At 42.0% G+C, this 72,089-nt stretch overlaps 1 protein-coding gene across 1 annotated transcript; it reads right to left on the bottom strand.

Annotated features, from left to right (window-relative positions):
* Positions 1-23,170: 23,170 nt before the first annotated feature.
* Positions 23,171-57,901, bottom strand: PCTP (phosphatidylcholine transfer protein). The gene is made up of 6 exons (XM_003414605.3): positions 57,743-57,901; positions 34,244-34,361; positions 30,221-30,300; positions 27,859-28,030; positions 26,622-26,689; positions 23,171-24,864 (listed from the first exon to the last, which is right to left on the bottom strand). Exons 1-6 carry the CDS (start codon positions 57,881-57,883, stop codon positions 24,799-24,801), a joined length of 645 nt encoding a protein of 214 aa, XP_003414653.1. The 5' UTR covers positions 57,884-57,901; the 3' UTR covers positions 23,171-24,798.
* Between the last annotated feature and the right edge of the window lie 14,188 nt (positions 57,902-72,089).

Genomic DNA, 72,089 nt, shown 5'->3' with positions numbered 1-72,089 from the left:
CTAGGGACTCCTTGATGCTTACTAAGCGCTCAGTAAGTAATGGGTGAATAGGGTTGCTATGAGTCAGAATTGGCCCTAGGCCAATGGGTTTTTTTTTTTTTTTTCAGGACTTAAGTTTGGGTCACTCACCCAGTTTGTCCCTTTTTCGCTTAGGTTTGCAGCTAAAGGAGAAGACACCCCACCCTCCCCTCTGCCACTACCAGCAAAGAGCAGCAGGACAGGGAGCCAAAGCATTAGCGAACTTTTGGCAGGCTCCAGGCAAGGAGTGTGATCACAAGACCACCGTGCAGAACGTCCACACGGAATGTGCAAATTATGCTTATTCAAGCTGGAATATCACCGAAGTGCATTTTGGAACCACAGTGACCGCATCCCAGCTGGTCTGGGGAAGTGAAGCTGTCCAGCCAAGGGTTTCATTATTTTTATTTGAAAGTGTGAATCACCCAACAGGCAACTCTCTCCAGCCAGGTGCTGTATTCAGATTCCATATCAACACCTACTTCTTTGGCAGCTGAGCAAGGCAAAGTTTCCTATGAGATACTGTGCTGGGCCTGGGCAGATCTCAGAGGTCAACACATCTTAGTGGTTTATGCGGGGTGACCTTGGGCAAATCACTTACTAATCCGTAGCAATCCGCTCCTGCCTGTAAGTACTGTGCTTCTTTTAAAAATCACCTGTATAAGACCAAACAGTCAACAATTCCTTTAAAACAAAGATGAGAATGTAAGGGGGCAGGGAAACTAGATGAGTGGAAACAGAACAACCAGAATGGAAATAATGAGAACGGTCACACATAGTGAAGAATGTAACAAATGTCACTGAACAATTTGCATAGAAATTGTTGAATACGAGCCTAAACTGCTGTGTAAACCTTCCCTGAAAATACAATAAAATATTATTAAAAAAAAAAAAAAAAGGATCTTTTTACCCCGAGTTCTCTCCTGACAATGGTTTCTTCTAATAGACCCTTGGAGAAGCATCCCAACAGACTGATCCAGGTTCTTGGAACCCCTTTTCCCAACAGACAGCCACAGAGAGCCCATATCATGCCTCATGAACAGGACTTTAGTAAGCAGCAATAGGTTCTGCCATGTTCCTGTGGTCAAGGCAGTAGAGAGTAATGAAAGCTCAGTAGGGTCACACAGAACAAAAGAACTTCCTAGAAGCATAGACTATTCATTGGAACAGTCCGCCTGCCCCTGATTGTCTCAGTGGATGGAAAAACCAGGGCTCTAGATTTTATATATAGATAGATACTCAACTAATTCAGGAAGTATTCTCTGATTACCCTCCCCCAACACCTATCATGGGTTTGCTGAGTTTTACAGCACTTGATTACAATGCCTTTGCTTTTCCTGGTTTGGGTAATGTCATGCATCTGCCAACCACAAGATGAATTTCTAGATATTAACCAAACAACAACGACAACAAAAAACCATTGCCATCCAATCAATTCCAATTCATAGTGACCCTATAGGGCAGAGTCGAACTGACCTATAGTGTTTCTAAAGAGCAGCTGATGGATTTGAACTGTCAACCTTTTGGCTAGCAGCCAAAAGCTTGGCCACTGTGCCCCAGGGACCCAGATATTAACAGCTTTATTATTTTTCTTTTATGTTTATATGGAGCTAAGCTTTGTACATGGTATGTATGCAGAAAATGCAAACATACATACAACAACAATAAAACCAGAAACACTCTGAGGGTGCTCTGAATTTGAGATACAACCTGAAGTTAGATATCATGGGTTCTAGTCCTGGCTCTGCAACATACACATTGGTATGTTACAAAATGTTTGAAGCTTCCTTCGCCATCTATAAAATAGAAATTATGACACTTCTCTTGCTTACCCTTAGGGGTATCACCATGAAGAGACATAACAGATGTAAAATCGTATACCTGAAGAACACTTTTTAAATATGGGGAAAATAAAGTAGAATTTAACTTCACTTCATAAGGAGTTTGTTCTTTGTTTGAAGAAGAAAAAAAAAAAAGACTGCTTTTATGGGAGAGAGGAGAAATAAAAATGACAACCACTATACTGAAGACTGTAAGGGGGAAAGTCTAAAATATACTATTTTTTTCAAGTCAGGATTCTATTTTCTCATTTGGAAACAGAGAAGAAAAAGGTAGAGTATTATTTTACAGTCTTTTACCCAAAAAAATATCTTTTTTAACCCAAAGTTGGAAAAGACTATTGTTGTCATTGTGTCAGATCAATCCAACTCATGGCAACCCTATATGACAGAGTAGAACTGCCGTATAAGGGAGTAGCTCGCATCTTTTCTCCCCAGGAGAGGCCCATAGGTTCAAATCATGACCTTTTGGTTACCAGCTGAGCACTTAACTATTGCACCACCAAGGCTCCTTTGGAGAAGACTAAACAAACAAAAAAAAAACCTGTTTCTAGCACGTTGATTCCAACTCCTAACAATCCTAGAAGACAAAGGAGAACTGCCCCAAAGGCTGTAAATCTTTACAGAAGCAGACTGCCACATCTTTCTTCTGTGGAGGAGCTGATGGATTTGAACCTCCAATCTTGCGGTTAGCAGCCAAGTGCTTTAGCCACTGCACCAGCAGGGCTCCTTGGTGGGGTTTTTGCTCATTATGCGCTACTTAGAAGTCTCTTGGACACCACTGCCTGACCAGGTATTTAACGGCACTGTGTTTAACGTACTTGCCCAATATTGTCTCAAGCCCAATTAATCTTAACCGACCTGTTGGAAACTAAACATAAAATGTACCAGAAAAAAAAAAAAAAAAAAAGAGCAAATTCCTTTGTTCTCTTTGAGGAAGTGCAAGCTTCAGCTCGTTCTAGGGCTAAACCTGCCAGTATTCATCATTTTGCTCTTCTTTTCAGACATCTTCCTTCAGGACACTTCATTTCTCATTAGCAGTGGCAAGATTAAGGTCCAGGGCAGTGCTGATAAGACCTCTGGCCAGAGAGAAGATTACAACTTGCTGGCTAACATGAGTAATTTCAAATAATATGCCAAAATCCAAACTCCGTGAGCCTTGGGTTGAGATGATCCTGTTTTTGTTGCCTGTGCTCCTCATAACTAGGATAAAGTATAAGGAGTCTAGTGTCCTGTGAGGAAAAATGAACAACCTGATGAGTGCCTGTTACACGCCAGACTTTTCTTCTTCTATGAGCAACTTCTACAGTCTGAACTTGGTCAAACATGCAATTAAGATGCATTGACAATTATTGGCGATTGGAATGCAAAAGTTGGAAACAAAGAAGGTTTATGACCTTGGTGATAGAAATGACAGAGAGATCACAAGACAGAATTTCGCAAAACCAACTACTTATTCATTGCAAATATCTTTTTTGAACTACATAAATAGCAACTATACACGTAGATCTTGCAGGATGGAAAACACAGGAATCAAATTGACTACATCTGTGGAAAGAGATGGTGGAAAAACTCAGTATCATCAGTCAGAACAAGGCCAGGGGCCAGCTGCAGAACAGACCATCGATTGCTCATATGCAAGCTTAACCTGAAGCTGAATTTGGAGGCCATTTCAAGAATAGGTTTGATGTATTGAATACTAATGACCAAAGACCAGAAGAGTTGTGGTATGGCATCAAAGGACATCATACATGAAGAAAGAAAAAGGTCTTTAGAAAGACAGGAAAGAAAAAAAGACCAAAATGGATGTCAGAAGAGAGTCTGAAGCTTGCTCTTGAATGTAGAATAGCTAAAGTGAGTGGAAGAAATGATGAAGCAAAAGAGCTAGACAGATTTCAAAAGGCAGCTGGAAAAGACAAAATAAACTATTATAATGAAATGTGCAAAGACTGGAGTTAGAAAACCAAAAGGGAGAACATGATTAGCATTTCTCAAGCTGAAAGAACTGAAGAGAAAATTTAAGGCTTGAGTTGCAATACTGAAGTATTCTATGGGCAAAATATTGAATGACACAGGAAGCATAAAAGAAGATGGAAGGAATACACAGAGTCATTGTACCAAAAAGAATTGGTCAATGTTCAGTCGCTTCAGGAAGTAGCATATGATCAAGAACTGATGGTATAGAAGGAAGAATTCCAAGCTGCAATGAAGGAATTGGTGAAAGACAAGGCTCCGGAAATGGACAGAACACCAACTGAGATGTTTCAATAAACGTATGCAGCACTGGAGGTGCTCACTCATCTATGCCAAGAAATTTGGAAGATAGCTACCTGGCCAACCGACTGGAATAGATCCATATTTGTACCAATTCTGAAGAAAGATGATCCAACAGAATGCAGAAATTATCAAACAATATCATTAATATCACATGCAAGTAAAACTTTGCTAAAGATAATTCAAAAACAGTTGCAGCACTACATCGACGGGAACTGCTAGAAATTCAAGCTAGATTCAGAAGAGGAAATGGAACGAGGGATATCTTTGCTAATGTCACATAGATCTTGGCTGAAAGCAGAGAATACCAGAAAGATGTTTACTTGTGTTTTATTGACTATGCAAAGGCATTTGACCATGTGGATCATAACATATTATGGGTAACATTGCAAAGAATGGGAATTCCAGAACACTTAATTGTGCTCATGAGGAACCTGTACATAGATCAAGAGGCAGTTGTTTGAACAGAACAAGGGGGTGCCAAGTGGATTAAAATCAGGAAAGGGGTGTGTCATGGTTGTATCCTTTCACCATACTTATTCAATCTGTATGATGAGCGAAAAAATCCAAGAAGCTCGACTTCATGAAGAAGAACGTGGCACCTGGACTGGTATAAGACTAATTAACAACCTGCAATATGCAGATGACACAACCTTGCTTGCTGAAAGCAAAGAAGACTGGAAGCACTTACTGATGAAGATCAAAGACTACAGCCTTCAATATGGATTACACTTCAACATAAAAAAAACGAAAATTCTTACAACTGGACCAATAAGCAACACCATGATAAATGGAGAAAAGATTGAAGTTGTCAAGGATTTCATTTTACTTGGATCCACAATCAATGCCCATGGAAGCAGCAGTCAAGAAACCAAACAATGCATTTCATTGGGCAAATCTGCTGCAAAAGACCTCTTAAAAGTGTTGAAAAGCAAAGATGTCACTTTGAGCACTAAGGTGCATCTGACCCAAGCCATGATATTTTGAATTGCCTCATATGCATGTGAAAGCTGGACAATGAATAAAGAAGACCAAAGAAGAATTGATGCCTTTAAATTACAGTGTCGGTGAAGAATATTAAATATACCATGGACTTCTGGAAGAACGAATACATCTGTCTTGGAAGAAGCATACCCAGTGCTCCTTGGAAGTGATGACAGTGAGACTTTGTCTCACATACTTTGGACATGTTATCAGGAGGGGCCAGTCCCTGGAGAAGGACAACATGCTTGGTAAAGCAGTGGGTCAGCAAAAAAGAGGAAGAAACTCAATGAGATGGATTTACAGAGTGGCTGCAACAATGGGCTCAAACATAGCAACTATTATGAAGATGGCACAGGACTGGGCAGTGTTTTGTTCTGTTGTACACAGGGTCGCTATGGATCAGAACCAACTCAAGAGCACCTAACAACAACAACATGTGTCATTTGATCTTTACAACAACTGCAGAGGCAAGTGCTATTACTCCTTTTTATGGATGAGTAAACTGAATTAAGTAGTTTGCCAAAAACCATATGACTAAGGCAGGGAATGCTTCTCAGAGGAGGAGCAGTTAATCCAAGTTCTGATGGAAGTGAGGTTCATCAACTGTGGTAAGGAAGTCTGCCCCGGGAAGGGCATTTTATACATCAGATTTGGAAACTTGTGGATGGAAGAGCCAAGACCTTGAAGACACAAGACATGGGTTCCAAAACTTGTTCTAATATTTATGGACTGTGTGCTTTGGACAAATCACTTCACATATGAGTTTTACTTCTCTACCTCAAAAGGTTGTTAGGAAGATTACATGATTTAATATATATAAAGTACTTATCACAAAACCTGGAGCTTAAGAAGAACTTAATACATTTTAGTTACTCTCATCATCATTACCAATATCATTACCTTCATCAACACTGTAATTATCGCTATCACTAAAGTCTGCTTTCTTAGAGTTTAGGAGGTTGCAGTAAAATAATGGATGTGAAAAAGCTTTGAAAAAAAAAGAAAAGAAGTAAATATGTTGGAATTTATTTTAAAAGTGAGGGAGTTGAAAAATAGAACTTTCTAATGTAATAAATTGAATTCAAGGTAATTACTGTACATTTGATAATTGTTTTGACTCTTGTCTCCTTCAGAATCTACTCTCTAAGAAAGCTGAGAGATGATAAAAAGAAAAAACAAACACAAGTCATACATCTTTCCAGGCCATGATATTTGCATTTATAAAGGCCAGCTGTATACTTATTGCTCTGTTTAATCATTTAATCATTGGCTTAATGTGGAAGCTTTGACAAGGTCAGTAAAATCTCCCACAAGCATTCCTTGCAAAAGTGGGACGGGGTAAGAGATTTACTATCTTATGAAAGACAGGGTTCTCTTAAACCCATGAATAGGGAGGAAAACACTAAGGATCCAAGGATTCTACTTGTGCCCAGATGAGATGGAAAGGAGGAGAAGACAGTCCATCTTCAACCAAAATTGTACATGTGGTTCTGATACATATGCCTTAGCAGGAGCCAACCCCCATTTGAGAAAGGAATAGAGACAAAGACACTCCAGAATGCTGAAGACTAGCTCATGCCAGTAGAAATCTTTGGGTCAAGCTATTTCCCTAAACACTTCTGATAGCTCGGCTCTTAATAAATACTGCTGCTGCAAACACAGTTATTTCTAAGTAGCAGTCATGGTGATGATGTTGATGATAAAAAAATTACCGTAATTCATCAGTATGACTTTTTTGCCTTAAGGATTAGACCACCCTTAATAGCCCATTTGTGTAGACTCCATTACTACCTAACTCTTGCATCAAAGGAGAATTCTGGAAATCAGGAAAAGAACTCCACCGTCACAATTGCTGCCTTCTCATAGTCATTCTTCACATGTCCTGGTATACTTTAAAATGTCCTATAAAATACCAAAGTTTGGTAGTTGTTACCAGGGGCAGAAGGGAGAGGGAAAAGCAGCAGCTAATGGCGATGAAAAAATCACATTGAATACGGGTAGGGTTGCACAGCTGATTAGTGTAATTGCTGTCAATAAATTGTGCACCTGTAAAAAGTTGAAATGGCAAAAGTTGTGGGACAGATATATTTACAACAATGACAAAAAATGAGAGAGAGAAAGAAGTAGCTGCTGAGGCTACTCATGTACAACCAAAAATCTCATGGAATTTGGTTCCTTGGTTTGGAGGTTCAGGGTCATGATTTCATGGGACATCCCGGTTAATTGGTCTAACAACAAATTTAGTGCTTCTGTTCTACCAACTAGTTCCTTGCGTAGTTCCTGGGCTCTTAAAAGCTTGCAAATAGCCCTTCAAGGCACAAAAATTGGTTTCTATTTGCCTGGAGCAACAGAGGAACCAGGAGAGTCAGGAATAGGAGAAGGATATGTAATGCGTGCCTAATTGCCTCCACGAACAACTTCCTCCTTTGCCTTGAGACCAGAAGAATAGGATGGTGCGCAGCTACCACTACTGAACTTTTGATCAAAGATCCTGTAGAAGAATCCTGACCCGAAGGGGGAAAATGCAGAAGAGAATTTCAAATTCTTGTGGACTGCAGACTTTCTGGAGCCAAGGAGGCTGGAGGAACTCCTAAAACTATTGCCCAGAAATAATCTTTATGCCTTAAACCAAAAATACCCCCTGAAGTCATCTCAAAATGAAACACAAGTCTAGCTTAGCTAGTAACAGATGTCTGCCTTGAGCATGAGCTCTTTTAAGAACTTTCTGTATGGGATCAAATTGACGACAGCAACTTGAAAGATTAGATAGGAACCCTGGGGGGACAGTGAGTTTATGTGAATGGTTGAGGAACAACTCAGAAAAAGAGGGTAAGAATGGTTCACAACTCAAAGAATGCAATCAATGTCAATGAGTTGGACGTGTAGAAATGGTTGAACTGGTGTACATTTTGCTGTATATATCCTCAGCGGGTTTTTGAGTTATCCTCAACAACAACAACAACAAAATTAAAATTTGTTCTCTACAAGTATCTAAAATTTTATTTTTTCTATTCTGTCCTATAGGGTTGCTATAAGTGAGAATTGACCAGATGACAATGGGTTTATATGGGAAAAAAGAAAATAGCAAAATGCATCACATAAAACAGACTAGACACTACTGCCTTAAGATATGTAGAGAGCAGTTCTGTCTTCTTACTCCCACTGCATCTGAAACTTCTACTTGTTTGGAGGGAATGTTATAATTTATGAACAAGGCAATTTGGTAAAATCTAGAAGCCTTTAAAAAGCACATGCTTTTCAATCTATCTACTCCAAAACTAGGAATATATTCTACATATGCATTGTACATGTTCACAAAGATATGTATTCAAGGATATTCATCACAGAATTGTCTGCAATATCGAAACATAGAAAATAAAAGAAAGCTGGTTAAATAAATAGATACATTACTCAACTACATGGTATGCCACTGTATTTTAAATGAGACTATTTTATATTAGGATTAAATTGGCCTTATAAAATGGATTGGGAAGTGTTCCCTCTTTTCCTAATCTCTGGGAGGGTTTATTTATTTAAGTTGGTGCAAATTTTGACTTAAAATTTTGAAGAATTCACCTACAAGCTATATGAGCCTGGGGTTTTCCTCGTGGAGAGGTCGTAAATTAAGGATTCCATTTCTTTATATATCTGGGACTATTCAGCATTTCTATTTCCTCCTATGTCAGTTTGGGCGAATTGTGTTTTTCTAGGAATTTGACAATTTCCTACAAATTTTCAAATGTATTGGCATTAATTTTATTTTAATAGCCTCCTATTAGCTTTTTATGGTGTATAGGATCTGTAGTAATATACTCTTTTTCATTAATATATACATATATACCTGTATATATATAGATACATATACATATAAATATGTGTGTATATACATATATATACATAAATTCTTTTTAATCTACCCCTTCCTCTCCCATTCATTCATTGCAGGTGCCTTAGTCCAGGACTTAAGACATCTCACCTAGACTTGCCCAACATCCTTCTAATTTAGGGATGGCAAATGCCTAGTCCATGTCTGCTACCACTTTCCCTTCTTATACTCATGACAGGCATCATTTATTTATTACTGGAGGTTTTCTTGATAAGTACAGATGCAATTTTAAAATTCTTCTCAAAGCAGCACTCCATAGAGATACTATTAGAGTTGATAAACGAACAAATTCATTTGTCAGCTCTTCTTTATCCTTCTCTACCAGATGGTATACAAATAGTACATATCTGGCCACCAGAGATACATCCTTAAAGAGAAATCTGATTGTGTCTCTGTTATGCTTAGAAATCTAGGAGAGCCTCTTCTTGCTTACAAAATAAAGTAGCAGCTCACTAGTTAAGGGTATAAAGCCTTTAACAACCTGGCTTTAATGGAAATTTTCAGACTTGTTTACACAAATACTTACGGAAGCACATTTATCCCATTTCCACAATATGAAAGACTTTCATGTTTCCTTCATTCATGCTATAACTCCTTCCTAAAATTCCCTTCACCATTTGGCATCTGCCTGATTAACTCTTACTTACTCATTCTTTCCTAGATTTCTTTGGGAAGAATTAGTTTATTCTTTCCCTGGGTTTCCAGAACACTGTTCTGAACCTTTAAAAGAGTATGTAGCACTTTGCATTTATGTATTTTTGTTTGCGTGTATATCTGGTAGATCATTCTAGACAATAACTGTGCCCTTATTCAACGCAAAATGCCTAGCAGGTACTCAACTAATATATGCCCAAAGATACAATAGAGTGGTCAATCCTCCTGTGTTTCGGGAACAGTGTCAGGAATGGTTGTTTATTTCCCTTCAGTCATTAACTGAACAAATAAATTTATTGAGTATCTATTATGTGTTAGTCCCTGCACTATATTCAGGGCAGAACCCTGTGGTTCCTTCCAAACCATCACACTGAATCTAAAGCAACAGGAACCAAATGAGAGCTACTTTAAGTAGCTTTTACATAGACTTTTCAACCTGTCATACTCCCTTCCACGGGTGATGGAACCGTAAATGAAGTATTTGGCTCTTAGAGAGTTATGGCACAATTCTTGGCTCACCTTGATAAATATTGATCTTGTATAAATTACTCAGGAGAAGCAGACGATGGTTCTCCAGGCAACACACACAACCCCCAGCCCCCTTTTGAAAAGACATAAATCATTTATGCACAGAGCTCGACATGCTCTATGAATAAGTCTCTTGGATTCCAAGATGACTGATACTTAAGTATTTTTCTCATCTGAGTGCAAACTTAAATTTCAGCAAGCAGTCAGACGACATGAAGTTATAATGCCCTTTTGTTCACTGTAAGGTGAGAGATGCATAATAGACTTTCAAGGGTAAACATTGCATGTCTCAAAACAAACACCATTAAATGCCATTGCACATTTGTGCCTTTAATGAAGCTGATGGCAGGGGGATAGCTCTTTAGAAACATCTCATGTCATGTTCACTCAGTTTTAAGTTTTAGTAGCTGGGAGAAAGAGGAGGGTTAATGTGTGTGTGTGTGTGGAATTGTGGAGAATTCATTTTCTTTGACCAGAGTTGATTCAAGCCTTTGGTTTCATCTGGAAAGTTGTAAATGGCACAGTAAGGGAGTCTGTGCATGGTGAGGAGTCATTAAAATAAAGACTCAAAGGGCAGCAAACGTTGGTTTTCTCAGATTCTTGTGATAAGATTAACAATGGGTGCATTTAAACTCTGGGGACTTTACCACTGAAGGGACACGAGAGGACAAAGAGATAGACTGACAAATAGCTTGTGGCCTCTTGGCAGGAGCTGAAGTTTGTCACTAGAACTCACACAAAGGGTCAAAATGCTAAAACTTCTTGAGAAAAGTAGAGGAATGTGACATGCTTTTTGGTATCTTTGTGTGACTTTCTACATCTTGGGTGCCTTTGTTTTTAAATCCATTTCTACCTTTTTCACACTCTGTGCATTTTTGTCAGGGTCTTTAAAAATTTAAGTTGCGTATCTTCCATGACACAAGAAATCCTAGTTTTATGACCTTAAAAAGAAAGACCTTATTGACGGAAAACCTTTAATAAGGGCTCAGAAACATATATACAAGGAAAGTTACTGAAGCACTGTTTATAAAACAGAAACTATAAAACCACCAACTACCCACAATAAGACATTGGTTAAACAAATTACGGAACATTGCTGTGAAGGACTAAAATGCAGCAGTCAAAACAGCAGAGGTAAAAAAAAAAAAAAAGCAGAGGTAGATATGAATATAAGAGATAGAAGGCTGTCCCAGCTGTAGAGAGTGGAAAAAGAAGGTTGCAGAACAGTATTTACAGGATAATTCTATTTAAAGCAAATAAAACAAAAGCATGATATCATGTATATACGTACAGAAATGGTTGATGATGGTTATGTCTTGGGAATGTAATTAGAGCAAGAGGGGGCTGATCCTTCGCTTGTTACATTAAACATATCTGAATTGGTTGAATTTATTATAATGCAAAAGAGGTTTTGTTGTTACATTTTGTAATTGAAAAAAAAATTTTAAGCTTGCATGTCAGGTTCAAGTTCAAATGTTACATTATCCAGGGTTAAATTTCTTCCACATCTGCAACACCGTAGGTTTTTGTACCAATTTTCCAAAACTTGTTGCATATTGCTGCAACATTATGGAGGTGACATTGAATTTGGAATAAGAGGGCTTGAGTTAAAAGCCAATTCTGCCACTTTCTAGCTACAGTGTAGCCTTGGGAAATGATACATCTTCTAAGCCTAAATTTTTCTTTCTGTAAAATGGAAGAAACAATGCTATCCTCACAGGATCCTTGGGAATTGTAAATGAGGCAATATATATGACAAGCGCTGTATGTATCACGAAGCTCTGTGAAATGAGAGGCATTAATATACTGGTTAAGATCCCTCGGTGGTGCAAACAGTTAAGTGCTTAACGACTAGCTGAAAGTTGGCAGTTTGAACCCACCCGGAGAAGTCTCAGAAGACAGGCCTGGTGATCTGCTTCCAAAAGATCACAGCCTTGAAAATCCTACTCTGCGTCCATGGGGTCAGCATGAGTCAGAATCAACTCAATGGCAGCTAACAACAGCAACCATATGCTGGTTATTTGTGCGGCTGATCTTGTGTGTCCTAGAACTTCTTAATCTCCGTGACGGCAAAGACTACCCACTCAGTAATTGATTCCATAAACACCTGTTGAATAGCTCTTGTGTGTCAGACATTGTGCAACGTATGATCCAAGGAGGCAACACTGAAAAAGAATGATGACATCTTCTCCCACATGGAACTTACAATTAAGTGAGAAAATCACCCAAATATTCAGACAATCGCCAAACAGTGTAAGAGATTTAAGCTGGAGAATCAGGAAAGTTTTTCTGAAGGAAACAATATCTCAACTGAGACCTGAAGGGTGAATAAGTTTTCAAAGGCAAGGAAGACAGAGAGGAGTTGAAGAGTGTGTCAAGTCTCGAAAAGAGGTGAGTGATAGCATAGAGCATTGAGAACATGAAAGATGGTCAGCATGATTGGAACTTAAAGAGTAAGAACAGAGAGGTGAACAATGAGATCTTGAACCTCGCTTATATACTTCCTCCTCCTCCCAGAGTGTTGCTGAATCTCCAGAATTATCAGTGGGAGTTTACCATATCAAAGAAGGTTCAAATTTAAACATCTTCCAAGCATCTCAAGGTCAGCAACCCCTGGAAGATAGAAGGGTCTGAGACTCAGAAAGCCAACATCGTCTTAATACTGATCCAGAGACCCAGTGGACTCCAGGATACCTAAATCCACCGGACATTCTTCAGAAAGTTAAGACGTGGGACGAAAGGAATGTTCTAAAATAGGCAATTTGAGAGTTGGAAAAGATAAAGGAGATGGAGGTGATAAAGGGGATGGGAGATCTGGTTTAGTTTGTTTCGTGTCGGCGATATGCTAGGAACTGGTCGGCAATATGCTAGGAACTGGTAAGACACATCAACATAGCCAGAGCCCTGGTGTGAAGCCATCAAGCAAGTAAGGGAAAAGAGTCAGGGCAAGGGCATGTATAAGTCAAACTGCCAATCTTTTGATTAGCAGACATAGCTCTTAACCACTATGCCACCAGCGTTTCCTTAGAGATCCCAGTTACCTAAAAATCAAGAAGCTTTGGACCATGCATAGTGCTCTGGCATTAAGACAAACCCTTGAAATTAAAAAACGGTATACTTCATATGACTGAGTAACATAACACAAAGGCTAAGTATTACAGAATTTCAGGGCCCAAACAGGCTTTTGAAGACACCTGGCAAACCCCCTCATTTTATGGAGGAAAAAACTGAGGTCCAGGGATGGCAAACTCTTTACCACATCTACTAATTACCTAACAAGTGCCTACTGGGTGTGCCCAGCCCTACACACTAGGGATGGAAAGATGGAAGCTGTCTTCTCTGGACGTATGTTGCTTACCATCTAGTGGTGGTATGCAAGGTAAATTATTTTTAGGTATTATACAATGCTGTGGAATCATCATAAATAAAAGCTGGAGGAAGGGACTCAGGAAGCTTTCACAAGAGGAAATAGCATTGAACTTGGCCATAAAGAATGCTCAGGGCTTTTGTAGGAACCGAAGGGGGAAGATGTCACTGCAGACAGAAGAATCAGGACACACAGACAATAGAATAAATCAAGACAGAAATTGGCAATAAAGCATTTACAATTTAGCAACAGTTACAGTAACTGGGGATGTTTATACTAAGGATGAGAGAGTAAGGGAAAATGTTATAATGACCTTCAAGTATTTGAAAGGCTGACAGATTAAAAAAAAGGAAGTAGAAATAATGGTTTCAAGATGGAAGATGAGCTGACTATACCTCTCACATTTATACCTGCTCCTTAGAGACTGAAGAATATGTATCTAAAACATAAATATATACTTATTTAAATATAATTTAAAATGAATAAATATGATTATACACACATACTGCTACCTTTGGCATCGAGTCAATTCTGACTCATAGCGACCCTATAGAACAGAGTGGAACTGTCCCCATAGGCTTTCCAAGGAGGAGCTAGTGGATTCAAACTGCTAACCTTTTGGTTAGCAGCAGTAGTTCACCATAGCTCTTAACCACTGTGCCACCAGGGCTCCTTGCACACATACATACATATGTAAATACAAAGAATTCAAACCGAGGATAAGGATTGGAACATAAGAATTGGAACACTTGCAGGTCCAGAAACTAACAGAAAATGGATGAGATAAAATTGCAGAGAAAGCTGTAGCTCAGGACCCATGTAAAAGATGGGAAAAGCAACAAGTATAATCCAGAGCTGGTTTGGTGGTCTACCTCTGGTATCTCTGGTGAGAGAAAGAGGATAGGCAGGTAAGTTAACTGCTGTCTAACACACACACACGCACGCACGCACGCACACAAACATGCACTAGAAACAGAAGAGTCTGCCTTCAGGTGAGTATAATGAACGTGGGAGCTTGAAATTGCGAGATAGGGCAATTCCTAAGTTCCGGTGATGCAGGAGACCAGCCCTGGAGGCACCATTGACAGCCTAGAGTCTCTCCCCCAAACCTATTGCCATTGAGTTGATTCTGATGCATAACGACCCTATAGGACAGAGTAGAACTGCTCTATAGGATTTCCAAGGCTGTAAATCTTTAAAGAAGTGGACTGCCACATCTTTCTCTCATGAAACAGCTGGTGGGTTCAAACCACCAAACTTTTCGTTAGTAGGTGAGCACTTAAACCACTGCACCACCAGGGCTTCTTGTCAGGGTCTCTCTGCCAGGTCTGCAGTCATCTCCAGGCTTGAATGGGGAAGGATCTGCTGCTAATCTCACTCAAGAAGTGCTTGGCTGGATTCAGTTCTTCATAGGCTATTGGACTTAGTGCCTCAGTTCCTCACTGGCTGTTGGCCAGAGGCCGCTCTCAGTCCCTTACCACGAAGACCCCTCCATAAAACAGCCCACAACCATCCAGCTTGCTTCATCAGGGCAGACAAGTAAGAAGAGCCAGGAAAGGAAATTGGGAAAGAATGAAAGTCACAGTCTTTTATAACTCAATCTTGAATGTGACATCCCATCATTTTTTTATATATTCTATTCTCTAGAAACAAGTCACTAGATACAGCCCACACACAGGAGAAGTGCTTATACAGGGCATACAGGAGTGGGAATCATGGGTGCCATTTTAGAAACTGCCTACTATAGGTAGTGTGCTTGCTATATGAAGATCTTGGGGACAAAACATTCCAGATGGAGGTTACAGCAAGTGCAAAGGCCATGGTATGTTTGAGGAACAGAAAGAAGGCCAGTGTGCCTGGAAAGAAATAAGAAAAGAAGGAGGTGTGGTCTGAAAAGTAGGCGGGGGCTAGATCCCGGGCCATATGGAATGTTTTAAGCCCCAGTAGTTTGGATCTGAAGCAGCCCTGGTGGTGCGATGGGTAAGTGTTCAGCTGCAAACCGAAAGGTCAGTGGTCTGAACCCACCAGCTGCTCTGAGGGAGAAAAGAAGACGATCTGCTCCTATAAGGATTAGAGCCCAGGAAACCCTATGGAGCAGCTCTCCTCTTTCTTATAGGCTCACCATGAGTCAGAATTGACTCAGTGGCATACAAGAACAGCTAAAACAACAGTTTGGATTTATTCTGGGTGTAAAGAAAATCCCTTGGAGGCGTTTGAGCAGAGAAGGTTAAAATAACATTTTTTTAATGAAATAATAGTGATGGCAAGTGGTACATTCTATTTGCTTGTTTGTTTTCATTTTATTTTTAATGATCTTTCTGGAGGGATAGGGCTGGCAATTCCATGCTAGTTGTTCCAAGTTATTAAAAAAGTACTTTGTTTTACTGCTCCTTAAAACCCAAAAGTCTGACAAGCTAGGGATCTATAAGCTGTCGATTTAGAGCCATAGATTTTTTTAGGATTTCAGTTCCCTGGTGATGTTAAGGAACCCTGTTGGCACAGTGGTGAATCACTCGACCGATAACCAAAAGGTCAGCAGTTCAAATCTACCAGCTGCTCCACAAGAGAAAGATGTGGCAATCTCCTTCCATACAGATTTACAACTTTGGAAACCCTACAGGGCAGTTCTACTTTGTCCTATAGGGTTGCTATGAGTTGGAACAAACTTGACGTCAATGAGTTGGATGTCGTTTGGGGAAGAAGGATTTGTTGATTTCTTTTATTATTATTATTCTTCACTGCAATCTATGGCACCTGTCCCCCTTCAAACTCAAGCAAAATCAGGGAAAACAAAGAGTTGGGATGGGAAGCAATATGGTAAACATGATCTTGAATGTCTATATGCAGAGCCACTGGGGAAGCTGTCCCACACCCCACAGATATTCAGGGAGGCAGGCTACTTCCTCCTGGAGAACAAACACACTTAGGTTGCTGATTCCTTCTCCCTAGTTATCTGGGTCAGTTAATCCCAGCACAGAGCTGCAAGCTGAGCTCTTCCCTGGCCAAGCTGCTGTGCTTTGAAATCCTCCCCCAGGCCACCTCACCCAATGATGTCAGACAGGGTGAGTGCCCTGCCAACCCTCCCCTCTCACAAGATGATGTGCAAGGGGAAATGTGCACTGTCTCTGCTCAGGAAACACCTGGCTGATCCACGAGTCCTCCAGCGGGTGACTGGCTATTTTATAAGTTAGTGGAACAGAATAGGATGGGAAGACGCGGAGCTTCAACGATTACTCAACCTCGTCGGCAAGTCGCAAACTCAAATGAGATGTGAGGAAACGGCCTCCCTAGCAGGCTTTCCCCAGGGACCCGGCTCCGTTGCTGCACAATCACATTTCCTAGCTTGTAATGGAAAACGAATGCTGTTTACAAGAGTTTAAAGTAGCTGGAATGGAAACGTGAGCCAAGCTGTGTCATGGAGGGCGAAATCCTACGTGGAAGCTTTCAGCAGTCCAGTAATTATTTAATACCAGGCCTGAAATACAGGCTCCTAATGAAGAATCTTATTCACTTTCCCTTGGAAAATGAAACACCACATTCATGGGTAAGCAGAATCCATGACCACTTAAAAACAGATCCAGTCCCTCATAAGCTGTTTGACGTAAAACAAAAGTTGCTGTATGTCCTCTACCAAGCTCTAAGTACCGTTTTTGTCCTCCTTGTTTTCCATTGGCTTTTTCTCAACTTATGAACCACTAGAGAGGAATGGGGTAAAAGAGATAGGAGAAAATGGATTTGGTGTGCTGCCCGACCTCCCTGTCTGTCCCTGGGGGAATCAGGTTTTCTTAACTTTCAGGATTCTGGCCTGCAAATGAAAAGGTCTTCTCTTCCAGCCCTGTAGTTCCCCTCCTCCAGTTAAATCAATAATGCCTTTCTGGTGTGTAGGTTTTTAGAAGGAAGGTATAGGGCCTCCAAGGGTGTTGAATTAGAATGAAAAGGAAAAAAGTGATGAAATAAAGCCAAAAAAAAAAAAAGAACAGCAAAATAAAACAATTCTAGATTTAAAATGTATTTGTTGTCAAACTCCACTCTTTGGTAAGAATTTGGCAGAAAATGATTACGTGGATTAAGCACACTTTTTTTTTTGTACCCATCTTTCTGGCAGAGTGGTTGAGATAATGGAGTTGTTGCTTCCACCATTCATTCATTCCTCCAACAGATAGTTTTGAATTTTTTTGTTTTCTACATATTAAGTATATAGTTGGGAACAAGAGAAAGTTTGCTGCTCTCTTGAAGCTTATGGAAATGAAGAAAACAATAAATACGTTAAATAGTGAGGCCTACGTGCCAGACAGACAGGGTAATGAATTAGGGAATGACTGGGCGGTTAGCTCTACTGCAAGGACTCCTGGAGGAGGCGACATTGAAAGTCACCTGCATGGCTTGAAGAAGTCTGGCTTGTGTGAATCAGGGAGAAGGACATTCTGGGCAGAGGACATAACTGGTACAATGGCTGTGCTGCAGGAACAAGCTTGACACACTGAAGGAACAGAAGGATGACTGATGAGGCTGGAATGTGAGGGTGAAAGTAGAAAGGAAGATGGGCTGGAACATGTAAACCAAAAAAAAAAAAAACTGGTTTCCATTGAGTAGATTCCGACTCATGATGACCCCATGTGTGCAGAATAGTTTTCAAAGCCGTGAACTTTTGGAACCAGATCGCCAGGCCTTTCTTCCGAGGCACCTTTGGATGGGTTTGAACTGCCAAACCTTTCACTTAATAGCCGATCACTTTACTAGTATCTGTTTTTGCCACCCAGGGGCATGTGAGGCTTTGTAAATCAGGGCAGGGAACTTAGAGTTTATTCTAATTGTTATGGGAAGTTATGGAGAATTTTAGGCAAGGTGGTGGCATGATCCAATTTCATTTTTAAAAACATCACTCTCACTGTGCATGGAAAATTAGGTATAGGGGTGCAACAGTGGAACTGGGGAGACCAGCAAGAAACAGGAGTGTGGACCCAGCTGGCAGCAGCAGAGATGAAAAGAAGTGGTTACATATTTGGAGTATGTTTTGAGCCCTGATGTGTTCTTTCAATAGTGAGATGAGTAGTCAGCACTGCATGACTGCACGCCTGTATCCATTCCTTCATAGGTGCCTCTACCTGTACTGCCCTTCTCTCCATAGGCCTATACTGAAATCCTGCCTGACCCTTAGAGGTCAAAGCACCAGCTACAAACCTCTGATCACCTCATCAAATAGTAGTAGTAGTTATAGGCTAAGCTGCTAAAAGTAAGTAGAGAAATGGATAGACAGACAGACAGATGTTGTGGCTTAAATAAGAGAAAAGTTTATTTCTCTGTGACAGTTGCAGGGAGGTCGGGCTGTTTTATCATCCTTAACCTTAGACTTACATCTCTGAATCTAAAGCAGTTGTTCCAGTTCTCATCGTTTCCCAGCCACAGGGAGAAGGAACAGGTGGGTCCATACCGTTTCCTTTTAAGATCCTGAACTGGAAATGGCACGTATTATTTATGCCTACATGACACTGGCCAGAATTCACTCACATGGCCCCACTGCACTTCTTCTTCTTCTTTTTTTTTTTTAATAATTTGTATTGCGCTTTAAGTGAAAGTTTACAAACCAAGTCAGTCTTTCACACAAAAACCATATACACCTTGCTCCATACAATCCCAGTTACTCTCCCCCTAATGAGATAGCCTGCCCTCTCCCTCCACTCTCTCTTTTCGTGTCCATTTCGCCAGCTTCTAACCCCCTCCACCCTCTCATCTCCCCTCCAGGCAAGAGATGCCAACATAGTCTCAAGTGTCCACCTGATCCAAGAAGCTCACTCCTCACCAGCATCCCTCTCCAACCCATCGTCCAGTCCAATCCATATCTGAAGAGTTGGCTTCGGGAATGGTTCCTGTCCTGGGCCAACAGGAGGTCTGGGGGCCATGACCACCAGATCCTTCCAGTCTCAGTCAGACCATTAAGTCTGGTCTTATGAGAATTTGGGGTCTGCATCCCACTGCTCTCCTGGTCCGTCAGGGGGTCTCTGTTGTGCTCCCTGTCAGGGTCACACTATGCTTCTTGAGAAGCTGGGAGTCCAGGCACTTTACTAAATTCACTCATTGCTGGATGATTAGCCCTTTGCCGCAAGCCCCTAAAGCACTGTCATTTTCCCTCTAGGATCGTGGCGATCACATTCTTTCTCATTACCATAAACACTTGTGTGCATTTTTCATCTCCCCTATAGACTGTAAATTCCTTAATGGAAGAATCCGTGCTTTTCCACCTTTATGTCCTTCACTGCCTCTCACCGGGCCGGCCATGTAATGTTGTCAAAGGACAGCAACAGTCACTCACATACCATGCTGCTTAGTCGTTGTTCCATCATTAGATTTTATGAAATGGGCTGCATATTTCAAAAAAAAATAAAAAAGAAAAAGAGACAAAAAGCCGTTGCCATCAAGTCCGTTCCAACTCAGGGCAGCCCCAGGAGTTTCGGGGTAGAACTGCACTCCACAGAGTTTTCAATGGTTAATCTTTTGGAAGTGGATGTCCAGGCCTTTATTCTGAGGTGCCTTTGATTAGATTTGAACCTCCTACCTTTCAGTTAGTAGCCGAGTGCTTGATCATCTGTGTCATCCAGGGACTCCTTGGAGTACATATTATGTGTATGCAAATAGACATGCCTGCAATTATTAACAATGTAAATAGTTTTTCTGAAGCCTTCCTGTCTTTGTTGGTTCATTCTCTGATCCCTCAAGCTTGGTTAGTGCCCTCAGATTTATAACCTCAACTGCCTTTTACTTGTCCTTTCTTCACACTCATCCCCTTTCAATGCTTTGTTCGCTGTGTCTCCTTCACTGGGCCATAAGTTCCTGGAGGGCAGGAATCAAGTCTGCTTCCCTCCCTCATCCCAGGAACCACTGTGCCAAGCTCCTTGCCGGATGAACACCAGACACCTCAATGCTTTTAAAGATAATTCCCTGAGCCAATTGGGTGGTGCTACCAGAAATGTGAGAATCAAATGGGTTCTTCCTGCTTTGTCTCTTCCAAATCCAGCTGGGAAGCAGGAGGTTTGAAGGGCAGGCATTAAAGATGCAGACTCTAGGCTAGGAATCCCAGCCAGGGATTCAGGCCAGGACTCTGGTGAAATGGGAACATTTTCAAGGGAAATGACCCTCTGTTGGAACTCCTGAGTTCCAAGGTAGCCATTAACTTTGAATTGTTATGCAGTGCGAATAATTTGCCTGTGGAAAAAATTTAGCACCTATGCTACTGCTACTTTTGCCATTAAATTTCAGCTAAAATCCTGACTAATCTCAGCTGGGCCCAGTCTAGGCCGCACCATTTCTGTAACATTAAAATATTACCTTCCCGGAGATCACACTGCAGCCATACAATAAATAGACTGGCCCATAAAACGAACACCACCACCAGTGAGGAACGTACACCTCAGAACAATCAACTATATGAGACCTAAAGGACGGCATTTGCCCAAAAGCAAAGTTCAGAAGGACTGTAGGGACAGGAAAGCTGGGCAAACAGACGTGGACATGGAGAACTCAGGGAGGAAGGGGGAGAGTGCTGATACATTCAGGGATTTGCAACCAATGTCACGAAACAAGCTGTGTACAAACTGTTGAACTGGAAACTAACTTGCTCTGTAAACTTTCACCTCAACAACAATAAAACATTCAAAAACAGAAGGAAAAAAAAGACAAAGCAATGGTTTCCGAATATTAGCGTGTATTAGTGTGTATAGGAATCTGTCATAATACATTTTAAATCAATATGCCAGAGATGGGGCATGTAAGAAGTTTTTAAAAATACTTCAGTTGATTTTTTTTTAGAGCATTTATTGATCAAAATTAAAGACCCCCCACACTGATAAGCATTCACAAGCAGAGATCCCAACATGCCCACATATATAGCCATAAACCCATTGCCGTGGAGTTAAATTCCAACTTATAGCAACCCTGTAGGACAGAGTAGAACTGCCCCATAGGTTTTCCAAGGAGCGGCTGCTGGATTCAAATTGCCCACCTTCTGGTTAGCAGCCGTAGCTCTTAACCAAGGCATCACCAGGGCTTCATATATGTGTGTGTGTGTGTGTGTGTGTGTATACACGCATACATGCAAAAGCTGGGCAATGAATAAGGAAGACCAAAGAACTGACACCTTTGAATTGTGGTATTGGCAAAGAATGTTGAATATACCATGGACTGCCAAAAGAACAAACAAATGTGTCTTGGAAGAAGTACAGCCAGAACGCTCCTTGGAAGCAAGGATGGAGAGACTTCATCTCACATACTTTGGACATGTTGTCAAGAGGGACCAGTCCCTGGAGAAGAACAACATGCTTGGTAAAACAGAAGGTCAGCAAAAAAGAGAAAGACCCTCAATAAGATAGATTGACACACTGGCTGCAACAATGGGCTCAAACATAGCAAAGACTGTGAGGATGGCGCAGGACTGGACGGTGTTCAGTTCTGTTGTGCATAGGGTCACTATTGAAACAGGCTGCTCAGCCATATTGAAAACCCCAATCAACACCCCTTCCCCCCTCTCTTTGTCTTGCTAACCACAAGCTTGTTTTGAGCAGGAAGTCGCAGCAGGTAGTGGCTCCATCCACTGACTAGCCCTAGTTACACCTTGAAGCATGCACAGATTGAAATCACATCCTTCAACTGACAGCCCCCCCGCCAAATATAGGCATGGGGGGGCTAAAGACAGAAAATTCCACGTACCAAACCCAACCCCCTGATGCCGTTGGAAACAAAAAGCTCCCCAGCCCCCTTAGTCAGGGAGCACGTGGCCTTAAGGTCACTAGACCCCACGGCTCCTTGTACGCACAGACAATAAACTTGCCACTTTCTGTTTCCGTTGCAATCAGTGTCCGTCTTATTTCAATCAGCCAATAAGACAGGACAAGAACCCGAGTGGCATTCGGTTACACTATGAGTTGGAACCAATTTGACAGCACATAACAACACACACAAAGTCTACAGGTGAAAAAAATGCTTAGTGTGTGCTGTGTCCAATTTTGTAGTAGAGAAATGGAAACTATTTTGTTGCTCCTGCAATTAAGAAAAGGTGGATCTCAAAACTGGACAAGAGTGTGACTGATGGAGCAATCACACCAGCAAAGCTACCCCTTCACAAAGAGAAGAGCCCAGTACTTTGAGGGAAAGGCCAGTGGAAATCCCAAAAATGTAGCTTGGGGGGAATAACCTGGCTTGAATTGTTGAGGAACGAGTCTCCATATGTGGAATGGCTTAGTCTTCTAAGTTAGTGTCATTTCGTCAGTCTTCTCTGAATCACTTACTCATTCCTTTAGCTAACATTTGAGTGCCTACCACATATTACCCTTTCTGACTTGGAGTATGTTTCATTGGCTCGACTGCTCCAGAGCACGGACCCTAATCAGGTAGAGACCTGATTCATTCTCACATCCAGTAAGTTTAAGTCACTCTGTATTTATTCTGTATGGAATAGCCTTCCCTTCCCCGAGAGAAAACATAGTCTGAGATATCCCGATATGATAAATTGCCTCCTTCTGGCTTTATGACCTGAGCCTCTGTTGCCGGCACCTCTGTGCCTTTAATTAAATAAGATTCTTGCCTCTCACTGGTCAAGAATGAACAAGTAAGGCATGGAGAATTTTCCACAAGAGCAAAGCTTTATTAAAGAGGCTTGCAAGCGGAGATGAGGAGGGCCTAGGCAAGGCTTACCCCCACCCCCCCATCTCCCAGAACAAAGAACTTGCGTGGGTTTTTTAAATATTCTTGAGTCGGGGTGGGGAGGGGGAAGATTCATGTTTATTCAGAGACATAGGCGGGGTTTTCCGCCAAGTGGCCGGAAAAAAGCGTGCAGCAGCTTTTTAAGATGGCTTTAAGACGACTCCTGTCCTGGAGGCTTTGGGATCCATAGCAGGACTTATTATGGGGTGTTGCACCTGTGCAGTCGCCTGTTCCCTGAGTTAGATTTCCCCAGCTGTGGCTGCAGCCCCTTACTGCCCCTGGTGGAAGGTCACACAGCGGTCACAGGTGGATGTTCTGTGCTTGTCCCTGGGGCTGGTTTCATCTGGCTGCTTCTGAAAGACAACTTTAAGGAAGTTTCTGGGCTGTTTTCTGATACCCTGGCCCATTGTTCTGGGGAATGGCTCTGTCTGTGTGCCCTGGCCCATTTCCTGTTACGTTATTACTTTAATTTGTTTATGTGAACTGCAGATTTGGGGCCCCCTCTGTTCTCTGTCTTACCTCTATGCCCATTAATTGAGGTTTGGTAACTTCACACACTGGTTAAATTTTTTTCCTGAGATCATCAAGGCTGTGCCTTTGGCCAGAGAATACTTTTCAAAATTCAGGAGAAAATATAGGAAATGAAAAGTCCTTTTGGTGTGTAGGAGGCAGGCAACTTAGGTAGATTTCCTGAGAAAAAGGTACACTAATTAAATTTGCCCTGGCTCTGAACTATTATCCCTTCAACACATCCAAACATTCCAGAAGGGAAATTCATCTTATTGCATATAAAGCCACTTTATGGTGATGCTATGCACAAAGCATCTTTTGCTAGCTTTTGCCAGCTGCCAGAACCATCTCGATGTCTCCGTTTCTAGGCAAGTGCAAAGCTAGAGAGGTATGGGCAGCCTTTCCCCAGTGGCACATGGGAAAGAGAAAAACCCAGGCACCAGTGATGAAGAAAAAACGGTCATCACATTATGTACCCTGTCAAGCCTGCAATGTTTTTCAAAATGGTTTGATACCATAATAGGGACAAGTAGGAACAGGAGACGCTGATTAGATTATCACTTCACATCCCAAGCTAATCAAGTCGACGAAGCACATCCCTCCGTGTCCTAAGGTGCTGAAAGTCAGCTCTGAACGCAACGCAACTTCCAGCAGCCCCTCTGGACTTCTAAGAAATCACATTCTGGGAAGGAGCCAGCTTGCCGGGGAGCGGTCATTCTGGAGTTTTGTTGTCTGTCCTCTACCCACCCATCCCCCAAAAATGGTACAATGGAATGATTGTGTTCCCTATTGAGGACTTCCCTTTTTAAAAATAAACAACCAAAGGTTTCCCTAATCCTACCCATATTCAATAGTGGTCGTGGGGTGGGGAGAGTGGGAAAGGAAGCTGGCAGGCAAGCCAGGCACCCGCCCTGAGGCAAACACGTTCAGGGATGACGTGCTGTAGAGTGTGCAGGCCTCTGAAGACAAAAGGAAAGCTGAACATCAGTGGTTGTGGCACTTCCGGAGACATCCTTTCACAGGCACACAAATCCTCCTTCCTTTGCTTAGGTTTCCTTGGGGTATTTGCGACAAGCTTGCACCAAGCCACTCAGGAAGCTAGGAATTCCACTCTGCAAAGGAAAAGAGGCTCTGTCATTGGCATCATAGCTGCTCACTCGTAACACCTTTAGATGTGGCAAGAGGGAAACAAAGATGGCTTTGGGGATGATAAAGACAAGAGGACACTTGACTGTATTTCAACAGAATGTTGTCATAGATAATAAATGACGAAAGGTAAGATCCAAGGCTTTAGGTGAAACTAGATAGCAGGGATCACTGTTTCAAGTCCCTGCCTTATATTTTGCTCCTGCTAATAAAAAGCTAAGCAACTTCTGAGATGCCATGTCTTGAAAAGAAAAAGAAAACCCAGGAAATGGGACTAAGCTGGGTTGCTAGACTCTTCTAAAGAAATGAGAGAAAGGACTTGTTTCACAGACTTTGGAAAATGGTTAAGATTTGGGAGGAGGAAGGTAAGATACATTATTACTTACTTAGTGTTGGGTATTGTGCAATACTTTTTCCAAGCACTGTCTTATATACTCTTACTCTATGTGGTAAGCAATATCTGTCCGTTTTCAAAAAGGAAGAAATTAAATGGCTTCCCTAGATTACACAGACAGCTAGAAGCACGGCCAGGATTCTAAATCTCATCTGTTGCACTCCAAAGCCTACATGCTTTTCACTCTGCCAAGGAATCTGTTGCACCCTCCTGCAGGTCGGTGGGTCATGTAGCAGTACCTGTTGCAATTCTGACTCGTAGCAACCCCATGGGAGTCCTGGTAGTACAGTGGTAAAGAGCTCAGCTGCTAACCAAAAAGTCCACACTTCGAATCCACCAGCCACTCCTTGGAAACTCTATGGGGGAGTTCTACTCTGTCCTATAGGGTCACTGTGATTTGGAATCGACTTGATGGCAACAGGTTGTTTTTTGGGGGTGTAACCTCATGTGTGTCGGTAGAATTGTGCTCCATAAGGTTTTCAGTGGCTGATTTCCTGGAAGTAGATTGTTAGGCCCAGAGGCACCTCTGAGTGGACTCAAACTCCAATCTCTCAGTTAGCTCAGCCTCCAATCTCTCAGTCAGCAACTGAGTGAGTTCACTGTTTGCACCACCCAGGGGTTTGTACAAAAACCAAACCCAACCCAAGCTTGTTGACGTTGAGATGATTCCGACTCATGGTGACCCCATGTGTTATAGAGTAGAAGTGCTCCAGAGGGTTTTTTGGGCTGCAATCTTTATGGGAGCAGATCACCAGGACTTTCTCCCATGGTGCTGTTGGGTGGGTTTGAACCACCAACCTGTAGGTTAGTACACAAACAAAAACTGTACCAGCCAGGAACCTAAATGAGCCCATGGTGTCAACTTCCTAGGCAGTTTCTAGTGATTCAGGTTACCATGTCAGTTCCCCTCCCTTACCGGAAAAAAAAAAAAAAAAAAACTGGAGGCCTCCCCCAGGCTTGGACACATGTCTGACTCTCCCAAGCAAGGTCAATCTGCCTTTCTCCTCCATAAGCAGACACAGGGTCCAAAGGCACTATTGCTCTACAACGAGCAGACGTATTGTAGGAACCAAAGAGTGATACTGGAGGGGTCTCGGGGCATTAGCAGGGAGGGGCTGGCATTCCAAGCTAAGAAATCTTTGTCTCTTCTCCCGGCCTCCATCCTGGGTGTTGGCAGCCCCGGCTTCAACCGTAGTCACTCAGCTAAGCTGCTTCATAAAACAGCCTCATTCTGTCTGAGACAAAGTGTGTCTTCAGCCTGACAGCTCCATGGGCTAAGTCAACATTTGTCAAACCCATTCCGCCCCCTCCTGCCTCTTGGGATCTTACCTCGGCAGCCCAGTTGATGATCCAGGACGGAATTAGGCCACCCGGGTTATCAAAGTAATACATGAAAACTAGAGGGGGAAAGAAAGGACAATTCAGAAGGAGGGGGAAAAAAAAATGTTTGAAAACTATAGCAACAAAACCCTGCGAATTTCATATCTTCATATTCAGGCCCAGAAAGTATAGAAGGAGGTAGTACATAATTCAGGTGGACTTTTCTCCTTCGACTCATAATATACTTTTAGGTAAATATGTTTGAACACATAGCCATATTATGCTACTATTTATAAAACACCTGGCACTAGACACCTGGATATAGTCTCCTTTATAATCTTCATAACAACCATAAGGTGTTGATAAAATTAACCCCATTTTATAAATGACAAAACTGAGACTCAGAAAATTTAGGTGGCTGGAGAAACCCCAAGAGTATGGCCCTCAGATACCCTTTCAGCTCAGTAATGAAGTCACTCCTGAGATTTACCCTTCAGTCAAAGATTAGACAGGCTCATAAAACAAAATGAGACCAAAGGGGCACACCAGCCCAGGGGTAAGGACTAAAAGGCAGAAGAAGGCAGGAAAGCTGGTAATAGGGAACCCAAGGCCGAGAAGGGGAGAGTGCTGACATGTTGGGTTGGTAACCAATGTCACAAAACAATATGTGTGCTAATTGCTTAATGAGAAGCTAGTTTGTTCTGTAAACCTTCATCTAGGACCAAGGTGCTAGATTTAAGAAGCATCAGAAGTAAGTTAGAATTTTACCCAAGACCCACGGTCATGAGCCTACCAGCATAGCTGGTCATGCCCGTCAAGCCCCACTCTCACCCACGGCCGTTGGGAGCTGGAACTTAAGGTAGGCAGGTCCTGAGTCTGTCGGGTGTGCTGAATGGGAGCTGCAATCCTTGAGATGGAACTGCCCACCCAGCCTATCCCCAGGATTAGCCTGAAGTGAATTTCTAAACCCTCTGGTTTGCTTGTGAAATTCTGACTTCACCTGGACAATGCAAAACTAAGTCAAGAATGGACTGAGCCAGATTTAAACACCCACTTCCTGCTGTAGTCAAGTTCCTGGGAGGCAAATGAGTCCCTTCCCAGGTGTTGATCCCTAGTCTGCTTTGTGGCCCTGCTACTCTCTGACATCCCAGGGGCCTCCCATAGCATAGGAGCATTTTACATCCTCCTAATCAGTCTTCTTGTGGGTGACCCTGGCTGGGTGTACCAAGATGTGACCTGAGCTTACCTTTGCTCCCCTTCTTGCCATCGCTCTTAATCGCCAGGCTCTGCTCGTACTGCTTCACCCGGATCACACCCGATTTCTCAGGAAGCTGAGGCACGGAAGTGCTCTGGGCCAGGATCACATAGACCTTCTGCCCTTCCACCTCCAGCTCTTTTTGCTGCCGGATGTAGACATACTGCACCACCAATCAAGGCATGACATTTCAGACATGCAAAGAAAGCCCCATAAACCTGAGGTAAAGGGGAGATTCTGTACCTCCCACCTGGCAGCTGCTGCTCCCTGGTACTATCACTTCCCTTACCTGCCCTACTTGCACTGCAAGACTGTGTCTCACACCACCTAGAATTCTCATTTGAGGATATGGTTACCTACCTGTGAATGCAGACCGGTGGCATAGTGGTTAAGAGCTCGGATGCTAACCAAAAGGTCGGCAGTTCAAATCTACCAGCTGCTCCTTGGAAACCCTATGGGACAGTTCTACTCTGTCCTATAGGGTTGCTATGGGTTGGAACTGACTCAAAGGCACCTAACAACAGTACTGTGAATGGTTCCTTGGTGCTTTTCCTTATGCAGAGAAACCAGTCCTCTTTTCTCCAAGGAGACATTTTGAGATGGCAGAGAATTAGTCACTCATTGGCTGTATAATCCTGAGTAACATGGTCAACCTTTGTGAGGCTTGGTTTCCCTATGTAGGAAAAAGGTGTAGCATTACCCACCATGCAGAATTGTTGGGGGCGCTGGAGACAATGACTGGAGCAGAATAACATACAACAAATGGTGGTGCCATTCCTCTTTGTCCTGCCCTCATCCCATTGCTCTAATCACTCACCTCTCTATATAAAAGACAGTCAATCAATGTCACAACTTGTGGTCAGAGGAGGACACTTAAACCCTTGTATACGTAGCAGGCGGATGTCCTCTCTGGGTTCACCAAGAATAACAAAGACATTTCATCTTGATAAACCTTCAGAGAACAACCACTATGTCTAGGGAAGATACATTAAACCCTAAGGAACAGGAAGACTCATCACTAATTCAGCCCTGGCTGTGATAAACATGATGTGTTCTATATATGGTATCAATTTTGATCCTTACAAAGGCCCTGTCAGGTCAGTACAAGTATCCCCATCTTACAGATGGCAAAATTGAGGCTCAGAAAGGTTTTAAAAACCTGCCCAAGATCCCACAGCCCAATTCTAGTGATGGAGCCTGAATCTGAAGCCAGATCTGGCTCTAAAGCCTAGCTAGAATGTCATAGCTGGATAAGGCCCAACTCTTTAATGTGTTCACCGAGCTGGATGCTGCCAGCTCAATTTCGACTCACTGTGACCCTGTGTAACAGAGTCCAGCTGCCTCATCAGGTTTTCTAGGCTTCATTCTTTATGAGAGCAGATCACCACGTCTTTCTCCTGCAGTAGGTAGGTTTGAACGGTCAAGCTTTTGGTTAGCAGCCATGCACTTAACTGTTGTGCCACCAGGGCTCCTTAACATATTCATCACACTTTCAAATAATAGCATTTGGGTGCCCCGCTAGAAGGAATTAAAAATGTAAAACAACCAGTCACCGTAAGTATGACACAAGTGACTTACTACAACACAGTTACAGCCACAGCCCCATGCCACCTCAGTGTCCCCACCAACAGCACCCAGTTGTCCCACTCCTCACTCAGGCACCTGCGGGGTTGCATGGACACTGGACTGCTATTGTCCTGGCTGCCCTGTGTACCCCGGGCCACAGTTCTTAAATGAGTCAGGGAAGAGACGCTGCCACATTGGCTGGGCTTTCCTCTCTGTGAAACCTCTTCCACCTTCTTTGCAGCAAATTTTGACCCACTCTATCCCACAACTTGCTCAGCTCATCTGGCAGCCACCACCAAACACTCCAGTGTCCAGAGGCAACAGTCAAGAAGGGATCACTATGGGGTCAACTGAGATGGGGTGGCGTGGGAGATTGAGAGAGCTGGCTGTGCAGGAGCCTGAGTTCCGGTCCCTGCTCTGCCACTAACCACTTGTAGACCCCTGTTATTCCACCTCTCTGGGTCCCTACCTCCTCCTCTGGAGCCTGAGGGAGCTGTACTAAGCACTCTTTCAAGTTTCTTCCAAGTCCCAATGTCTGTGGCTCAGCAATGTCAAGTCCAGTGCCCACAATCACAGATGTTCCATGTGGTCAGGCCCAGGAATCATACTCTGAGGACTCCAAAAGCCACACAGGAAGCAACAACTTTAGCAGATGCTTCTGCGAGAATCAAAGACAACGCTGTCTGGGCCTGCCAGAAAATTAGCTCTACTACCCTGCCTCCAGTGATGGCCGAGACACACAGAAACTCTTAGAAATCAAGGGATGGTGTGCCTATTGAAAGGATACATCTCTGTTGGACATGGGAAAAGGGTAGTTCACTTCCCAGTAGACCACGGTCTCTCCATTGCATCTTTTTTCATAGAGTTCTGAAGGAGAACAAAAGAAGAGTTAATGCACCTGGAAACCTGTTTGGCTTCAATTAACAAGCAGCTTAGGTATGATGAACTCACAAGGTATTTTAAACCACTAGCTCATAGGCATAAACTTCTAGAAAAAGTTGGGCTAGTTCTTTACCTTCTTGAAAGCTTGTTGCCCAGGGACAGAGTCAAATGGATAGAAAAACATAGGCGTGGAAAAAAAAAAAAACCCGAGAGTAACAACACTCGCCCGTTTTACATCACAAACAAAATTCTCAGACAGAACGCAATGGAAGAAAACCATGCATCAAAAACTAAATTTTCAGAAGTTTTAAAATCAAGGGTACCACCAGATGTCACTAGAGTATCAATAGTTTTACTTTCTAGACTTTTCTTCCCCTGTTTTGTAGGGTCGCTATGAGTCGGAATCCACTTGACGGCACTGGGTTTGGTTTTGTTTTTTTTTTTTTGGTAGATTTCTTGACACATTGCAGCCAGCCTGCGTTCTTAGTGGGTCACCCAGCCCAGCACCTTTAGGTGTAAGATACAGGTTCCTGAGAGGGCAATGTCCTCCCTAAACTACCAGAAAGTGGCAGAGCTGTGGCTAAGCCCAGGTTTCTGGCTTCTCTCCTGCTTCTTTACACTATTCCTCAGGTACCGGTTGCTGCCGAGTAGACTCTGACTCACGGAGACCCCATGTGCTTCAGAGTGGAACTCTGCTCCATAAGGTTTTCATGGCTGTGACCTCTTGGAAGTAGATTGCCAGGCCTTTCTTCCGAGGTGGCTCTGGGTGGATTTGAACTGCCAACCTTTCCTTAGTAGCTGAGTGCTTGCGCCACCCAAGAACTCCCAACCCTTGGTTAGGGTCCAGATTTCCTTAATATTCCATGCTGCTCTTACGTGCAAAGAGCAACAAACTCTTAGGGAGAGATCAAAAAAACAAACCCGCTGCCGTCGGGTGGATTCCAACTCATAGCGACCCTACAGGACAGAGTAGAACTGCCGCATAGGGTTCCCAAGGCTATAATTGTTAGGGAAGCAGGCTGTCACATCTTCCTCCCGAGGAGCGGCTGGTGGGTTCAAACGACTGACCTTTTGGTTAGCAGCTGAGAGCTTCGCCACTGTGCTACCAGGGAGACAGGGAGAAACAGCAAAGAAATTTAATGACTGGCACATCCTTCACCTCTAGGCTGTGCCTCAAGCAGACAGTAAGCTTGTACCTAACCATTTAGAGAGGGAGTCAAGCCTGGGATGCTGAAGTAAGCAAGGGAGCCCTTTGAGGAGATGCTGAGGAGGGAAATAATAATACATAATTTAATTTAGCATTTGAAAGAAAATCTATTAGAAGCAGATGGTGGATTAAAGAGCTTGCCAGCCCATTAGTGCCCCAGGAGGCTGAAGAAAGTCCTTGAAAGAAAGTGAAAGAGTGGATATCTGTAGCTTGTGCCTGCTCGGCATGGATCCCCCTTCTAGTACCAGCATCTCAAGTTCCTTCAGTCAATCACCCTTTCCTACTTCTTGACTATAAGGTTCAAGCCGACTGACTCTGCCCTGATTTCAGGACTAGGAAAGTGAGCAAGGCAGCCACGGGATGGTGCATCTGGCCAGGGGCTTAGCTTGTTACTCTAGCCAGGTTTATGCTGAAAAGTAATGTGGTAAAGGCTCTCAGGTAGCTCACAGAATACCCAGGAGGGCCAGAGTGAGGTTTAGATGGGTAGGATGGTTCCAGCGAGGACAAACTGCTGCTGCCCCAGGACCCAGACACGGTGAGCTGTTGATGCTGGGTACCAAACACTAGAGGCTCAGCAATTGTTTCCCCCAAAGCCAGATGCCCTAGGAACGGCTGTAACCAAAAAAGGATTTTGCATGCTGCCTGCTTCCTTGTATTGCTCTTTTGCAAACTGAAGCCTCACATGCATCTTATTAGCAGAGTCTATATCACATCATGCACCATGGTTGCTAGGGAGCGTGAAAGATCTAACGTCTGGCTTCTCCCTTGGATAGAGAAACCTCACAACTCCCCCTAAATAGGAAGAGTACTTGGGGAAAAAAAAAAAAAACTAAGAAATGAAAACGGCAGTGGTAGTTCAGTGGTAGAATTCTTGCTTTTCATGCAGAAAACTCTGGTTTGATTCCCTGCCAGCGCACCTCACATGCAGCCACTACCCCTCTGTCGTTGGAGGCTTACGTGTTGCTATGATGCTGAACAAGTTTCAGTGGAACTTCTAGTCTAAGACAGACTAGGAAGAAAGGCCTGACAATCTACCTCCAAAAATCAACCAACGAAAATTCTACGGGTCACAACATTCTGATCCACACCAGTGTGGGGATGGGACAGGATGGAGCACCATTTAGTTCAACTGTGCATGGGGCTGCCATGAGTCAGGCGCTGACTAAACACCAGCTAACAACATAGCAACAACAAGTAACCAAAATCCAAGACGAATGTCCTTTAGAAATAAGCTTATGATCCAAACTGAGCCAATGAGAGCCAATCCAGGACTTGGGCTGCACCCACCGGCAAAGTTGAGTTCTTGCTTCCCTGGGATTATCTAAATGGTAGACTCTAAGTCTGGATCTTTAGATGCCACCTTTGCTAGGACATAAGGATTTGCCGGGAAATTAAGTCAACAGAGAAAACAGAATCAAGGGTAGAAAAAGATTCCTGATGAAATTTTTAAGTTCCAGATGCAGCTGTCTGGGAAGCCGGAAACCCGTGGACTTTTCAATGCTGTGAACCAATAAACTCCTTTTTATTTTCTTAAGCTGGCATTAATTAGCTTTTTGTTACTTGCAACAAAGAGTCTTGACTAAAGCAAGGGTCTCTCAGAGGCTATGTGCCCCTTTGCTAGATCTGTTTTCTATCCCACCAAGACTGAAACGGCAGAGACCACTCTCAGCTCTCATCTGCAGGAGGGTCCCCTATTTAATGCCTTCATAACTCCCCATCTCTTACAGGGTAAAATCTATAGAACCTACAGTCTGGTAGCCATGCCAGACCCTCGGGGATCTGGACCCTGCTCTTGCCCTTGGTCTAGATTCTGCTACCCTAACCAACCAAGCAACACCAAACCACTCACCGTTTCTGATGTATCATGCTGCTTCATTGTTTTTTTACTTAACTCTGTTCCCTTGGCCTGGAATGCCCTTAAACCACTCACCCCCACACCCTCTCACGCCCTGGCATGGAAGCATTCTTGTCTGCTAAGAAAACTTTGACTCAACTTTTGAAACAAAGCTGAGACACCACCTTCTCCAAGAAGCCTTCCATGTCCACCTAGGTATACGGGATGATAACACAACTTAAGAGTGAGAGCAAAGTCACCCTCAGAGAAAACTAGAGAGCAGATTTGAAAATATGCAAGGAGGAAGTTCTAGGAATAGCAAAGGTACATTTCAGCTCAGCAGTTAAGACTTTTGTGACGTGAATTAAAAAGGAAACAAATATAATAGATATTAATCCTACTCCTTTGCATTGGCTAGAATAAACAAGAAAGGGTTCTACTTTCAATTGATTAAAAAAAAAAAAAAAAAAGGATAGGTATCACTTACCTTTTAGGAGCCCTGGTGGTGCACATGGTTAAGTACTTGCCTGCTAACCAAAAGTTGTCAGTTGGAACCGACTAGTGACTCCACGGGAGAAAAGACCTGTTCATCTGCTCTTATAAAGATTAAACCAAAACAGCCAAACCCACCGCCGTCGAGTCAATTCCAACTCATAGTGACCTTACAGGACAGAGTAAAATTGCCCCATAGAGTTTCCAGTGAGCACCTGGTGGATTCAGACTGCCGACTTTTTGGTTAGCAGCCGTAGTTCTTAACCACTATGCCACCAGAGGGTTTCCCTATAAAGATTTTAGCCCGGGAAAGCCTATGGGGGCATTTCTACTCTGTCATAAAGTGTCACCATGAGTCAGAATCGACTCAAGAGCACACAACAACAATCACTTACCACAAACATTCTGGTCCCACTGTTTTCTGTAGTCTAAGTCCATGTAGACATCTGCAAGCAGAGCTGGTGGACAGTCCTCCAGGACACCAAAGACTTTATACTTATAAAGCCCAGTTTCCTGTAAATACAGAATGAGTAGAAATAACCAAGTAGTTTCCAAGCTGAGAGAAAGCTGGATTCTACAAGCACATGAAAAACAGCTGAGAGTGGAGTTGACACAACACCAAACATTTAATGAGCACATCTTACGTGGCATTAGTGACACTAACGGTGAAAAAGTAGGTGGGGCTCCTTCTCTCATGGATCTTATATTCAGCAGCAGGGATCAGCTGTTGGGATTGGCCTTAGAGATGATTTCAAGCACTATTCAGATAATTTAAATAGAATGTGACAAGGGTTATGTGATAAAGGGTGTTGCAGGGGGTGTCCATATAATCAGATGGTCAGAAATGACCTCTATGAGGTTAACATTTCTCAGAACATATCATCTGAAATGTAAGCAGGAGTCAGCCATGGGATGAGGAGAACCCACTCCTGGTAGGGGAAAGGTCTTCTGGTTGATGGGCTGGCATACTCAAAGAAGAGAAAGTCAGAGGGTCTGGCGTACTATGGTCAGGAAGAGAGTGGTAGGAAATGTTATCAGAGAGGTAACTAGGGCCAGACCCCAAAGGACTTTGTAAACCAGGGTAAGGGGTAGGGATATTATTATAATTGCTTCAGAGAGTTAGCTACGGCCAGACCCCAAAGGGCTTCATAAACCAGGGTAAGGGGTAGGGATATTATTATAACTGCTATGAAAAACCAAGGGATGACTTTACACAGAGAATGGCCAAATCCGATTAACATTCAAAACCAATGATCATTGCTTCTTGGTAGAAAATAGATCATAAGAGAACAAGAAGATCAATTAGACAACCACTGCAATAGTCCAGATAAAAGATGATAGTGATTTCACCAGGGAAATAACAACAGTGATGGACAGAAGTCAGTGATCTGAGGATTTATTTTGGAGACAAAGTCAACAGGAATTGCTGATGGATTGGTTGTGGGGTAAGGGAAGGCAAAAATTCAGCATCTGGTGAGAGACTCCTAGAACCTTTGCCTTAACAACTGGGTAGATAGATGGGAGCTCCATTTTCTAAGATGGAGAAGGCTTGGGGAGGAGATGATTTATCAACTAGGGGAATAATCAAGAGTTCTATTTTGCACAGATTGAGTTAGAGATGCTCATTAGACAGCTAAGTGGGGGTGTCATGTAGGCAGCTGGAGTTCTGGGGAGAAACTATCGTTTTAGATATTCATGGGGCATAATGAAATCCAACCCATTATAACTCTGAGACAGAGAATTTTCCAGCGACTTCTTTTTGATGATACATAAGGGGCTGAAACGCAGAAAAAAAAAAAACAAAAAAAACACCTGCTTCAAATCACATTTCTTGATTTCAGAGTATAACAAGAGAGTTCCCTTGTTTTCACATTAAGCCATATTCTTTTCCTCAAGGGGTCTAGACTGGAGTTGGCCCCCTACCCCTTTCATTTTCTATACAGTGACAACTTTCAATTTGCACTTGCCCTGCCTGAAGTCTCAATTGTTAATACTGTTAAGCAATCTCTTTTAGATTAATTTAAATGCAAAAAACAAACAAATAAAAACCAAGTTTTTAGATGAATCTCGCTTCCAGGTGCTAAGGTAATGTTAATGGTTAATCATGAATGAATGACGCCATCTTAAAGGTACCAGAGAGTTATGTGAAGTCAAGTGACGAACGTGGTGAATCTCTAGAGATCCTGAGGCTTCAAGGGCCTCCTGGCTCATGTGACACAACCCAGAGATAAACACATCCCCGTTTAAGAATTCTAAATACATGTGAAAGTAGCCAGCATAAAATAGAAGGTAAAATTGAAATTTAATCCATAAAGATCTTTCTGCTCCAAAAGTATGTGGCTTTATCCCAAGGGTTTCCAACCAGCAAATGACAAACTTGTAGATCTGAAGCCTTTAGATAAGTGGCCATTGGTGTTCGAATGGGAGGGCAAAGCAGTTAGAAAGAAGCCTTACCTCAGGGTCCGGTGAGAGACTTCATGAGAACCAGCTCCTTCTCCCTCCCCTGAGGTTTATCTCTGCCCTTATACACACATACTAACACCAAAAAAAAAAAAAACAAGCCTGTTGCCATGGACTCGATTCTGGCTCATAGTGACCCTACAGGAGAGAGTAGAACTGCCCCATAGAGTTTCTAAGGAGTGCCTGGTGGGTCTGAACTGCCAGCCTTCTTGTTAGCAGTGGTAGCACTTAACCACTATGCCACCAGGGTTTTCCATACTAAAGTTTTACATACCCATGCATCTACAATACACTCACACACATATACACACACACTCAAGCACACAGATTAATCAATAGGCTTTGAAAGAGAGATAATTAACTCCTTGCTCAGGAATACTGGGGCCCCATTTTCAATACACACTGACTGAAAAGGATAATTATGTATTAAGATAATTATCTCCCCAATGTTTCATGTTTTAGCTTTGGCTATCTGGATAGATTAAGACAAAACTGTTTGCCTAAATGGGTTCCCTTCCCCTCCTGAGAGTAGTTACACCCTTAGTTTCCTCAGTCACACACATATTACAGAAAAGAAAAACAGAAAGCCTTCTAGGAAGAGAAAAATAGAACGACCATGATTTGCGTGGGTACCGAAGAATGAACTATTGTGACAACTTCCTTTAAACATTCACTGAGAAATACCAGAACTCCACAAGAACAAAATGCATGGTAACACCTTTCCTAGTCTATCAAAAAAAAAACCGTTCTTTTAAAGTAGCAAACAGTCCCAGCCCAAATTTCTGGAACAAAGCACTTTCTCACCCATTATTTCTTTTTAAAATAACACCTCAGCAAACATACTCATTTTTACTTCATTTTTTAAAAAAAATCATTATTTTATAATTATAAAAGTAATCCATATTCATTATAGGAAAACCTGAAAATGCCAAAAAGAATAAAGAAAATAAAAAAGTATATTTAATCCCATAACCCACAAATAATACTGATAATATTAGACATGGTTCCTACAAATACATAAAACCTCTGTGTTACAAAATAGGCATAATATGGTATAAGGAAAGCCAAAGAAAATCTGTCGTCGTCAAGTTGATTCCAACTCTGGACAATCCCAGGTGTAAAACTGCGCTCTGTAGGGTTTTCAATGGCTGTAATCTGATGGAAGAAGATCGCCGGGCCTTTCTTGGTGGATTCGAACAGCTAAACTTTCATTTAGTAGCCAAGGGCAAACCATTTGCACCATCCAAGGACCTCGTAAACCAAAAGCACCAAACCCATTGCTTTTGAGTTGATTCTAACTCATAGCGACCCTACATGACAGAGTAGAACTTCCCATAAGGTTTCCAAGAACCGACTAGTGGATTTGAACTGCCAACCTTTTGGTTATCGGCTAAACGCTTAACCACTGTGGGTATAAACTGATTTATATTCTTATTTTTAATTTGATATTATACTGAGGTTACGGAGAGATCATACTAAATTTAATCATTCTCCTAAGATATTTTTATTTCTAAATGTTTTTACAAATATAAACATTGCTGGAGCAATTATCCTTGTAGAGAACATTTGGTCTATTTTTCTAATCTTTTTCATTAGGAAGGCTTACTTAAAAATGAATTTTAGGGTAAATGTATTAACATTTTAAGGGTCTGCATACTCTTTTTTGGAGCCCTGGTGGTGCAGTGGTTAAGAGTTCGGCTGCTAACCAAAGAGGTCAGCAGTTCAAATCCACCAGGTGCTCCTTGGAAACCCTTTGGGGCAGTTCTACCCTGTCCTATAGGGTCATTATGAGTCAGAATCGACTCGACGGCAACGGGTATGCCCTTTTTTAAGAAAGTTTGTCCCAATGCATACTCTTATCAGTGAGCATTCTACCCATTTTTATATGAGGAGACTGAAGCTGAGAGAGGCTAAATTACACGTCTAAGTCCTACAGCTAGAACATGAGGCAGCCAGGAAGAGAAGGCCAATCTTCTGAACCCTGTCTCCTTCTGTTCCTCACAATGTCTCCTTATTTAGCTCTATTCTCTGCGCTTTTTCTCCATTGATCCACGCCATCACATAGTCTCTTGTCTAAAAGAGGTCATGACATGCCAAGAATCAGCTGATGATGCTGTTGGTGGTAGATCCAGGATGGGAACCGGTTCCTTTCAGTCCTGAAGCCAGTGCTTCTCAGACCACCCAAGATGGACCTCCCACTGAGATACTCCCGAGTCTCTAGGCCTAGTATGTTTGCCCAGTGTGGCTTCTGGAGGCTTCAGACAGGACAAAGGGAAAGGCAGGGATGGAGAATGGATAAATATTATCTCTTTCAATGGACTAGGCAATGTGCTAAGTCTTCCTATATATTATTCCAAAGAATCCACTCAAAAACCCTCTAGCCAGGCAATACAGTATGGTGGTTACAACAAGGGCTGCGAGTCACAGCCCAAGTAGTGTCTAGGCTCTCCCACCTACCAGCCTCGGTTTCCTCAGCTGCAAAGTGGGTCCTATAAGAGTTTCTATGTAATGGAATTATTATGAGGATTAAATCAGATAATTCATTTCAAGTCTTTACCATGGTGTCTGACACAGAACAAGTAAAACTTAACATTAGATCTCATTTTCTTTAATAAGGTAGGTATGGTAATCTGCTTTTCATATATTTAAGAAACCGAGGCTCAGAGAGGCTCAGGAACTTACCCAGTGTCACAAAATGAGTAAGCGGAAGCATCTAGATTTGAATCTAGACCTACCTGGTTTCAAAACCTGTGTTCTTTTAACTTATCTTGCTGGAGTTAAAAGATGAGAATCAACAGTTTCATTCATTTAAGTCTTTATTTTATAACGAGGAGGACTAAGGGCCACCCTGAATGAAGGTTGATTCAAGAAATTCAGAACTGTAACGTAAGGCACATTTTTTAGGAAAGTAACCTCTATGGGTAAGAATCCCAGGTGGCACAATGGTTAAGTACTCGGCTGCTAACTGAAGTATTGGCAGTTCAAACCCAGCAGCCACTCCGGGGAAGAAAAGATCTGGTCACCTGTTCCAGTAAAAATACAGCCTAGGGATACCCTATGGGGTAGTTCTACTCTGTCGTATTGGGTCGCTATGTGTTGGAATCAACTCCATAGCACACAACAACAAACTCTATGGGGCACTTTGCTCACAATAATCCTGTGAAGCAAGCATCGTTAGCTCCACTTTTTAAATGAAGAAATGAGGATGGGGTTGTAATTCGCTACTGACATCTCTGCTTTTTGAGATGTCCGTTATTCTGGCTAATTTGTCTACACTTCAAGTTGCTGTATTTCTTAGAGATAGTGATTCAAATGCATGGAAAAGAAAACAAAACAAAAAACCCTACAATTTCTTTTCAATCATCTTCACAGGGTTAAAGTGCTCTGAGAAGCATTACTGCTGATAGTACACTTATTTGCTCTAAGCAGAATAAATTCCTAAGGAGCTAACAAGTGTTTACAGAAGAGAAATGTTGTCAAAATGTCATAATGTTTGCATCTGGCATTTGCAATTCCCATGTAGGAGTAACCCCCTGGAGCCCCACCTGACCTAGAGAAAAGCACCACTCCTTTCCTTCAATTTACGGTGTTTATCTGCATTTACATCACTAACTACAAGGCAGCCTTGATAAATCACAGTCTTTAATTCTGTGAATACACCCTTGAGCATGCATTGAATTCTCTTTGCCTTTCACAGAAGAGCTAATTTCCACTCCTCAGTAGGACAGGAAGCCTCCCCGTTTCTTGTTTGTGGAAGCTGTCCAACATGCCTCTCTGTGGCAAGTAAAAGACTCAGGTAGTAAGAAAAGCAAGCATTTTTAACCAAAGAGAATTAGTCCTGATGGCAAAAGTCAAACTGGCAGCCGTCACTGGGAAGTGGGTCCAAGATTGTACGAGGAAAGACAGCTGATTAAATCTCTGTAAGAAAACATGGTAGTTTCATCTCTAAGTCCTGCCTGATTACGGTCTGTACCCTGGAGCAGTTGAACCAATGAAACTTACTCCAAGTCAGAAAGAGGGAGAAGTTTATTTAGGAGGCGTCCACCAATGGAAATCTGACAACAACGTAGACTATATCTATGGAGTCCCAAAAGGCAGTCTCACATTAGAGCTTATATATGATTTTTACAAGTGTTAGAAGTATCTTTGTAGCCCGCAGATGGCGTGGCTGGAAGAGTTATCCATTACAAGATAATGGCAAGAGAATCTTTGAGACTAAAGAGATACATGCTGGACCTCTCCTTATCAGGCTAAAGATATACATGTCAGACCTTTAATCTCCCTGTGGGGGGGTCATAAGTCACAGGTGGTCTGACAAAACAAAGAACAAAGTTATTTGCATCAGATCAAAACAAAGAACACAGTTATTAGCATTAGATCAATCCATAACAGGAACCCACCAATGAATGAAGTTTAAATGGAGTAGACACTCTGGGAGTAAGCATTGTTGGAGGCGGTTGGGGTAAACAGAAGTTAGTTCTTTCTCTTGATGATAGAGAGCTACCGGCGGCTTGCAAGCAAAAAAAGAGCCATGGAAAAAGCCTAAGTCGATCACAAAGTCAGGAATATTCTTTTCTGCTATGTCTCACTGCAATGTATGGTATTTTGACTAGTGTGTGTTAACTAGAGAAGAGACCTGGTGGCACAGTGTTTAAGTGCTCAGCTGCTAACCAAAAGGTTGGTGGTTCGAAGCTACCAGCTGCTCTGTGGGAGAAAGACGTGGCAGTCTGCTTCCATAAAGATTATAGCCTTGGAAACCCTATGGGTTAGTTCTGCTCTGTCTATAGGGTCGTTATGAGTGTGAATTGACTCCATGGCAATGGGTTTGGCTTATTTGTGTGTGTGTGCGTGTGTGTGTGTGTGAATTAGGTATTTATTTCTAGGAAAATCATTAATGGGAAAAATATGCTCTGAATTCCAAATAATATTGTCCAGAGCACCTACCACTATGCCTGGCATATGGTAAAAAAAAAAAAAAAATTTTTATGGTAGGTGCACAGTAAATGTTAATAAGTGTTCACTTAATCTGAAAAATGCCGAGGAATTTCAGCTTCCGCTTTGACATGTAAAGACCTGGGAAGTCATCACTCCTCACATTACAACAAGGAAAAAGCTGAACAGATTGAAAATTAACTTTTCTTGGGCTCATCAGAGAACTGAGGTCACCAGGCAAACCACCATTCTGCAATCTAGAGAGACTGGTGAATCCAGAGCAGAAGTCACCAGAGCCATCAAGTAAAAGGAACACTTACATGGTAATTTTGACAAATTTGCTGGAGTCATGTGGACTAGCATGAGAGTGATAAATTCATGGGGATCAACAGTCTTAGGGAGGGCATCATCATACTTTTGTGGGTTTTACTTCCAGGGACCCACCATGTTCTCATAATAAAGAGCCAAGAAAGGTCCCGTGGTGGCTCCAGCCCAAGCAAGAACCATCTTCTATCTGGTGTTACCCTAATTCATTCTCTGGTTCACCCCAGGTGTCAGCATGATATTCTGTCCAAGGGAGGAGAAGAGTAATCATTCTGAAATATTTCCACAGATCCAGAGTATTCTCCATAACAAAGGCCTACTTTCCAGGGCAAAAGGCATTACCAGAGCCTTACTCCATCTGGGGGAAGGGTATTTCCCTGACTTCACCACCCTCTAGCCTACCTGTTTTACCCAAGGGGGAGAAGGAAAAAAAAAAAAAAAAAACCTAAGAAAGGCCAGGGCACAGGCCCACCAAAACACTCAGGTTTAATCATAAAAAAAAAAAAAAAATCATAGGGTTCCAGTAAAACAGTGGATTACAGCTAAATTAGCTGCAAGACCCAGATTCTGCCTAAGGAGGAGTTCTGAAGGAAGACAAAAGACAATAAGGGAGAGACAAAAACAAGGACACTAAAGGAATATGGAGCCTCTGGAATCTAAGGCCCAAATCATAGCCAGATTAATATAAAACCTCACATTAAGATACACTTACTTCAGTTCCTATTACCCATTATATCACGTCCAGCTTTCAACAAAAAAACTTATAAGGCATGCTAAAAGGCAAGAAATTAAACAATTTGAATAGACAGAGAAAGCATCAGATCCAGACTCAGATATGACACAGATCAATATATTAAGGGCTCTAACGGAAACAGTAGATGAAAGAACATGCAAGAACAAATAGATTATATAAGCAGAGAGATGGAAATTAAGAATCAACAGGAAATGCTAGGAATGAAAAACACTGTAACAGACATGAAGGATGCTTTCGATGAATTCATCAGTTGACCAGACAAGGCAAGGGAAGAATCAGTGAGCTTGAAGATATAGCAATAGAAACTTCCCAAACTGAAATATAATGAGGAAAAAAGAGAGACAGAGAGAACAGAATAACCAAGAACTATGAGGCAATTTCAAAAGGTGTAACGTGTGTAACTGAAGTATCAGAAGCAGAAGAAAGAGGAAATTGAGCGAAAGAAATATCTGAAGTAATAATAGCCAATAATTTTCAAAAATTGGTTTGACAGACACCAAACCACAGACCCAGGAATCTCAGAGAACACCAAACATGATAAATACCAAGAGAATATACACCTAGGCACATCACATTCAAATTCCAGAAAACCAAAGAAATAGAAAAAAATCTTGAAAGAAGCCAAAAGGAAAAAAAATCTTACCTAGAGAAGAAAAAGGATAAGAATCATATCAGACTTCTCACCAGAAACCATACAAGCAAGAAGCGGAAATATTTAATGTTGAAAGAAAAAGAAAAAAAAAACCTATCTATAATTTTATATCCAGAAAAATCATCTTTCAAAGGAGAGAGAGAAATAGAAGTCTTTCCAGACAAGCAAATGCTAAAGGAATCCATCACCATCAAATCTGCTTTGCAATATATGTTAAAAGAAGTTCTTCAAAAAGAAGGAAGATGATATATGAAACTCAGATCTACACAATATGAAAAATGCCTGTTGTATTGTCTTAAAGCTCTCTGGGGAAATAGACTTTGTCTTATTCTTCAAGGTATCACCAGGGCTTAGCACAATGCTGGGTACACAATAGGTCCTCAGATATTGCTTGCATAAGAACATGGAAAAATGTTTGGAGTTTACTCTTCACTAGGTTGTATTCAGATAAATCAAAAATAGTTATATACGTATATAGAAATGTGTCTATCCTAAGCTAAATGCATTCCCCACAGCATGGCAAGATGAAGCAAAAAAAAAGTGTGTATACCTCTAGGTTATTCTGTGTCTTAAAAACACATTAAAAGTTCCAGGCTAAAATGCAAAGATTCATATTTGCATAGCTTCTCCCTTTCTTACAGAATATTTTCATTTGTGTAATCTCCCTGAAAGGGTAAAATCGCCACCCAAAACAACGTCTCTGAAGCAAACTATCCCCATTGGAAAGCCCACTAGAATTCTCCTTCCTCTCATAGGTGATGACTCTGATGTCAACAGTAAGTTGGAAGACCAAGAAAGAGCCATCCTCTATTTGGTGTTGCCACTGAATCACCCCTTGGTTCACCCCAGGTATGGGTAACATGTTATTCTGTCAAAGGATTCAGAATGTCCACATTTTTATCCGTCATCTCTCCTCTCACATGGTTGCCAAGGCAGACTAATAGTCACAGCTCCACTTTAATCAACAGCCACACCAGCACCCTGTAATCCCCAACACAGCTATCTGGTCAAAGACTAGGTGAGGGCACAAAGCTTGGCTTATACCTGGTAGCAGTGGGACATTCTACTCATCTTTTCCCTTCCTCCCATTAAATCTAAATCTTGAGACCAGCATTCTCATACTGCCTCATACCCACATGTTCATCTTAAGAGAGAGGACAGGAGAGGGAGAACTGAGGCTCCAACATATCTCTCTAGTTGTATGCTCAGGGGAGATGGAAAGAAAAAAGTGACCTGGTCTGGTCTCAGACTCTGCAGAAAGTAGAAGAATGTCACAGGTGAGCATTCGTGTCTAGGGCATGGTGACCCCGCCCACTAGTAAATTATGGCTTAATAATTGTGATACCAGTTAACGATGGTAACCACTCCTCCCTTGCAAAAGAGGCAGAAGGGTAGGAGGATGGGGCAGAACAGTCCTGCAATTTTGGTGTGAAAGAGGCTCATGATGCAATTGGGTTATGATTCCACTTGGGGGAACAGTAGAGGAAGCTTCTCATCTGTTGAGATCAGTCTGCTCTGGTGTGAGTTAAATCTGTGCTTCTCTGAGAAGCCAAACGTTCTCTCAGCCCAGCCTGGCTAAGTGCAGTTCTTCCAGTAACGGTAGGCTTTGAATATTTTAGTAGGTCAACAGCATAGGAAAGAACAGTCCCTGGGGAAGCACAGTCTGCTCCTCACCAAACCCTTTGATTAGAAGACCTATTAAAGGGCAAAAACACAGATTAGGCAGGCTCTTCTCACAATGCCAGACATTTAGATTTTAAAATTTTAAAAGTCAAGCCACCTGCCAGATCTTTTCAGGCTAACTTTTTTTTTTAATTGTGCTTTAAGTGAAAGTTTACAAATCAAGTCAGTCTCTCACACAAAAAGTTATACACACCTTACTATGTCCTTCTAATGAGACAGCACATTCCTCCTTTCCACCCTGTATTCCCCGTGTCCATTCAATCAGCTCCCGTCCGCCTCTTCCTTCTCATCTCCAGACAGGAGCTGCCCACACAGTCTCGAACACCTACTTAAGCCAAGAAGCTCACTCCTCCCCAGTATCATTATCTATCTTATGGTCCAGCCCAATCCCTGTCTGGAGGGTCGGCTTTGGGAATGGTTCCTGTTTTGGGCTAACAAAGGATGCGGGGATTATGACCTCCAGGGTCCCTCCAGTTTCAGTCAGACCATTAAGCCTGGTCTTTTTATGAAAATTTGAGATCTGCATCCCACTGTTCTCCTGCTCTCTGTTCCCTGTCAGGGCCGTGACCGGTGGTAGCCAGGTACCATCTAGTTCTTCCGGTTTCAGGTTGATGGGCTTTCTGGTTTATGTGGCCTTTCTGTCTCTTGGGCTCATCTTTACCATATGTCTTTGGTGTTCTTCATTCTCCTTTGCTCCAGGTGGTTTGAGACCAAGTGATGTTTCTTAGATGGCAGCTTGCTAGCTTTTAAGACTCCAGATGCCTTTCACCAAAGTGGGATGCAGAATGTTTTCTTAATACATTTTCTTATGCCAATTGACCTAGATATCCCCTGAAACCATGGTCCCCAGATGCCTGTCGCTGCTACTCTGGCCTTTGAAGTGTTTGGCTGGATTTAGGAAACTTCTTTGCTTTTGGTTTAGTCCAACTGTGCTGACTTCCCCTGCGTTGTGTGCTGTCCTTCCCTTCACCTAAAATAATTCTTGTCTACTGTCTAGTTAGTGAATTCCCTTCTCCCTCCCTCCCCACCTTCATAACCATCAAAGAATATTTTCTTCTGTGTTTAAACTTTTTCTACAGTTCTTATAATAGTGGTCTCATACAATATTTGTCCTTTAGCAATTTACTAATTTCACTCAGGATAATGCCTTCCAGATTCCTCCATGTTACGAAATGTTTCACAGATTCATTTTGTTCTTAATCGTTGTATAGTATTCCATTACGTGAATATGTTATGAGACTTTTCACAGATTTATCACTGTTCTTTATCTATGCATAGTACTCCATTATGTGAATATACCATAATTTATTTATCCATTCATCCATTGATGGGCACCTTGGTTGCTTCCATCTTTTTCCTATTGTAAACAGTGCTGCAATGAACATACCCAGTACCCAGTGCCGTCGAGTCGAACATAGGTGTGCATATATCTGTTCATGTGAAGGCTCTTATTTCTCTAGGATATAATCCAAGGAGTGGAATTGCTGGATCATATTGTAGTTCTATTTCTAGCTTTTTAAGGAAGCGTCAAATCAACTTCCAAAGTGGTTGTACCATTTTACATTTCCATCAGCAGTGTGTAAGTGTTCCAGTCTCTCCACAATCTCTCTAACATTTATTATTTTGTGTTTTTTGGATTAACACCAGCCTTGTTGGTGTGAGATGGTATCTCATTGTAGCTTTGATTTGCATTTCTCTAATGGCTAATGATAGTGAGCATTTCCTCATGTATCTGTTAGCTGTCTGAATGTCTTCTTTGGTGAAGTGTTCAGGCTAACATTTACTTCAACTAAATTGAAGATGTAAACCTTTACACACCAGTTTCTGCACTGTGTCAGGGTTTCTGTTGACATGCTAGTACAGACCAGAGCTCTTCTGAGCCCTGACTTGCAGATGAGCCTACAGATCATAGGAAAAGTTGTTCCAAGTGACCTTGACCCTTCTCTGCCAAAGAGACTTCTCAGCCTTGCTCCAGGGACCACATTGACTCCCATGTGGCCACTAACTTAAAAGTTAGAGATTGTGTCTCAAAATGGACATTGCGTCTCAAAATGGACATTGCTTTTGTCTTAAGATACATTTGTTTTTTCTCACTCTTTCAGTTTCCATTGCTTCACATCTTCTTCTGCCCCTTACTTTACCTTCAATATCAAAACTCCCTGGAGCATCTGGAGAGAAGCACCACGCTAGATGATCGCCATACATCAGTGGTTCTCAAAGTACGGACGAGTAGCTTCAGTATCACCTGACAACTTGTTTGAAATGAAAGCTCTCATGTCCCACCCCAAAACCAAAACGGAACCCATTTGCCCTTGAGTTGATTCCGACTCATAGTGGCCCTACAGGACAGAATAGAACTGCTCCATAGGGTTTTCAAGCAGTGGCTGGTGGATTTGAATTGCCAATTTTTTGGTTAGCAGCCAAGATGTTAACCACTGTGCCACCAGCGCTACTAGGCCCACCAAAACAGGAGCTCTGGGGCTGGGGCCAGCACTCTGAATTTTAACAGGCCGGGCAGGTGATTATGATGCATGTACAAGTCTGAGAACCATTCTGTCATATAGTATTTCATTCAACCTCTAACAATCCTGGAAGGTATCCTTGTTTTGCTAAGGAGGAAGCTGATATTTTAAAATGAGAAAATAATTGACCAATATTATCTGGCTAGTAAGTGGGGCCTGGCCTCTGACAACCCTCCAACCTCATCCCTAAATCCGTCTGTTCTCTCCACTCTGGTCTTGTTGGCCCTCTGGCTCTTCCTGGAAAACAAGGCATGCTCATGCCTGGTCAGGAATTCAGCACTTGGTGTTCCTTCTACCTTGGTGGTTTTCCACCCAGCTTGAGTGTTAAAATTCCCTGGGAAGGTTAAAAAAATATATATATTTTTTAATGCTTTATTATGTAGCATTTCATACAAACACAAAAGTAGAGAGAATAGAATAACCAATCCCCATGTTGGGGGAGAGCTTTTAAGAAAGACCACCCAAGCCCTACCCAATATCAATTAAATCTGGATCTCTGGGGCAGGACTTGGTGATCTGTTTTTATAGTTGTCTGGGTGATTCAAATGTGCCTGAACTTTGAGTACATTTCCCCTCAAATGTTTACTTGCAAGGCTCAATCTTTCACTTATTGCCACTTCCTCATCTAACAAGTATTTTTAAGGAGTTTGACCCCAAATCACATCACCCCTGGCCACCCGTGCCATGCCATGACCCCCCATTCCTTTATCCCATTTAATTTTTTCATAGCATTTTTCACTGAATAGCTTCTTATAAACTTGTGGGTTTATTCTTATCAATCAATGAATAACATGGTTCACCGCCTAAGAAGGCAGCAGCTTTGTCTTCCTTCTTCACAATTTTATGCCTAATGCTTGTGACAGTAGGAGCGGTTGGAGGCACTCAGTAAATATCTGCTGAATGAATAAATAAACAAGAATGGGGCTGAGTTGGGATTTTAACCCAGGACTATCTAATTCCAAAATCTACACTCTTCCCACACCACCAGTAGTATGGTGGACAAGTTTTGAAAGAAACTATATTTCTTGACTTGAAGCAGACTCTATACTTGATTCTAGGTTTATCAAAGTAGAGTGGTTCATGTCTAGCTACAGTTACAAGGTCTTGGGGGCTCATTTAAGGATTCTAAGTCTTATTTCCACCTATGAAATAGGAAAATAAGCCTGTCCCTGTCTATCTTCCAAAGTTATTTAGAGGGATAAATGAAAACTTACATATGAAAGCATTCTGTGACATGAAGCACCACATAGAGGTAAGTCAGTTGTTACTGTTACAACATGGGGAGGAAAGAAGAGAGGGAAAAGAGGACGAAAGCAGAGTGGGCAAATAAAGAAGGAAAAGGCCGTGAACAGAAAAGATGATGGTGTTGAATGAAATGGTTTTAAAGAAACTTTCTAAGTCTAAAATTCCGCAACTTAATAGAAAAATAAAAAATAAAAGAAGATATCAAAAGTGGCCATTTATCCAAGCACAGAATTCAGAACCATGTGTCTATTTGAAAAAGCCACCATTTTGTTTTATTTTAAAAGGTAATTTATTTGTTAACAATGAAAACTATGTCAAGTCCCTCTATACTTGTTACACTATTTCAGTCTTTTCAAAAACTATATAATATTGACTTTGTTGCAGCATCACTTAGCTCACGATCACAATTTTTTTCCCCACCCTTCTTTCAAGACCTGTTTAATAGGGACTTCTAGGAGCCCCATGGCCTTGGCTTCCATTTGACAACACCTGCTGTTGAGTGTGGAATACAAAGCAAGGGGTCATCAATAACCATTTTAGGCACCACACAATTGCAAGCGTGCTGGTCCTTAAAGGTCCATCAGTCCAACCAATGCTTAGAACTTCTTCCCAACTAAGCCACCGAAATCTTCAGATGAGCAACTCTGTCTTAGATCCACGGCATTGCATCTGACCCATAGCAGGCCCTCAGTAAAAGCTTAATGAATCATATAAACAAACGGTCTGTGGCCTCTTTTTGAATGTTTCCAATACTGAGGAACTCACTGTCCAAAAATAGTCCATTCCACATCTGGGAAGCTGTGTTAGAAAATGAGGGTACATGGTGTAAGGGGAAGAATAAGGGCTACCCAGGCAGCTGTAAACACAACACTTCGGTTTAAACCCTATTTGACCACTTTTTACTCATATGCCTTGCAGGTGCCACTTACTTTCCCTAAACCTCAATTTCTTCATCTGTACAAGTGGAATGATGGCTGACTTGTTGTGAATATTAAATGAGATAATATATCTAAAACAACTAATGTACCACCTGGCACATACTGAGCACTCAATAATAGTAGGCATTATTATGTTGATTGAAAATCTGTCTTATTCTTGTTATAGCCCTTGGGGCCACAAAGAACAAGTCTAACCTATTTCCATGAACCTGCCCTGAAAATATTTAGCAACTGTTATCAAGTCCCTGCTGGGTTAGAGACAGGTCAACTACACGGGCCAAACCACATTTTCTCACATTTATTTAAAGCAGTCTGGCCATCTAAACATTTAGATATATCCAGTTATATGGATGGTAAACATTCGAGGGAATACATAGCTGGAGTTTTATTTTAGAAGAGGATTTTACTATTTAAGAAGAGGATTCTATTATTTAAGAACAGAAATGTATGCTTGCAAGTGGCCATCCAAGGCACAACAATTGCTCTCTATTTGCCTAGAACAATAGAGGAAGAAGGGGAGTCAGGAATAGGAGGAGGATATGGAGTATGTGGCTAACTACGTCCATGAACAATTTCCACCTTTGCCACGAGACCAGAAGAAACGGATGGTGCCAGGCTACCATTACTGAACTTTTTTGATCAAACATTCCATAGAAGAATCCTGCTCAAAAGAGGGGAAATGCAGAACAGTATTTGAAATTCTCAGAGACTCCAGACTTCCAGGAGCCACGAAGTTTAGATGAACCCCTGAAGCTACTGCCCTGAGATAATCTTTAATCCTTAACTCTTTGGTGGCCCCATTATTTCCTGCTTTGAATTTTTTGTTAATACAATGTGTTTTCATTAATGGCAACATACTGAATCATTGGGTGTGTCTGAATTTTTGGCAGGTAGTACGGATTTTTTTTTTTTTTCTTGTGCCCTCTCACAAGCCTACCCTAAGTGTTTAGTGGGTGCATATGAAGTACCGCTAATTATACCCCAGAGTCCCCACCACAGTCTATTAGTACATGTGTAACAAATAAAAATTTTCAAAATTTCCACTTTTTCCTACCAAAAAGTCAGACACCGACACAAAACCCTGTAAAATCAGTAATTTGCGGCACACGCCCATTTCTTTGGTTTCAAACAGCCATAAAGGCACCTGCCTTATGGCAGCACGCACTGTCAGTGGTACAGCAGCTTCCCAATAAACCCCAGAGGCTGAAAAAGTTCGTGGTCACTATATTTACCACTGGGCACAAAGGGGTTAAACCAAAAAAACACTCCTGAAGTCTTCTTAAAACCAAACAGTAGTTTAGCTTAACTAGTAAAAAAAAAAAAAGAGCTCCACTGCTAACCAAGGGGTCAGCAGTTCGAATCCACTAGCTGCTCCTTGGAAACCTTATAGGGCAGTTCTATTTGGGGAGCCCTGGTTGTGCAATTAAGAACCCAGCTGCTAATCAAAAGGTTGGCAGTTGGAATCCACCAGCTGTTCCTTGGAAACCCTATGAGGCAGTTCTACTCTGGAAACCCTGGTGGTGTAGTGGTTAACAGCTATGGCTGCTAACCAAAAGGTCAGCAGTTCGAATCCACCAGCTGCGCCTTGGAAATCGCATAGGGCAGTTCTACTCTGCCCTACAGAGTCACTGTGAGTCAGAATCAACTCAATGGCAACGGGTTTAGGTTTTTTTGTTTGTTTGTTAGTAAAAAATGTCTGCCTTGAGCACTGTGCTCTTTTAAGAACTATCTATATGAGAATCAAATCGACAACACCAACTCAAAAGATTAGATAGGAACCTTAGGGGGCAGTGAGTTTATGTTAATGAGGGAGTAAAATTCAGAAAAGGAAAGTGAGAATGGTCACACAACTCAAAGAATGTAATCATTGTCACTAAATAGTAAATGTAGAGAAGAAGAGAACTTTATTTCACTAGCTCTCGCTACTGCTGCTATGGAAAACACAGTCCATTACTTTTCTTCCTTAGTACCTATGTAGACACTCTGTTCTCTAAGCCAAGGTGACCAAAATAACAGAAATTCCAGCAACAGCTGCTATTGCCTCCTAGCCTCATAAAAGGATTGTCAAAAGAGATGAAAAGAAAAGGTTGTGATTGGACCTAACTCCATAAACACTCAGGGATGAGAAGCTGTATGAGGAAGAGCTTAGCTAGATACAGAATTAACAAAAAGACATTTAACTGAAGCAGAATAAAGAAGTAAGGTGGATATGGAAGAAAGTTGGCTCAAAGGCAAAAACGGAAACAACGTGAAGTCTAGTGAGTGGGGAATGTTATTCTGGAAGATCTGAAGCAATGCCAGTTCAAGCTTACATGAGAAATCACAACTGGAGAGAAGCAGCAGGTAGATGAGGATACCAAAAAAAAAAAAAACCTTGCTATGGAGTCAATTCTGACTTATAGCGACCCTATAGCGACTGGGGGGATATAAAGTGATGGCAAACTGAAATATTTTTGAGCAACTACTAGGTGTAAAGCATCCCAGAAAATAGTGAGGAGGAATGGTTCAGGGAAAGGAAGACTTGTCTTAACATGGTGGACCTGGGTTCCAACTCTTGTCCTGAGGCTGATTGGCATTGTGTTTCCCTTTCTGGGCCTCTCTTCACCTAATAAAACAGGGGGTTTACCCTTGGTATCTCTACAGTTCTTTCCAGTTCTGGCTTTCTCTGAGTCTGTGATGGCAGGAAAGATGAGGAAGTGTGAGCTCCATGAGGGCAGAAGTCTCATCTGTTTTCCTGGTCACCAATGATTCTTGAGTCTCCAGCCCAACACGTGTCATACACTCCAAAAACCTGCTGTATTCACTCAGAAATTTAAGAATGAATGAGCACAGTGCTGCCCTTGGGAAGCATGCCGTCTACCTTAGTCATCTAGTGCTGCTATAACAGAAATACCACAAGTAGATGGCTTTAACGAACAGAAATTAATTTTCTCACAGTTTAGGGGGCTAGAAGTCTGAATTCAGGGTGCCAGCTCTAGGGGAAGGCTTTCTCTCTCTGTTGGCTCTGGGGGACGGTCCTTGTTCTTTGGTTCCCTGGTGATCTTCATGTGGTGTGGTATCTACCTCCATCTCCGTTCACTTAAACTACACTAACGCCTTCTCATTAACATGACAAAGAAAACCCATTCTTAAATGGGTCAGAATTGATTTGATGGCGTACAACATAGGGATTAGGATTTACAACACATTTTTGAGGAGGAACCCTGGTGGCGCAGTGGCTAAGAGCTATGGCTGCTAACCAAAAGGTTGGCAGTTTGAATCCACTAGCCACTCCTTGGAAACCCTATGGCGCAGTTCTACTCTGTCCTATAAGGTCACTATGAGTTGGAATTGACTCAAGAGCAATGCGTTTGGTTTGGCATTTTGGGGGAACACAATTCAATCCATAACACATCTAAGAGAGAGCCACTGACCTTGAAATAGAATCTGTGACTAATCACTTTGTTCATTATGCAAACAGAGTGACTAGTATTGTTGCTTTCTCTGTGATACATCAGGATTTTGTCAGGCAGTGAATGTTGTAGGAGGCACAAAAGCAAAAAAGCACAGGTCCAGTATAGGAGAGCTAGAGTGGCCTGCACTGACAGGAGGGCAAGAGGTGTACGGGTGGGCCATGGGGGACAAAGCTGCAAATGTGTGTCTGGGCCAGACTGGCTCAGCCAAGCTTACCCAAGAGCGATTGATTGTCTTCTGTTCAGAAAGGCAAGGCAGGACCATGTTTAAGAGCACAGGTTTGGAGCCAGAGATCTGGGTTCCAATCCCAGTGCAAATCGTAAGCAACTAACTTAACCTTTCCATGCCTTTGTTTCCACAAAGTTTAACAACAACAACAACAAACAGTTACCATCAAGTAGATTCTGACTCCTGGCAACCCCACATGTATCAGAGTACAACTGTGCTCCACAATGTTTTCAATCGCTGGGTTTTTGGAAGTAGACAGCCAGGCCTTTCTTCTGAGGTATGCTGCGTGGGCTCACACCTCCGATTTTTATTATAAGTCAATGACTGAACTAGTTAATACCTACAAAGCACTTAAACTGTGCTCGGACTATAAGAAAGCATGCATAAGTATTAGCTTTTAATATTGTTATTATTATTAATTCTGCAATTATTACTGTCACTGAAAGGGTAGCCCTAGAATTGGAGCTTCTCTTTCAGGTGCTTGATTGGGCTGTGATGTGTAGGACACAGGGGATGAAACAGAGAGGTAGAAGGCCGAGAGACTAGTTAAGAGGTCACTGCAGTTCTAGGTGAGAGGGGCTGAGCACCGAAAACAGCAAAGACAAGGAAAGAAGGGGAATGGAAAAGGGAAACGGGCCAAAGGCAAATATATCTGACAAGTTGAATCGATCAAACTTGGCAAATGCTTTGACGCGACCTGTACAGAAAACAGAATAGTCAAGAGAGACAATAAAAGTAATTTGTCTGAAAAATGTCCATTTTCCCACCAAGGTGTCTGTTGAAATTACGCTAGGAAATTAATTCTGCCTGCCCTAGGCTGAGAGAGCCCTGGTGGTGCAATGGTTAAGCACTCAGCTGCTAGCCAAAATTTGGTGAGTCAAACCCACCCAGAGGATCCACAGGACAAAGACCTGGTGATCTGCTCCTATAAAGATTACAGCCTAGGAAACCCTACGGGACAGTTCTACCTCTGCCGCATGGAGTCACTAAGAATCAAAATTGACTCGACGGCACCTAACGACAACAGAACCAGACTGTGAGCTTCTTGTTCAAGCTGTTATACCCAGTGGTCCTGGTACACAGCAGACGTTCAGCATTTGTTGAGTGAGTAATTGCCAGCATTACCAGAACACAAATGCGGCAGTGGGAGCCCGGTTACCGAGACTGTGGAACATGCTACTTTGAACATTTACAAATCAGTACAGCAGACCCTTTCATAATACAGAGCAGAACAGATACGGAAAGTTGGTGAGCTGTCGTATTTGCTTTTTTCTTCATAAAGCTGCTACATTTTGATGGGTATCAACAGTCATTGGAGAACAATTAGCGAAAACACAAAATGACTCCTTGAAGTTCTTTACATTCCCTAAAAATTCAAGTGAAGATATAAAACCGGGCCACCACCAAGCTGATAATAATCATTAGGAGATTAGCATCCCCGAAATGGCAGAGACCTAGAGCAGAACTCTGCATTGTGAGGATATTATGGGATGGTTTTTCCCCAAATTCAGCTAACCATCAGGTCAATGGATGTCCACCAAAATGGGGACACTGGGGGAAGGGGGAGGGGGGTTGCCTCCAAAAGAAAATGTGTATGTCTTCAGAGAGAAATTGTTGCAGGGCAAGGCTTCCCAGCTTGGGGCCATGTCCTGTTTAGGTTCTTGCCTTCTGCTGACCACGAATGACCAGGAGAGACTCGGAGTTTCCACAAGAAAAAAGGTTTATTAATGACAGAAAAAAATAGCAAAGGCTTGTGAGGGAGGGACAGAGAGGGGCTTCTGTCTACGCTAGCCTCCAGTCTCTCCCTGAGTGGAAGTTTTCCTGGAGTTTATAAGGGGTTTTAAGTGGGAAGGATTTCATGTTTTATTCATTGCTTTGGGGGGAAAAAGGCAGGGCTTTCTGAGAAATACAGGGGTTAAGAAATGAGGCGTGTGCCCATCCGGAATCCAAGGCAGAGTCAGTTTGGACAATGTCAAGTCATCACTGCACAGTCTTGGTGGCCACTTGACAAGGCTGTAAAGTTGCACCCATTCTTACTATGCATGCCCCAGGGATTGGCTGATTCTGTTTATCTTTGGAAAACAGCTTGTAGGGAAGATATATGGAACTTTATGCATCACAGTCCAAGATGTGCGTTATCTTGTAACACCACCCCCTATGGTAACCAAAACCAAACCAAACCCAGTGCCACTGAGTTGATTCTAACTCATAGTGACCCTATAGGACAGAGTAGAACTACCCCATAGAGTTTCCAAGGAGTGCCTGACGGATTTGAACTGCTGACCCTTTGGTTAGCAGCGGTAGTACTTAACCACTATGCCACCAGGGCTCCCCTCCCCCCCATGGTAGAGTCCTGAAAAACAACTTACAAGAGAGATATGCAGGACGCCACCCCTATAGTGGGGTCCTGAAAAACAACTTGAGAGAGATGTAAGATGCCACCCCATAGTACCAAAAACCCACTGCCGTCGAGTCGATTCTGACTCATAGCGGCCCTAAAGGACAGAGCAGAACTGCCCCACAGAGTTTCCAAGGAGCGCCTGTTGGATTTGAACTGCTGACCTTTTGGTTAGCAGCCATAGGTCCTAACCACTATGCCGCCAGGGTTTCCAACCCACATAGTGGTGTCCTGAAAAACAACTTGAGGGAGACCTGTAAGATGCCACCCCCATAGTGGGGTCCTGATAAACAACTTGAGAGACATACATAGGACACTGTGCGTCACGGGCTGCGTGTGTGGGTTGTCTGTAACATTACCCAGGGGACAGAGTCCCAGATCAATGGGCCTGTTATTCTGGTCTTGAGGCTGTCCAGCCTTCTGTCCCTGTCTCAAAATGTCTTCCACCTTCATAATATCAACCTTCTTCATTTATTTGGAGCAGAGCTCCTCAACCTCAGCACGACGGGAAGTTTGGGCTGGGTGCTCTTTGTTGTGGGGGCTTCCTGTACACCGGAGAGCTTTACACAGTTCACAAAGAGTGTCACGCACACTGACAAATCTGATTTGAACCTCTCGGCACCCCTGACGATGCAGAACAGGATTTTCATTCCTGTTTCCTGTATGAGCAAATTCTTCGCAAATGTTTGATGTTTTAAAATATGAACTATTATATCTTATGTTAATTAAAGTGCAATCGGAGCCCTGGTGGCATAGTGGTTAAGAGCTTGGCTGCTAACCAAAAGGTCAGCAGTTTGAATCCACCAGCTGTGCTCCTTGGAAACCCTGTGGGCCAGTTCTACTCTGTGCCATAGGGTCACTATGAGTCGGAATTCACTCAACGGCAACAGGTTGTTTTTTTGTTTTGTTTTTTAAAGTGCAATTAGGAGCCCTAGTGGTGCAGCGTTAAGCATTCGGCTGCTAGCTAAAAGGTCTGCGGTTCAAACCCACCAGTGGCTCCACAGGAGAAAGATGCGGCAGTCTGCTTCCATGAAGATTACAGCCTTGGAAACACAATGGGGACAGTACTATTCCAGCCTGCAGGGTCCCTATGAGTCAGAACAGATGTTACAGGCATACCACAACAAAGTACAATTGCTTAAAAATGCAACCACATGGGTAGCATCCTCTCTCTGTCAACGATTTAGTAGGACCTCTTTAGAGAATTGCTTCACCCCTCCAGGCCTGTTTCTTCCATCCATGAAACGTGGGTTTGAGCCAGGTGGGTGTTAGGACTGCTCCCTGCTCTAACAGTACAATGCTCTTGTCCTATGCCAAGAAACTTCAATTTCATTTACGTTACATGTAGGAGGTGACTTTTAACCAACTTGCCGTGCAGCTACCATCACACAAAGCAGTGGGTGACAGGTTTCAGGTGCAACGTGTTCCACCTGGATGGCACCTGGCTTCCAGTAATGCCTTGAGACTTGCTTAATACCCGACTCCAGGTCCCTGGGTGGTGCAAACAAATAACACACTCAGCTGCTCACAGAAAGGCTGGCGATCCAGTCCACCCAGAGGTGCCTCAGAAGAAAGACCTGACAATCTATGTCCAAAACATCAGCCACCGGAAACCCTATGGAGTACAGTTCTACTCTGACACACATGGGGTCATGGGGAGTCGGAATCCACTTGAAAAAAAAAAAAAAAAAGGAAAGCCGTTAGTAATTCCTCCTACCTTCTTTAGTTAATCTTTCTGCCAGAAACTTCAAACTGCAGTTAACAAGTTAGGGGCAACTTACAAGAAAGGGGCAGCAGTCAAACAAGCCACAGTCGCTAGAATGACTGCAGATCACAGCAGGTCCCTTCTGGGCAATCCCCCAGACTAGCCACTCTGCACATCCGGTCGCCGAGAGTCCTGTCTCTTTTCCATCTACACCTAAGTGCTGGAATACTGCCCACCACCACCCCTGCTGGCACCCACTCAGGAGGGGACATCCCCGTCCCTTGCACGTAGGTCACTTGGGGCATGAACCTAGGAATCCGCAGACCCACGTTTAAACTCTATCACTCACTTCTAACAAACCGCTTCCCCCAACGGGCCTCCCACACGAGTCTGAACTTGAGTAACCTTCCAACCACCTTTCATTTGCACGGAGCACAGTCAGTCTGAGGCACCGCCCCGCGCTGGGGCGGGGAGCCTGCGCTCCTCCCAGCGCTCCAGCAAACCGGCCCCGGTTCTTTCCGAGGCTGCAGCCCCATCCTCCCAGCTGAGTGGTCCCGGGGCGCTGCAGCCCCCACAGGCCTCCAGCAGACCGGCCGCTACCTGGTCGTACAGCCGGTAGACGCTAACGCCCAAGGCCTCCACCAGCCGCTCCCAGTCGGCCCCGAGGAGCGCGGGCTGCTGGAGCTCGGCGCAGGCCTTCCAGAACTGCTCCTCGGAGAAGCCACCCTCTGCAGGATCCATTCTTCCGTGTCTGGGCAGAAGGTGCCTGACAGCTTTGGTGTGGGTTGGGGGCGGGTCCAGAGGCCCCAGCGTGATTGGCAGGAAACAGAGGTGGCGGGGCGGGGGGGGGGGGTAGGGAGAAGGTGGGGCCTAAAGACAGGGCCTGGGTGAGTGGGCCTAGAAAGTGGGCGGAGCTGAGCAAGAGGTAAAACCCGTTGCTCTGGGGTTGATTCTGACCCATAGCAACCCTATAGGATGGAGTAGAACTGCCCCCATAGGGTTTCCAAGGCTGTAAATCTTTCAGGATGCAGACTGCTACATCTTTCTCCCACTGAGCAGCTGGCGGGTTGAACCTCCAGACCTTTAGGTTAGCAGCTGAGTGTTTTAACCACTGCGCCACCAGGGCTCCTGAGCAAGAGGTAAAGCCAGAGAAAAACTAGACTTGATCTGGGGAGAGACCCAGAAGAAGGAGGGGCTAAAGATGTAAGGAAACTTCTAGAGGGAAGGGAAAGGGAGAGGAAGGAAACCCCTCCTCAGTATCACATCCCGTAATACCACTCCATACCTCCAAACTTTTCTTTGGTGTCTACCCTTTACCTTCTCTGAAGAAGGTATGGAAATTCTCTGAAAGGTTGGTAGCCTTAGAAGGAGGGGTAGGCAGCGCAGAAGCGCTTAAAAATCTTCTCAGAGATTAGTTGCTAGAACTCTATTTTTAAAAATGTCTCTTCTTTTCCTTATGCATTTAAAAGCGTGTTTTGAGAAGGGGTCCTCAGGATCCATCACACCACCAAAAGGGTCCATGAAGTAAAAGTGGTTAAGAAATCTAATACAAGTGATGATATTCAAGGATGAGGAGGAGTTCTCATACTGGATCTACAAGGTAATTTTGCCACCTGGGAGGTGGAAAATGATCTGAAAAGGATCGTTGTATCCGCCCAGGATTTTTGCAGCTTGCCCAGATTTGATCTCTGTGCAACTCAAAGATCTTTTTTTCCTTTGAAGTATACAGGTATATTGTATTTCCCATGAGCAGATCACACTTGGCTTTGAATAAAATAGGTAGTTTAAACATCAAAATGACGTAACAGGTCCATCTGGGTGCCAATAAACTGAAAGTCCACATTTCCTAATCTGTAAAATGGGGTAAGAATTGCGTTACCAGTTAGGGTTGAGAAGGGGATTAAATAAAATAATAGACACAGAACATTTTTGCACAGAGCCTATTTCAAAGCAAATATCCAATAAAAATTTCCACTTGTTTTACATTACTATATTGAAATGTTCTACTTCCGTACTTAAGAGAAAGCATTGAAGTCAGTGGCAAACTCTGTGTTTATACCAATTTGCAAGGAGAGAAATAAGATCACATTTTGCAGGGGTCTTAGCATGTGTAAGTTACTCCTTTATTCAATTCAATGCTGGTTCTATTTTGTTTTATGGTGTTGGGAGTATGTTATATTTTTCTAAACTAAGTGTACAAATGGTTATAGTCACACTTTCGTGTTGTTTTTAAAAAAATCTTGTAAGTTATAGGTCCTTTGTCAAAAGTGTATTTTATTTAAACTAAAATCCAATTGCTTAAAAAAGCAACTGCATCTAAAGACTAAACTTTCAGGGATCATTTCTATACAGACATACCTCTTTTTATTGTGTTTCACAATGTGTTTTTTACAAAGCGAAGGTGTGCGGCAACCCTGCATCGAGCGAGTCTCTCAGCATCATTTTTCCAACAGCATGTGCTCAGTTCGTGTTTCTGTGTCACATTTTGGTAATTCTCACGACATTTCAAACTTTTTCATTATTAGTATATATGTTATGGTGATCTGTGATGAGTGATCTTTAATATTACTATTGTAATTGTTTCGGGGCACCGCAAACTGAGCCATGTAAGACCACAAACTTAATCAATAAATGTTCTGTGTGTTCTGACTGCTCCACTGACTGCTGTTCCCCCATCTTTCTCCCTCTTCTTGAGCCTCCCTATTCCCTGAGACATGACAATATTGAAATTAGGCCAATTAATAATCCTACAATGGCCTCTAAGTGTTCAAGTGAAAGGAAGAGTCACACATCTCTCACTTTAAATCAAAAGCTAGAAATGATTAAGCTTAGTGAGCAAGACACGATGAAAGCTGTGACAGGCCAAAAGCAAGGCCTCTTGCACCAGACAGTTAGCTAAGTTGAAGCCAATGCTCATATACCATTCAGAAAATCCTTGGGCCCTTAAGAGTTATGCTATCTCCACTCCGCCTGTGCTCTAAAAATGGAAAAACAAAGCCCAGATGACAGAACTTCTGTTTACAATATGGTTTACTGAATTTTTTAAGCCCACTGTTGAGACCTACTCCTCAGAAAAAAAGAGTCCTTTCAAAATATTACTGCTCATTGACAATACACCTGGTCATCCAAGAGCTCTAATGGAGATGTCGTTGTTGTTGTTGTTAGGTGCTGTTGGGCCAGTTTCAACTCGTAGTGACCCTATGTACACTGGAACAAAAGACTGCCTGGTCCTGTGTCATCCTCACAATTGTTATGCTTGAGCCCATTGTGGCAACCACTGTGTCAGTCTATCTTGTTGAGGGCCTTCCTCTTTTTCATCTACTTTGCCAAGTGTGATGTCCTTTTCCAGGGACTAATCCCAGGGACTAATAACATGTCCAAAGTATGTAAGAGGTAGTCTCACCATCTTTGCTTCTAAGGAGCATTCTGATTTTACTTCTTCTAAGATAGATTTGTTTGTTCTTTTAGCAGTCCATGGTATATTCAATATTCTTCACCAGCACCACAATTCAAAGTTGTCAATTTTTCTTTGGTCTTCCTTATTCATCTTCCAGCTTTCCCATGCATATGAGGCAATTGAAAACAGGTGCTTGGGTCATGTGCACCCCAGTCTTCAAGGCGACATCTTTACTTTTCAACACTTTAAAAAGAAGCCCAAGCTGCACTGAAGGCATTGGTGAAAAGCAAGGCTCTAGGAATGGATAGAAACAAATTGAGGTGTTTCAGCAAATGGATGTAGTGCTGAAATGCTCACTCATCTATGTTAAGAAATTCGGAAGACAGCTACCTGGCCAACTGACTGGAAGAGATCTACATTTATGCCTATTCCTAAGAAAGGTGATCCAACCGAATGCAGAAATTATCAAACAATATTAATATTTGTCATTAGGAGGGATCAGTCCCTGGAGAAGGACATCATGTTTGGTAAAGTACAGGGTCAGCAAAAAAGAGGAAGACCCTCAACAAGATGGATTGACACAGTGGCTGCAACAATGGGCTCAAGCATAACAACGATTGTAAGGATGGTGCAGGACCGGACAGTGTTTCGTTCTGTGGTACATAGGGTTGCTATGAGTCAGAACCAACTTGACGGCACGTAACGACAACAACAACATCATTAATATCACACACTAGTAAAATTTTGCTAAAGAGCATTCAAAAGCAGCTGTGGCAGTATGTAGACAGGGAACTGCCAGAAATTCAAGCCAGATGCAGAAGAGGATGAGGATCCAGGGACATCATTGCTGATGTCAGATGGATCCTGGCTGAAAGCAGAGAATACCGGAAAGATGTTTATGTGTGTTTTATTGACCATGCAAAGGCATTCAACTGTGTGAATCATAACAAATTATGGATAATATCACAAAGAATAGGAATTCCAGAGCACTTAATTGTGCTCATGAGGAACCTGTACAGAGATCAAGTGGCAGTTATTTGAACAGAACAAGGGGAAACTGCCTGTTTTAAAGTCAGGAAAAGTGTGCATCAGGGTTGTATCTTTTCACCATACCTATTCAATCTGTATACTGAACAAATAATCCTAGATGCTGAACTATATGAAGAACCGGGCATCAGGTCTGGAGGAAGACTGATTAACAACTTGCGTTATACAGAAAACATAACCTTTCTTGCTGAAAGTGAAGAGGACTTGAAACACTTACTGATGAAGGTCAAGGACCACAGCCTTCAGTATGGCTGGAGATGTACAAGGGGCTTAATGCTGTTTTTGTGCTTGCCAACACAGCATCCATTCTGCAGCCCATGGATCAAGGAGTAATTTTGACTTTCAAGTCTTATTATTTAAGAAATACACTTCATAAGGCTATAGCTGCCATAGATAGTGATTCCTCTGATGAATCTGGGCAAAGCAAATTGAACACTTTCTGGAAAGAATTCACTATTCTTGATGCCATTAACAGTGTTTGTGATTCATGGGAGGTCAAAATATTAACAAGAGCTTGGAAGAAGTGATTGCAACTCTCTGACTTTGAGAGATCCAAGACTTCAGTGGAGGAAGTAACTGCAGATGTGGTAGAAATAGCAAGAGAACTGGAATTAGAAGTGGAGCCTGGAGATGTGATGAATTGCTACAATCTCATGATAAAACTTGAACAGATGAGGAGCTGCTTCTTATGGATGAGCAAAGAAGGTGATTTCTTGAGATAGAATTCTACTCCTGGTGAAGACGCTATGAACGTTGTTGAAATGACAACAAAGGATTTAGAATGTTAAATAAACTTAATTGATAAAGCAGTGGAAAGAATTGAGAGGATCGACTTCAATTTTTAAGGAAGTTCTACTGTGGTTAAGCGGCTATCAAACAGCGTTGGACGCTACAGAGAAATCTTTCATGAAAAGGAACAGTCAATCGATGCTGCAAACTTCATTGCTGCCTTATTTTAAGAAATATGTCACAGCCACCCCAACCTTCAGCAACTTGAGGCTTGAATTTTCTCTTTAGTTCTTTCAGCTTAAGAAATGCCAAGTGTGTCCTTCCCTTTTGGTTTTCTAACTCTAGGTCTTTGCACATTTCATTATAATACTTTGTCTTCTCCAGCCACCCTTTGAAATCTTCTGTTCAACTCATTTACTGAATTTCTTCCATTCACCTTAGGTACTTGATGTTCAAGAACAAGTTTCAGAGTCTCTTTGGACATCCATTTTGGTCTTTTCTTCCTTTCCTGTGTTTTTAATGGCCTCTTGCTTTCTTCATGTATGATGTTCTTGATGTCATTCCACAACTCGTGTGGTCTTTGGTCACTAGTGTGTAACGAGTCAAATCTCTTCTGGAGATGGTTTCTAAATTCAGGTGGAATATTCTCAAGCCATACTTTGGCTTTCATGGACCTGTTATAATTTTCTTCAGCTTCAGCTTGAACTTGTGCATAAGCAATTGATAGTCTGTTCCACAGTCAGCCCTTGGCCTAGTTCTGATGACGATATTGAGCTTTTCCATCGTCTCTTTCCTTAAATGCAGTCGATCTGATTCCTGCATATTCCATCTGGCATCATGTGTATAGTCATTTCTTTGGTGGAAAAAGGTATTTGCAATGAAAAAGTCATTTATCTTGAAAACTTCTATCTTTCGATCTCCAATGTCTTTTCTATCACCAAGGCCATATTTTCCAGCTACTGTTCCTTCTTTGTTTCCAAATTTCACATTATAATTACCAATAATTATCAATGCATCTTACTTGCATGTTCAGTTAATTTCAGACTGTAGAAATTGGCAAAAACTTCAATTTCCTCACCTTTGGCATTAGTGGTTGGTGTGTAAATTTGAATAATAGTCTTATTAAGTGGCCTTCCTTGTAGGCATATGGATATTATTCTATCACTGACAGCTTTTTGACAATGAATGCAACACCATTCCACTTCAATTTGTCATTCCCAGCATAGTAGACCATATGATGATCTGATTCGAAATAGCCAATACCAGTCCATTTTAGCTCACTAATGCCTTGGATATCAATCTTAAGGCATTCCATTTCATTTTTGGTGACTTCCAACTTTCCTAGATTCATAGGTACATTCTATGTTCCTATTACTAATAAATGTTTGCAGCTGTTTCTTCTCATTTTGAGTCATGACACATCAGCAAATGAAGGTCCCGAAAGCTTGATGCCATCCAGGTCATTAAGGTCGACTCTACTTTGAGGAGGCAGCTCTTCCCCAGTCATATTTTGAGTGCCTTCCAACCTGAGGAGCTCACGTTCCGGCATTATATCAGTGTTTCATTGCTGTTTATAAGGGTTTCGCTAGCCAGTTTTTTTTTTTTTTTTTTAAGTAGATCTCCAGTTCCTTCTTCCTGGTCTGTCTTAGTCTGGAAGCTCTGCTGAAACCTGTCCACCATGAATGGCCCTGCTGGTATTTGAATACCGTTTGGCATAGTTTCCAGCATCACAGCAACACACAAGCCACTACAGTATGACAAACTGACGGATGTATGGGGACATGCTTATTAGAATGGCTAAAATTAAAAAGACTGATCAAAGCAAGTGTTGGTGATGATGCGGTGGAACTAGAACTTGCTTGCATACATTGCTGGTGGGGATGTGAATATATAAGGCAAAAATTGTCATCAGTACAAGGATAAATCAGAAATATATTTATAGTGGAAGATTTTAAGGTTCTGGGAAACTGACTGATCAAGTAGACAAAAGATTTGCAAACATATGGAAGCCCTGAGAATATAATCCATTTGCTTGATCTAATGGGTATATATAGAACCCTCCATCCAATAAAAGCCTTGGTGGCACAGTTGTTAAGAGTTCAGCTGCTAACTGAAAGGTCAGAGCTTCAAACCCACCAGCTGGTCCGTGGGAGAAAGCTGTGGCAGTCCGCTTCTGTAAAGATTACAGCCTTGGAAACCCTATGGGCCAGTTCTGCTCTGCCCAGTAGGGTCGCTACGAGTTGGAATTGGCTCGACAGCAATGGGTTTATATCCAATAAGTAGAACTTACATATTATTTACAAAATCTCATAAAATCTTTATTAAAATTGACCGCCTTGTAAACCAGAAAGGACGTGTCACCACCAAGCTGATAATAATCATTGGGAGATTAGCATCCCTGAGGTGGCAGAGACCTAGAGCACAACTCTGTACTGTGAGGATATTATGGGATGGTTTTTCCCCAAATTCAGCTAACCATCAGGTCAATGGATGTCCACCAAAATGGGGTCACGGGGGGAAGGGGGAGGGGGGTTGCCTCCAAAAGAAAATGTGTATGTCTTCAGAGAGAAATTGTTGCAGGGCAAGGCTTCCCAGCTTGGGGCCATGTCCTGTTTAGGTTCTTGCCTTCTGCTGACCACGAATGACCAGGAGAGACTCGGAGTTTCCACAAGAAAAGAGGTTTATTAGTGACAGAAAAAAAAAAGCAAAGGCTCGTGAGGGAGGGACAGAGAGGGGCTTCTGTCTACACTAGCCTCCAGTCTCTCCCTGAATGGAAGTTTTCCTGGAGTTTATAAGGGGTTTTAGGCGGGAAGGATTTCATGTTTTATTCATTGCTTTGGGGGGAAAAAGGCAGGGCTTTCTGAGAAATACAGGGGTTAAGAAATGAGGCGTGTGCCCATCCGGAATCCAAGGCAGAGTCAGTTTGGACAATGTCAAGTCGTCACTGCACAGTCTTGGTGGCCACTTGACAAGGCTGTAAAGTTGCACCCATTCTTACTATGCATGCCCCAGGGATTGGCTGATTCTGTTTATCTTTGGAAAACAGCTTGTAGGGAAGATATATGGAACTTTATGCATCACAGTCCAAGATGTGCGTTATCTTGTAACACCACCCCCTATGGTAACCAAAACCAAGGCAAACCCAGTGCCACTGAGTCGATTCTAACTCATAGTGACCCTATAGGACAGAGTAGAACTACCCCATAGAGTTTCCAAGGAGTGCCTGACGGATTTGAACTGCTGACCCTTTGGTTAGCAGCGGTAGTACTTAACCACTATGCCACCAGGGCTCCCCTCCCCCCCATGGTAGAGTCCTGAAAAACAACTTACAAGAGAGATATGCAGGACGCCACCCCTATAGTGGGGTCCTGAAAAACAACTTGAGAGAGATGTAAGATGCCACCCCATAGTACCAAAAACCCACTGCCGTCGAGTCGATACTGACTCATAGCGGCCCTAAAGGACAGAGCAGAACTGCCCCACAGAGTTTCCAAGGTGCGCCTGTTGGATTTGAACTGCTGACCTTTTGGTTAGCAGCCATAGGTCTTAACCACTATGCCGCCAGGATTTCCAACCCACATAGTGGTGTCCTGAAAAACAACTTGAAGGAGACCTGTAAGATGCCACCCCCATAGTGGGGTCCTGATAAACAACTTGAGAGACATACACAGGACATTTTCAACAGATACCAAATAATGGAATTCTTTGATGACAATGCCAAAAAAAACAAAGATAACTAATCCCTGCTCCCTCCACATTTGAAACTTTAAAACAAATAAAAAACAAATTGCTCTTATTCCACGAGCCTAGCCTAGTGCCAGTAATCAATATTCTGTACCAAATCTCTTTCTGCTTAATAAACCTGGAGAGTTTTTGTTTCCTGCACTGACCCCTGACTAATACTCTATTCATGAATTAAAATACTGAATATTTTAAAGATGGTCATTCCTGCCAATTCAATCAATAATCTAATGAGATTTAAATAAAAATCCAGAAAGCGTTTTCATAGAACTTGACACACCAATTCTAAAATTCATTTGTAAGTGTTAGGGATCAAGAGAGTAAAAACAATTGGAGAAAGTAAGAACAAAAGGGAAACTTGTCCTATCGTTATGCTATATGATTTGTCATAAACAAAACGGTATATATTGACCCAGGTCTAGAAAAACATAGAACAATGAAAAACTTCCTATCCAGAAGCGGACCCATGTACACACGGAAGAATAGTAAGAGAGGGTAGACAATTTTAAAAAGTGGTGTTGGGACAATTGGCTATCCTTATAAAAAATATGAGGTTCCTATATCCTGTCATATGCAAATATAAATTCCAGGTGTATAAAAGAACTAACTTGAAAGGCAAAGAGTTGAAACTTTTAGAAGATAAGAGTAAATCTTTGTGACCTAAGAGTTACAAAAGTATCTCTTTAAGACATACAACATGATGAACCATAAAAGATTAGTTGTTGTCTACATTAAAAAGCAAAGGCTTCTGTTCAACTATACACCATAAATAAAGTAAAAAAACAACTCATACATTAGTAGAAGGTATTTGATATTCGTGTGACCAACAAAGGATTAGTATTTAAAATCTGCATAGAATTCCCAGAAATCAATAAGAAAAAGCCAAATAAATAATGCAATTGAAAAATATGAACTGAGAAAAGCCAAACTTCATAGAAACACATGAAGAGTTGTTCAACTTCCCTAATTGGGGAAATGCAGAATAAATTACAGCATTTCACTTACATAAAATTGGCAGAAACTTTAAAATTTTGATGCTAGGTGTTGGTGAATATGCAGAGAATGAAAGTTCTGGTATAAAACATTCTGGCTGAAGTATAAATGGTAGTTTGGAAAACGATTTGACAAGATCTGTTAAATTTGGGGATGCCCAGACTGTCTGGCCTGGAAGGTCCCCCCTTACGAGTATGCCCCAGATAACTGCTAATATTGCATAAGAATGTACATTGTTTTAGTGGCAAAACACTGGAAACAGCATAAATATCTACCAACAGCAAAATATATAAATTGTGATGTATTTATTGCATAGTTTTTGAAATTAAAAAAGAAAAAAACCTCTACCTACTTGTATATCATGGATAAATCTTGAGTGAATAAAGAAATCAAGTTGCAGAAGAAAGCACAGAGTAAGAAACTGTTGTGTATGGGCTATATGTATACCCCGAGAATATAAAAATATGAATGGGAAGGGTGCACTTCAGTTTCACCAATATCTGTAACATTCTATTTCTTTAAAAAAAAAAAAAAGTATATAGGAAATAAGGCACGATATCAATGGTGCAGGACCAGGCAGTGTTTCTTTCTGCTGTGCACAGGGTCGCTATGAATAGGAGCTGACTCACAGCACTAACAACAACAACAACGTTAATGTATACGCAGAGTGGTAGGTTCATGAATATTATTCTCTGTATTTTCTGTGTAATTGGAAGATGCATAATTTAAAATTAATAGAAGAAACAATTCCAATAAAGGTCTAATAATATGATTGCTGTTTAAACAGAGGGAAAGAAAAGAAAAATGCCATTTTGGAAATTATGAAAAATGAAGGACCCTTCACAAATGCCTCATTTTGGCACAGAGCAGACATGTGAATTACCTGTTGAATTTGGAGACTAAAAGTCTATCTGTTCTCATTTACCGGTGGAAGCTACTAGGCCCCAAACAACTGAGGAGTGACAGAAATGCGTGGTATCGTAGATAAAACATACGGGTGAAGATTAGAACTTGGCACTTCCCCTGAATGTTTTTTCTCAATACAGAACTAAGTTGGTTTGTGGATTCCCGAGATAGTCATGGTCACAAAAATTAACTTTGGAATCAAAAGATCTGGGTTCTACTCACTTTAACAACAGTGGAAAAACCACTTTAATTTTTTAAACCCCTTTACTCAACAGTGACGATATAAAAATAATACCTATTTCAAGGATTTTCTGTGGGTATTAAAGCAGATCATACAAACAAAAGCACTCTGGAAAGCAGAAGGGAACCCTTACGGAATGTACTGTCTCAATAGCTATTTCTAAATTCTGTATCAGAACCTATTTTAATACGCTTCATTTTCCATCTAAATCAGTTTAATTCTATTCTATTCAACCTGTACTGTTGATGTCTGCTTTTATTAAATGCTCAGGTATGTTACGGCGCTAGGGCAGTGGAGAAGCAAGAGGGTCCTAACACCAGCACTGGACTCCAAAGCTTATAAAACAACCCGTAAGCCAGTTAATAATAGTTCATACCTACCAAGAGCCAGAAACTATGCTAAATGTTTTCATTTAATCCCTACAAAAAAACAAAAACCAAGCCCGTTGCTGTCAAGTCGATTATGACTCATAGTGACCCTATAGGACAGAGTAGAACTGCCCCATAAAACTATATAACCTCATACTGAAAAAGGATTCAGATTTCACCTTTATTCTCTTATTTATTCATGTTCTCACTTATTCGACATATATTTATTGCTCATTGATCAATATCAGTAAATATTGGCAATTGATAAATATTTATCAAACAAGTGAGTACATGAATTGATAAATAAAGAAATAAATTAAAGATGATATGTGGAATCCTTCAGTATGGAATTTTTATGATCTGATGGCTAATCAGACCCCCACATATCTGTCAGTTTGTCGCAGTGTGGGGGCTTGCATGTTGCTGTGATGCTGGAAGCTATGCCACCGGTATTCAGATACCAGCAGGGTCACTCATGGAGGACAGGTTTCAGCTGAGCTTCCAGACTAAGACAGGCTAGGAAGAAGGACCCGGCAGTCTACTTCTGAAAAGAATTAGCCAGTGAAAACCTTATGAATAGCAGCAGAACATTGGTGGCTAATCGGCTATTGCAGAGTGCAAAATACATCAGATGCAAATTTTCATGCGTAGCCTGCAGTTTAGAACACATGAAGACAAGCAATTATAATAGAGAAAACCATTTTATGTATGTGTTATAAATCCACCACTTTTATTTTACAGATGAAGGAACTGAGTCATAAGGAGATAATACCTTGGATAATAACTTGGTTATTCAGTTAGTCACACCATGTTGTCACAGATCCATAAAGACTGAAGGCCCCTACTTTTTTAGCCTGCTCCATGTATAAATAAATTGAGAACATGCAAATCAAGTGTTAGGAAAGGTGAGTTTATAGTTTTGCCTGATAAGAAGTACACAGTAAAATCTGCAAAAGCCGGAACCTGCATAAGGAAACCTATCAGGTTTCTGCCTTTCACAGGCTTTACTGTATTTTCCACTAAAAGGAGCAATAGAAAAGAGATAAGACTGCATCCCGTCAAAGGCAGAAAACTGGCGAGACCTGGAAAAGCCAGGCAGTCCTGGCCAGTTCTGGCTGTCACAGGTTTCACTGTACTTTATTTGAAAATTATGAAATGAAATTGACAGTTCAGAAAACTAGGTTTCTTTGAATCCTGCAAGGAATCAGAGAGCAAAATCATCATCCCTCTTCCTTCCAGTAAGAGGATTCCAGAGACGAGCTGGGTGTACTGTATTACTAAGTCCTTTCCACTTCCCAGAGTGATCATCCCAGTGAACCTGGGTTCAGCACTACAGCATTTCAGCCCGAGAGTCTAGGGTTTCACGTGGGTTATGATCCCCAGACTGCAGAGCTGCACTTTTGTATTAATCAGCACAAATATCAGCTCCTTTTTTCTGTGCACCTGGAATCCTTTTGTAACACTGGAGATCTCAAGTTTGGGTTGGAAACCTGGCTGTGTCTTTCTCAGGGACCTTCTAAATGAGCTCCCTACTGGATGGAGCCCACTGTGCACAGGACAGAGAGAACTGTTTTAAAATGCTAATTAAATTGTGTCACTCCTCTTCTTACAGCTGTTCAAGGGCTTCACATCACATCAGTTACTATCCAGACTTCTCATCCTAGCCTACCACATCCTGCGCCGCCTGACTGGCCCCTACCTCCTGCTCCATCTTCACCGTCTGCATCCTTCCCTTGCTCACTGGGCTTCAGTCTGCGGTTCTTTAGTTCCTGGGTCATTCCAACCACTTTCTCATCTCAGAAACATTGCACATGCTTTTTTCTCTGTAACTGCTGTCCCCATCCTCCCACACTATTCTTACCCTGTAGGTATCATTTTCAATGTTCCTTCTATAGACTCTCCTCTCTCAGCCCCTTTTATCTGCAATCTCCACCTTTTGCTTTTTTTTTTTTTTTCCTGTATAAAATTTATTGTCCTCTGTGATTGGCCCTTCACCCTAGTGAGGGGAGGAGGAGAACAATATAAAGTAAACAAATAAGTATTAATTGCTCCCCAGGGATGACGTTGGCCTGTAATTAGCTGAGCGTCTGTCTTCTCCACCAGAGCGTAAGCTCAGTGACAGCAGGGATTTTTCTGTCTCGGTCACCACTGTACCCCAAGTTCCAAGCATACGTGTGGTACATAATAAGCACTCAAATATCCATTGAGTGAATTAATATAAGAATTCTGTTGTTTTACATATATGTATATATAGACTCTGTGTATAAACACGTTTCAGTGCGATGTATTAGAGGAGGATAAGCTATATAGGAAATGGAGCGAGGCAGAAGAAATCTTTGACAATACAGTATATTGAGATCTGAAAACCCAGTAGTAAGTATTGAATATTATCAAAGTTGGCTATAGTTTCTGGCATATCTTCTTGGATAATATAGTAGATGAGAGGGATTTTTTTTTTTTTTAATGAGATAAGCTGGAAGCAGACTAAACGAGCATGCATAAATATATTCTGGTATATCCTGAAAAATATGTAGTTATGTCTGATAGTCCATTGATTGACATGGAAAGATATTTACTCTACATGGTTAGTGCTCAAAATAAGATTTTAAAAATTATATACAGCATGATCCTTTTTCTGTAAGAAAATCCTGTTTTTGTAAGCAAATAGCATACATATTATTTGGAGAAAGAGTCAAGTTGATGAAGATACAGCACAATGTTAGCTGTTCTAATGGAGGCGAGGGAACATGATTTTATTTTCTACTTATGCTTCTCCATATTGTCCGATTTTTAAGCTTATGATTAGGTTTTCCATGTGCCATTCAAAAGATTCTTTAAAGAGATAATTTCGCCTTATGACTTTCAATCACGGGCTGAGAAGAATTTTGATCTATTTGTTCTAAACAGTTAAATTTGCTAGTTCGATACAGACTTGTCGGTAGAGAACGTGGAGTAGAGACAGAAGACACGGAATAAACTGGTGTGTAGCTGGGTAGCTATGAGTCAGAATCCACTAGAAGGCAACAGGTTTGGTTTGGGATTTTTGGTGGCTGGGTTGGTTGAAAGTTTTCCTAACATAAAGATTATTTTAATATCCTTCCACTCACTTGTTTAAGAAAATTTCGAAAAGACACCAGAAGCATAATTGCCATCTGCCTAGAACTTATATTGAAAAATGATCGACACTATGTCATAAAAGAGTCAAAATATGAACTTTTAGTGGCTAAAGAAAACTAAAAATAATTGAGTTCCTATTCTCTGCCAGGCACTGAGGTATATTTTATACAAGGTATTCTCCTATGTGAAACTGGTTTTGATAAGTTTTACCAGACATTCTAGACACATTCCCACAGCCTAGATAAGGTTTGAACAAAAAAAAGCCCACAACGTTTAGCGATACTGACAAAAATCTCATAATTAGATGTCACTCCACCGTTTACAAAGTGCTTTCAGATTTATTATTTCATGTAATACAAAAACCCGGTGAAACAGGTACTTTTTTAATGATGAAGAAGCATGGCAAAG

The sequence above is a fragment of the Loxodonta africana genome, chromosome 18, assembly GCF_030014295.1.
Source record: "Loxodonta africana isolate mLoxAfr1 chromosome 18, mLoxAfr1.hap2, whole genome shotgun sequence".
Lineage (NCBI taxonomy): Eukaryota > Metazoa > Chordata > Mammalia > Proboscidea > Elephantidae > Loxodonta > Loxodonta africana.
Note: the sequence above shows the minus strand (reverse complement) of the source record. Positions and strands in the feature narration are given on the sequence as shown.

Bases quoted from the DNA above. Each gene is read 5' to 3' on its own strand.
- PCTP (XM_003414605.3), bottom strand. From the start codon at position 57,883: ATGGATCCTGCAGAGGGTGGCTTCTCCGAGGAGCAGTTCTGGAAGGCC. The intron at 34,362-57,742 runs GTAGCGGCCGGT...CTGTATTTACAG, and splicing joins TCTACCGGCTGTACGACCAG to GAAACTGGGCTTTATAAGTA. The intron at 30,301-34,243 runs GTAAGTGATTGT...GTTCTCCTTCAG, and splicing joins GTGGGACCAGAATGTTTGTG to AACTCTATGAAAAAAGATGC.